Below are 69,222 nucleotides of genomic sequence, written 5' to 3' on the forward strand. Positions count from 1 at the left end.
GTTTTCCACAACAACACACACAATTTTGCCAATCTATAAGAATAGAAGGCAAAATTAAGATATGAAAATGACCATAATGCCCCTTTCCCTCCATCCCACCTTTGCTTTGTGCATGGGCAGGCAGTGGCAAAAAGCATGGCATGCCTGAGGACATAATGACTTAGGCAATGTTTGTTTGAGCTTCTTGGCAGCTTCTCATCATGAAAAGCCAGAAGCTCAAACAAACAGCAAACTTATCGTGCAGCTTCCGGAAAGCCAGAAGCTCAGAAAAGCTGAGTTTATATGGAAGCTCAGTTTTCTCAGCTTTTCGTAGCTTTTTGAGTCCAAGAAGCTAGACACATATTTTAAAAGCTAGTATTGGCTTTTCAGAATCAAAAAGCCAGCAGCAGCTTTTCAGAAAAGCTCAAACAAACAGGGCCTTAATGAGTAGTTGAAACTCGAAGCGATGCAACCCAAGCCACCAAAAGATGGTGCACCCAAATCTGGGTAAATTTCAGCCCAATCCCCGAACCATGGTTTTTATTTATTAAGTTAGTAAATCGAGGGGAGGCAACCTGCCACCTTCATACCACACAAGTGCTCAATGCTTGTTGAATGGATGGCATACAAAACTGCACCTAGAGGTGATTAGATAGAAATGGCAAACACTTCCACTAGTGCATCTTCCACGCCTACACCTCCTCTCCTTTCCATCCTGTCTCAAATGCGTCCCACCACAGTCAGCAGCACATGCCAAATGGGATCACTGCAGCGGCAACACTTCTAGAACAGGCTTGACATGCCATTTAGGAGGTTCCTTGAAAATGTCCACCAAAAATACACATGAACTATAGTGGTGGGACCATGGGACTCATTCAAGACAGGATGCATCTGGTTCCATCTGCAGAATGAACTCCATGAAAAGCAGATGCTTCAACACAGAACCACTGCACGAACTACTACAATGTGACCATCAGGAGGCTACCTGTGTCGTGGTGATGGTGTGCCTGCCATCACCACAACCTTGCCCCTAAAGTTCATCCTGTTTACACACCTTGCCCCTGAATCTAATTATTGGGAATTTGCAGACTGTCCTATTTCATTTGCACAGAGCAGTAGTTACACGTTGTCATTTGTATGTGACACCATTCTTACATGAACTGTATGTGCACATGTAATTGTTTGGTCCATTGCGCCATTGGAACACACGAGCAATTTTCTTGTCAATACCCAATATATCTTTTAGATAAAAAAAGGATGGCACTGTCAAATGTCCTAATCACCTCAACCTTACAGTACTTAGTAGTAATATTTCAAGCTAGCTAATAAACATGTGGAAACTTAAATAAAATCTAACTCGATGAACTTGGAAACTTACGTTACTTTGGCATTTTGTATTAGCCCCAGTTTATATTTTTCCTGAACAAAATACGTTCGACACTAAATAAAAAGGAAAACAAGGAAGCGAACACCCTAAAACACCTCATAAGCGTAAAATATACAAACTATTGTGTATACTATTGTGTATGTCAAACTGTTGTGATATTTTTCAAGATCATACTATGTTGGGATCACACGGGACATAAATTTCTATCGAAGACAGAAAACTAATCTTGAGCTCTGCAAGTGACTAGAATATTGTTACACTTCCATCAAACATAAGAACCGGACCAACTAAATAAACCAAACAAAAGCCATCTACCGGGAACAACATAACTGTGGTTAGGAATGGCTTGATTTTAAAACACAAAAAGAAAACAAATGAAAAACTAGAAACACCAAACTGCACTTAAAACTCAATAATTGAACACTGCAAACTCCAACCTCCAGCATCATATGCATAGCGATATATGTCATGTAGCATTGACACATGGGGGAAAGCATATAAATCTGGAATTCAAAATCTTGAACACATACGGTACCTTCATTTCCGGATTCTACTTCAGATCCAGCAAGGAGTGTTATGAAGGCATATCCAACCTGGTTAGGATCATAAATTGATACCGAACCATGAAAAGCATGAAAAACAAAAGGGGTAGTAATAATAAGTAAAATAAAGTGAATTTCTTACACTCTGAGCCCATTTACAACTGATGGAAATAATATTAGATATTTCCCATTGTAAGGCTATCATCTTCTCGCCTTCAAAGGAATCTAAATTCAAATACTCAATCTTAACCCCATCCAATGAGAAAGTGAGACGAGGCTGAAGATGCGAAGTTTCGTCGCATATTATAAAGGCAGGACTAAGCACAACTGGTCCTGCTCTTTCAACCTAAAAAGAGCCGAAAGAAAAATAAACTATAAATGTCGGTGGTTTAAAGCAAGGTCCAATCTAGAAGTCAAAGGTGGCAAAGATTTAATGGCAGCGTAAAATATATTAATAATATAAAATGCAGCAAGCTTAAGAAAAGCATCAACTATATAAATGAACAATTTGGAGTAATATTCAAGGGGAAATAACAAAATACCATTATGGGCAGGATATTGTAATTTTAATAAAAAAGCATATTAGAAGGGTTTAGGTACCCTTAAAGATGTTGCCTATAAGAATTAGTATGTTCCATAACTCAGGGAGTAACAAGAGAGATAGCAGGAGGTGGGTCAGTTCACACTAGTCTTCCAAAGGAAAAAAAAAAGATTAGCTCACAAATCATGTTCGTAGACGAATATCAGTAATCGAACACGTTTGTCCTACTGATGATTGAGTTTAATGTCTAGCGCCACTGCTTGTGAATAACCAATGCAGTTACTAAAACTTTCCTCCATAACTAAACTGACAAGGTGTGACATGTTCCCTGAAAAAAAATCATTTTCTAGCTAACCAATCACTGGAGGGGAAAGAGAGAAATAAGGAGCACAAAGGAACAACAGTAGCATGATCTTGAGCATCTAGCATTTTATGAAAAAATGTTGGCCATGCAATCGAAAATCATAATTTAACACAAGGAGATATACCATCGCATCATAGGCATTATGGACATGCTGCAGATTTTGCTCCATGTAACCTGAAATTGCACAATGATTACCGGGACTGAACACAGTTCAGCAGAAGCTATTACAAAAGTCAAGCATATTACCAGGCATATCATAATTACTGGTAGATGAAGTCTCAGGACTAGATGGCATGCTTTCTTCCTCAGAATTGGTTACCATTCCCTAATAGAAGGCAATCAATTAACAGTCCACAAAAGAAATGCAGTGAACAGAACAGGAATAATTAATTGTATGAACACATAGGTAAATAATATACTTTCGGTTGAATCTCAAAGGGTTGTGCACTGCCAAATCTAATTTCCTCCATTGCCTGAATTCCCGACATGTGATATTCATCTAAGCAAGCATTGGTATTGATATTATCAGTATACAATGCTGAAGTCGCCATGACTACATCAAATTTAGCTGTTTCATGGGAAGTATCCTGATCCATTTTAGGATATTCAGCTCCATATGATTCTTCACCCCCATCCGTTTCATTCATACCAACACATAATAAACCAGAGACCTCAGCATGATTCATTTGTAACTTTCTGGCCTGGAACAAAGAAAAAAATACAAAATAAAAGAATATAAATATATTAGCTGACAAATGGCAATCATAAACCAGGGATATGTCACCCAATTGATCATTTGATTGCTGAAACAAATGCACTGAAAATAGAGATTCTCAGGGCCTTTTAGCTCAATACAATTTTAAGATAGTAAATTTCATAAAATCCCAGGTTTTGTTGTCCAAGTTTCAGAAAACCATAAGTTCTTTAGTAAAATTTGGCCTTAAACCAAATAGTTGTGGCTGTTTGCAAAATTTTGGAGTGGGCCTCATGGGAGAATCATCTCTCCATGCAGCTTTCTAATAGCATACAAGACTTCCAGAAGTAACGACTAAGTGTTTCCAAACCCCTTCTAAAACTAAGCTCTACCAACTTGTTCCTCAATTGAGCTATTAATTGTGTCTGCAAGCAAGCGCCTTGTCCTAAGCAGTGCACATAAATGGGCAAATGAGGCTCTCCTTATGCGAAGTTGTTCTACACAATGCCAGTCATCATTGTGGAAAATGAACCCAAGGTTTGCCATTGTAATTGTGCCTCTTTAAGCAAAGGGACCATAGGTGACAGGTGGTGCACGGTCTGCGTACACGAACAGCGTGTACAAAAAACACATTGTAGCAACTACTCCAGCAGCCTGTGCAATGATTTTACGCCACTTGATAGCCAAATCATCCATCTTAATATTTCAACCAAGGATAAATTGCAACTTTGATAGATACATATCAAATTCTCATATGAAAGGGAAAAAAACAGGCTCAAAACTATCTCTAACCTTAACCATGCTCTACAAAGCTCAGCCTAACCATGTGATATAGTACATCCTAAATCAAGTCTATTAAAAATGAACACACAGATTCTGAGAATGATTAATCTAATTTTCCCCTTTTATTTCAAATAACAGGGAAACTGGCCATGCCTAATTTAGTGAACTATATACATGATCAGGGTAGTTTCGTATCGTTCTAATCCCCAGCTACGAGCTTTATTTTCAGGGGAGCCTGTACGAGCCTACAATAGGCAGAAATCTCACCCCGAATCTCTTGTTCCTAGTGAGTCGACAACGCATGGCATCACATGAATTAATCACTTATCCATCTACGATGCAGATTTTTCAACAAAAATCCAGCAGCTAGGGTTTGATACCTTGGGAGCTGACGTCGCTGGGGAAGGAAGACCTCGCGGCACTGACGAGGACGAAGACCTGCTGGCGCGCGGGAGCCGACGGGGAGCACGAGCTGCGGGCGCGCCGGAACCGAAGCGGGGACGGTCCGAGCAGGGGCGGGCGGAGCTCTGTCGCCGGAACTGCGAGGACGGCTGGTGGTTGCGGATCTGCAGCAGGCCTACTCGGTCCCCAGCTGGGAGCGGAGGCCGCCGCCGCCGGTCCCCCCGGGTGCGCGCCGCCGCCGGTCCCCCCGGGTGCGCGCCGCCGCGTTGCCCAGGTGACAGGGACGGTGAGAGGGGTGGCCGGGTGCGGGGAGGGGGAGGACGGGAGACGAGGGATGCGGTGATGGCACTGATGGGAATGAGATCCTGCTCCTGCTGCCAAGGGGGTCGTGACTTTGTCACTGACACGTGGGCCCTACGGTGGTGCTGTGGTTGTTGGGGGTAAAAATGCGGTTGACTGCAGAGGGCGTGTGACGGTGTGAGTTGTGACACAGCATGTAAGGCGCGCGGGGCGGCCGACTTTTTTTTTAAGCCCTTTTTGCAAAATATTCTCACAAATAGGCCCCTGGTGGAACCAATTCCAAAAATGGACCCTTAGCTTGGCGCCATCCACGCTGGCGCCAAGCTACAACGTCTCGGCGCCAGGATGGCTGGCGCCGAGGTCTATACATAGCAGCTGACGCGGATGCCGACGTGGTGGGGGCTTGGCGCCATTCATGATGGCGCCAAGCCTTGGCGCCGTAGATCTTGGCGCCAAGCTATCTACCCCATCCCTCTACGCGTTTCGAATTAAACAACTATAATTATTTCATGAAGTAGGCAATGAACTAAGGTGTGGTTCAACTGGTTAGGAGGTGGGTTTCTTATCGTGGAGACCTGGGTTCGAACCCCACTATTGAACTTTTATCTACGGCGCCAAGGCTTGGCGCCATCATGGATGGCGCCAAGCTCCCACCACATCGGCATCCGCGTCAGCCGCTATGTATAGACCTTAGCGCCAGGATGGCTGGCGCCGAGACGTTATAGCTTGGCGCCAGCGTGGATGGCGCCAAGCTGAGGGTCCATTTTTGGAATTGGTTCCGTCAGGGGCCTATTTGTGAGAATCTTTCGTAAAAAGGGCTAAAAAACAAAAAAGTCGGGCGGGGCGGGGACGGCTCGGTCGCGGTCCGCGGGTTTTTTTTCCTGCTACGGCCTTGTTTGGGAGGAGGTCTTGGCTCTTCAAATAGAGTGCTAAACTTTAGCCTTTTGGGATGTTTGGATGAAGAGCTAAAATTTAGCACCTGTTACACAAAATGACTACTCTACCCCTCCACCGATGCCCCTCCCCCTCCATTCCTTCCTGCAAGCCTCCTCTCCTCTTCTTTTCCGCATCGCGGTCCTTCTCGTGTCGTCTCGCCACGTCGGAAGCCCGGCGAGGTGGCCATGGACCTCCCGCCATGCGCGAAGCTCTCGACGATGGAGTGGTCGATAAGCACCCACAACAAGAGGGTCTCGTCGTCAAGCACGGGGAGGGTGCGTCTGACGGCACGCTTGACGATGTCGTTGGCACTGGAGGACCATGACTCGTCCTAGCAGAAGTGTGTGGTGACACCGCCGTTGAGGCCCTTGGCGCAGCATCTCGACCTCCTCGACGGGCCACTAGAGCAAGTTGCTGCCGTTCTTGCTCCACAGGAAGGCGTTGCCGCCGCCCTCGCCTGACGACGACGACACGCCGGACCTCTTCTCCGACACGCCGGCCTTGGGGCCCCTACTGCTGCTCACCGTCCTCGCCGCCGGCACGGGCCACGGGAGCGCGATGCGGATGACGCCGGCCAGCATCGTGACGGCCGCTGGTGCGCCGTCCGGGCCATGGGGAAGACCCGACCCACACCGCCGCTGCTCGCAACTGCCGCATGTGGCCTCCCGCCGGGGAGACCCGCGCTGCCGCCACCCGGTGAGCAGCCGCCCACCGGAGATCCGACCGGCACCGCCGCCGCCGCGGTCGGCCGCCTGCCGAGGAGCCCGACCCCGCGTCGTCCTTGCGCCAGATCTACGATGTGAGAGAAGGGGAGGAGGAGGTGGAGGTCCTTGCCGCCGTCATCCTTGCGGCCCACCGGGCTTCCGGTAGCCCGCTCGGGCGGTGGCGAGGCGGGGTAGAGGGTGGGGCGCAACCGGTGGCGGCGCGGGATGGAAAGCCGCCCGTGTCACCCGCCTATACTCCTAGCAAAGAGTTTGACTGCTGCAAACTTCTGACCAGCCCTATACAGAGGCAATTCGCTAGAGAATCTAGCGGCACTCGCAATCAAATTGTGAATCAAACCAAGAGTCACATTTTTGGAAATGTTTATTAAAGGTGAGGGAAGATTTTTCGGGATATGGTACCTTCAAGATAAAAGATGGATCACAAACCAGATTTTGAGAGGATACTTAAGTGGCTCTAACCTTTGAAAGAGCAATTTTCTGGATTGTATAACATTGTCTATAATCCCATAAAATAGTGGCAAATGTGATAAATCAAATGGCATTGAATATCTTTTTTCGGAGAGCGTTAGGGATAAACTAGTAGCTTAGCATAACCTAGTAGCTAAAATTACTATTTATCGGCTTTCTAATCGGAGGGACATTTTTACATGGGACCTACATAGTCGCGGCTATTTTACAGTACGGTCTATGTATCAATATCTTTTAAACCAGGTACCCCCTCCATCAATAAATTCATACGGAAGCTGGAGATTTCACTAAAAAATAAAGATTTTCCTTTGGTACCTCCAGCGAGGTGTGATTTTAACAAAGGATAATTTAGCAAAGCGAAGATGGTCTGGGAGTAAAAATTTTATTTCAGCAATTGTAATGAAACAATTAAACATCTCTTTTTTGACTGTCAGCATGCTAAGATTATTTGGAGGATTGTTCATATACCTACTAGATTAACTGCATCTAAATCAGTATCTCATGTGCTTCGAAACTGGTTAAATGTCATAAGAAAGAAAGAAAAAACTACTGATTTTTGTGAGGGTCGTAGCTTTTATGTAGGCTATTTGGTGTACGCGTAACAATTTAGTTTTTGAGAAAAACGGTTTATCTCTTGCTGTTTTTAGGGAGTACATTGGTTGCGATTTTGGTCTCTATTGCAGCGTGAGGAATCAAGTGAAACTACCTATTCAGCAAGCAAAGCGTTGGAGATTGTCGCTTTGGATATCTTTGCCAAGAATGGATGGAGAAGCAATAATAGACTTTGGTTTTGATTTTTTTTTCCCGTTTTCCCTTTTTTCATCAGCTATTAAGCTAAGAATGCTGTAAAACTTGGCTACGTGCGGCAGAGGCCAGAAACATTTCCTTTTTCTAAAAAATAAAACAAACAGATGCAGCATGCGAAATTTGGCCTTCGAACTGCAGATCAAGCTCAGTCACGGATATAAACAGGAGGCGGGATCGAAAACATATGCAAAGATTTGTAAAATTACTCTGCATTGTAGGGGGAAAATATCCCAGTTCAAGACTTTGCTACCTGCAAAGTAATACAACCTACAACAAAAACATCTCAGATGGACGCCTCAACTGGAAAACTATTGTGGAGCATCTAAAACAAGCTGCTGAACCATTCATTTACAGCCATTGATGAAAAATCCTGGAAAGATAATTTATCTTGCAACTGCAGCTGCAGCTTTCTAGGAAGGTAGTTCACCAAAGCTATGAACTGGGCCGGCGGTGATCGTTTTCTGAGGATTAATGTCGATGGGGCTTTAATTTCTACAAGAACTACTTGTATACAGGAGGATGGGGGTTTTGTAATACGGCTGTGATTGGTAGGGTGCACAGTGATTGATAGTCTGTATAGGGCTGTTAGCCAGGCTTATGTAGTGCAAAAGGAGACTTCTGGTCTGGCTTACCGGGAACGCAAATGAGTTGCATTTATGGAGGCTAGCTTAAGCTGTTGGTGGCCTTTTGGGTGAGTCGCTTCACATCTCCTTTTTGTCTCCTTCCTGCTTTCGTTCTCACCCCACCGTTGCCTCGCCGCTCCATGAAACGGGTAAATCGAGATCTCGATGCAGAAGACGAAGGTGCCGACGCTGCTACGGCGGTCGCGGTTGGGTGGAGCAACAGCGTGGGTCCTGCGGTGGCGGCTGGCCGGCGCGCGACAAGGAAGTTGAGCGAGAGGATGACCCAATTGAAGAGCGCCGCGAGGGAGAGGATGATGCAGACAATGATGCCCCAATTGTTGTGCAGTCCGATGGCGGCGACTGGGAGTAGCTCCGCGTGCTGCAGCGCGCCGATGCCGAGGCCGAGCGCGATGAAAGGGGGTAGTAGAGATCTTGGCGTGGAGCCCGTCGATGCTCGTACGGAGGCATCAGTTGGGCGGAGCTCGGTGCCGTCAAGGACGACTAAGGCGAGAGCTGGAGGTAGGGGGACGGAGCGCCGAGAAGCCTGGTGGCGAGGAGTTCGTGCTGGACAGCGGGGACGGATTGGGGAAGAGGAGAGAAGGGATAGAGATGAGTGGTGGTTGTTTTACCTCTACGGAATACAAGCGGCAAACTAGGCTATCTTTAGACACCCAATTAAATACGGGCACCTTTCATTAATTTAGCTTGGATAAGATTGCCCTAGGTTAGAGTTAGGCCATGTTTTGGATGGGTTAGAGCTAAACTCTAGCTAGCCCATATATGTTTGGAGGCATGGCTAAAAAATAGAGCTAATGTCTGTAAAGTGTTACTTTCTCTCTTCTCCTCCGTAAAGTTAGAGGCATTTTGATATTTTCTCAATGTAGTAGTTTCCATTAACATCCATTAGACATTACCTTAATCTGGCCAGGGTAATCATGCATTCGGGTGGAAGCAGTAGCTAGCAATAAGGAGCGGGCAATGTTCGGAACATTATTGGCGAGCCGATACTGCAGGCGCATGCAGCCGTAGCACCACGCCAGCTCCCGTTGCCATCATTCCGTTCATCCGTTGCCTCTACTGGCTATTCTGCTGCATAAATTGCTTGCTTGCCTATGGCCTAGAAATCCAGAGATAAGATAAAAGCAACACAGCTATTGTGGCCTTGTGGTGGATGTGTTCAAAACTTTGGTGGTATTTGGATGAAAAAGAGGGAAGGTCTTCTAGCTTAACTTTTATGCTTTTACAATTCAGATCATATCGTTTTTTAGCACATGCAAGCACTTTTTTCAAAACATTTGTTACAAAACCATGCGCCATATGTTCACGCGACAAGATAGAACATAGAAGAACAAGAACCAAGCCATACGAGAAAAACGTTCACATATATAGGCATGAGCTGAAACAAATTATTAATAAACAAGCGCAGATCAACAGCAAGCAAGCATTGCATCTCGATCGGTCACACACAAATTAAAAGAGCTTACTCCACGTACAAACTACCACCGTACCGAGCCTTCATGCCTGATCGTCGTTGCCTCTGCGGGCACGTAGCGGTAGCAGCACGGCAACTCGCGTTGGCATCATTGTTGCCTCTGCTCTGCTGGCTACTGATCTGCTGCACAAATGCAGTGGTGCATCAGTGCATGGGCTATTGCTTGCCCGTGGCCTAAAAAGGTCTGGTCGTCTAGAGGTCAGAGATGAGATCATAAAAGCAACACTATTGGTGCCGTGTGTTCGTTGTTCAACAACTTTGGTGCTAGCTAGTATTTGGTAGAGAAGAAGTGGGGGGAAGGGGTTTTCCAGCAACCAGGCTCCATTTTGCCTCGTTTTCTGTCAACATGTAAAATGGAACCAAACGTTTTGTTTCAAATCGTGCATCAGGTTCACGCGAATACGGGATAAGATAAAAGAACCAAGGCATCTGATCGAGAAAAAACAACATATCTGATGAGGTACTAGGGGACAGATAATCTAGCCGTGACCTGAAACGAACAAGCGTAGATCAACACACCAAGCGAGCATGCTGCATGCATCTCGATCGATCTCACACAAAGGACTCTCGAACAACACAAGTACACAACCACATCGCCAACCACGTCCAAACTACCACAGGCAGATCATCACACAAGTAGAAACGGATCGGAAAAGAGAAAAACACAAACGAGGTAGCTAGCACTAGCAGCACATCAACTACGGGAACTCGAAACACACGATATGCTAGGCCATGCCGGCGGTGCATGGGCGACATGTTCAGTGAGGAACGCGGTGGCCGGCCGGCGGCTGACAACCACCAAGACTTCACGCACAAACCACACGCGCCGGCCACTACACCCGGTTGGACCGGCACATGTAGACGGTGAGGTGGGGGGTGGCTCCGGGGTCGGAAGCCGTCATGCAGGCGGCGTAGAGGTTGGAGATCCGGTCGACGTCGAAGCTGCTGCTCAGCAGCGGCACGTGGCAGAAGCAGGGCACGCCATCGACGCCCCTGCGCACGGAGCCCACCACGGCCTCGCAGCACGGCGGGTTGGGCGGCGCCGACGACGACCGGCGGCCGCCGCAGAAGAGCTCCATCTGATCGGCGAGGACCGCCGTCGCGCAGCCCGATGTGTCCACGGGCGCGCCGGCGGCGGAGGGCGGCGCGCCTTCGCCGCGGCCGCAGACGGAGGGCGCGGGCGGGTACGACGGCGCGCCTCCGCCGGCGTGGCCGCCGCGAGCCGCGCGGCAGGAGGCGTAGAGCCGGAGGAGCTCGGTGCCGTTGAGCCAGGCGCGGACGCGCGGCTCCTCGGCCGCGAGGCGGCAGAGGCAGCGCGCGCCGCCGCCGACGCTGGCCGAGTGCACCAGCGCCTGGCAGCACCACTTGGCGGGCTGGCCGGGCGCGCAGAAGAGCGCCACGGTCGGGGCGAGGACCTCGGGCTGGCAGCCGCGCACCGCGGCGGCGTCACCCGGGGCCGCGGCGAGGAGGCCGACGACGAGGAGGCCGAGCAGGAGGAGGACCTCGCGGGACCGCGCCATGGCTCGCCAAGAGGTTGAGTCCCAGCAAGGAGGAGCAGCTCCGGGGTGGAGTGGAGTGGACAGTGGAGACTGGAGACTGGAGAGTGCCCCCCCTCTCGTCTCGATCGCCTGCGTTTTAATAGAGCAAGAAAGCCGGGGGAGTGCCGCAGTAGGCAGATCGAGGAAATGCTCGTCATGGGCTCATGGCTCGGCAGCAGGCCTGGGCTCTTGGTCAACTCTTTGCTTTCCAGCCCACACAGCATTTGCAACCTCCCAAAAAAATGAGACGTACTGCCTTCCAAGTTTGTAACTAGCTCCATAGCCCAAACAGTTGGACAACTATTAGAAACAAAGTTATGGCTGCGCACATGCTTTTGATTGAGATACAAAAATGTTTTACCTGCTTTTTAATTTCTTCTAATCCAGCTTTCTTAATTTGAGTACTCGTCAGGTACTCGCATGCTTTTCATCCCAGCAGTTTCTTAATTTGAGTACTCGTCAGGTACTCGCATGCTTTTCATCCCAGCAGTTGTTTGAGTGAAAATCAAAATTCAGACGTTGAAAAACAATCGAAAACGTTTTAGATAGGCACATGTTAAGTGAAAATTCACTTGGAAACATCAATGGAGTCGCTGATCAAAACGTGTGGATTGGTGGACCGTACTGTTTTGCATGCCGGATCAACAAACCAAGATCAACAAACCAAGATCAACTGTAGTACAGATGCTCCTCTTGCATTCTGCAGCACTGTTCTGACTTCTGAGCTAGTTCTGCCATGGCATGTGACCTAGCTATGAGCCCTGCTGTGAGTCTCTGAGCTTGCCCTACTATGGTTATCCCATCCAGGTTCAACAAAGCTTGGGCAGGATCTTAATCTGGGTGCCTCCTGGCTGCTAATGATGAAGTGACGAAGGATACGGGGTACCCACTGGAAGGAGGTTTCGGCAGCGACCTCGTGATGGGTCACATGGCTAGTTCGCAGCAAAAGTTGAAGCTCTGGCGCCCTTGCCGTCTTGCCGAAACCGCGATGCGGTCAGAGGCAGCTCTTGCTTCTGCGCAGAGAGCCAGAGAACTCATACTCATCTTTGAATCGCTGACGGTGATTTTCTTCAGGGTTTAAGGACAATACTGCTACAATTTCAAAAACTGTATTGGAGATTTTATGTATTGTACTACTTGCTTGCTTGTCTTCAAAAATCAAAACTTACAAAGCTAGAACGTTTCATGGTACGGGCTTGACATTTTCAAAAGCGTGGCACAACTGGATGAAATTTGCGACTTGCTAGCTTGTTGCTTTACGTGGGTTCATGCTTTACGATTATAAATCCGGTTGCCTAGAGCTGCGAGCGCCTGGATCTCTCGTGCATCTCTGGCAAGCACAGCTGCGTGGGCAGCTCGATGAGCAGCTTCCGTCCCATCTCTCATAAATTTGCTTTTGTGAAGATTAGCACGCTACTGGACATATCACATATCAGTCCCTGGGAGAAGAGACCACAACAGAATGTGGGCGCTTTCTCCAGTTATTGGATTTTGGGAGAAATAACAAGTTTGTTTAAGCACATAACGAATAACAGCACCTGATTTTTTTTAGATGTTTGCAGCTAATCCGTTATGTGTAGGTGGGTGTGGGTCTAATCCCTAGGCAGAAAAATAAGCAATCCTAGAAAGGTAGGCTTGCATGACGTTGCAAATGAAGAAATGGCCGGAGGCCCGGAAGACAACGTTACCTAGTTGGTATCTACACGGCTGCAGATAACACAATGGCTTTCATTTTTTTTAGATGTTTGCAGCTTGCACGCGTGGACTATAGATGTGTGAATTACAAGGATTTAAATTTCGACTGAATTTATGTTTTTTCCTAGGGGGAAGAAAAACGTCATTTTAATAAAGTTTTTTCTAATTAAGGTTACATAAGTTGAAACCGTGAACGAAACAAATTCTAAACCGAAAATCAAATCCCTAGTGATGCCCCCCCCCCCCCCCACCAACACACACGCGGCTCAAAGGCTGAGCTTGCCGTGGGACGAGGCTCGGCACAGCGGTTCGAGCACTCCGGGAATGGCTCCCTGTAGGGTGAGAGTAGCCATGTAGTCCTCCGTTCCAAATTGTAGGTTGCTTTTATTTTTCTAGATTCATAAATATTATTATGCAACTAGATATGGTGTATGTCCAGATGTATAATAATATCTATAAACTAAAAAAGTTAAAATGACGTACAATTTAGAACGGGGAACGGGGGAGTACAAGACAAGGCGTGCGAGCTGAATAGCTGGTGCGCGGCTGCAGGCCTCCAGCTACTCGAGCGTCGTCGCTGCCGTCGACGCCGCGGTGAAAGACGGCGTTGCCATCCTGTCCTTGTCCCTCGCTCGGAGGTCGCCGATCGACGTCGACTTGTACGTGCACCCCCTTTGCATCGCCATGTTTGATGCCATGCGGGCGGGCGTCCTCGTCGCCTGCTCGGCCGGCAACGCTGGCCGGTGAGCATCCTCGCTGAGCAACATGGCGCTGTGGATCGCGACCGCCGGCGCCGCCACCCTGGACTGGGTGTTCCCGGTGACCATCACGCGAGATCCTGAAGCCGGACGTCGCGGCTCCAGGCACCAACATCCTCGCCGCATGGCCCGACGAGTCGCCGCCGACGCGTGCCACGGAGGACCCGAGGCGCGCGAGCTTCATCACCATCTTGGGCACCTCCATGGCGCGCCCGCGCTTCGCCGGCGTCGAGGCACAGGAACCGGGACTGGACGCCGGCCATGATCCGCTCTGCGCTGATGACGACCGCCGGGGACGCTCGACAACCGGGACCAGCCCGTCGCGGACAACGACCATACCTTCAGGAGGCCTCCGGTACGCGGAAGGTGAGGCGAGCACGCGAGGAACGGCCGGGACGCGGCGGTTGTCCGGCCGGCGAGACAACGACCCCAGGCCAGGGGTGGACGGTAAATGAAATACCGTCCATCCCATGGTTCCTGTCAGCCGTTGGATCGCGCTTGTGCGGCCGAGATTGCTCCGAAAATTACATAACGAGACCCCTGATGATTGCCGTCCCGTGCCCCCGTCCGCCCCGGCGGCCAGAGGACCTCTTGCGACCCGCGGCGCCGCCGGCGGAAGGCAGACGCAGAAGCTTGTTCCGATGATGTGCCCTTGCGGCGAGGCGCCCTGCCGGGCAGAGCAGCCCTTCTCACCTGCTCGTTGGGACTTGCGAGGCAGCTGGGCTCAACAGCGCTGGGAACGCCGACTGGACGCCGGCCATGATCCGATCGGCGCTGGTGACGACCGCGGCCATGCTCGACAGCCGGGGCCAGCCCGTCGCCGACGACACTCCTCCCGGCAGCGCCGTGGCGCCGGCTTGATCCGCCCGCAGCAGGCGCTGGCCTTCCTGTGCACGCTCAACTACACCGCCGCGCAGGTGGACCTGAGCAAGTGAGCAACGGCACCGTCGTCCGCGTGCTGGCCGCGCACCGCCAGTCCGTGACGAAGGTGCCGGAGGGCCCCGAGACCTACTCCGTGAAGGTCGCGGCGCCGTACGAGCTGGTGGAGGTGACCGTGACGCCGCGTACGCTGGAGTTCGGTACTCGTATGCCTTTCATCCCGCAGTTGTTTGAGTGAAAATCAAAAGGTAGATGCTGAAAAACAATCGAAGACGTTTTAGATAGGCACATGTTAAGTGAAAATTCCAGTTGGAGACATGAAGCGAGTCGCCGATCAAAACGTAGATGGTGGACCATGGTGAAAATTCCAGTTGGAGACTCTTGGTGTTTGCGTGCAGGATCAGCAACTTCTGCAGCACCGTTCTGAGCTACTTCTGCCATGGCATGCGTCGCCTAGGAGAAACTGAACCCTGCTGCGCGACAGAGTGCACTCCCGTTGTAGTGGGCTACTGCAACTGACAGGTGGGTGGACAAAATTAATGGCCTCCATGACGTTCAGTCCGTTGCATTGCCTGACCTTGTGGCTTCTGCTTGCACAGCTCGCTGGATCCGTGACTATCCCGCCACCGAGCAGTCCGAGCAGAGCCCACCATGGGCACGAGCCTCAGCCTTCCAACGCCTAGATCGTCTACACCGACCACGCCGCCAAGCCGTCCCATTTCGCCATCCTCGAGCGCTGGTACACTTCCGTGGTGGCCTCCCTCTCCCCTGCCGCCAACTCCACCTGCGCGCGTCTTCTACGTCTACGACACCGTGGCGCGCGGCTTCGCGGCCGAGCTCACCGCCGACGCAAGGCCCGGCGCCTATCGAGCACTCCGGGCGTGGCCGGCGTGTTCGAGCCTTCGAGGACAGGGTGGTATTTCTGCAAACCACCAGGTCCCCGAGCTTCCTCGGCCCCCGATGACGAGGAGGAATCCGGCGTCTTGCCGGACTCGAACTTGGCGACGGCGTCATCATTGGCTTCGTCGACAGCGGCATCTGGCCGGAGAGCGCCACGTGGGGTCGACGGCCGCTGGCGCCGAGCTCTTCAAGTTCGCGGGCGGGACCACGAGGGGCGTGGCTCCCAGGGCGAGAGTAGCCATGTACAAGGCGTGCAAGCTGGTGCGCGGCTGCAGCTACGCGAGCATCGTCGCGGCGGTCGACGCCGCGGTGAAAGACGGCGTCGCGGCCATGCTGAGGCACAGGCACCACGACTGGACGCCGGGCATGATCCGGTCGGCTCTGATGGCGACCGCGACCACGCTGGACAGCCGGGGCCAGCCCATCGCGGGCAACGCTCCCCCCGGCAGCGCCGCGACGCCGATCAGGTCGTTGGCCCCTAGGGGCGGACGGTACTACATCTACCGTCCGGGCCTCCGGGGTGGACGGTAAATGAAATACCGTCCACCCCTGGGCCAATCTCGGACGTTGGATCGGGCTGGCGCGAACGAGATCGGCGCGTATAGCAGCAGGTAGCGAGGTCCTCTGCGCCTTCCCTGCGCGGTTCCCCTCCAACTCCAAGATGCGCCGAGCTCAGCTCTCGTGTGCCGCGGCGCCGCCCAATGCAAGAGCAAGGATCGCCGCCCACGGCTGCGGCCGCGCCATGGATGTCGGCACATTTGGAATGGCTCCGCGGCGTGGACGTTTCTGGATTAGCGCATCCGATCCCGCCGGGCCGCCGCGCAGTACACTCATCCGGGCATCCGACCGGCGTCCTCCCCGGCGGCGCGTTCGCCTCCGCTGCCGCGGCAACTCGTGAGATTGAGACAGGCGCGTGCCCGAGGCCCGTGGCGAGCTGCTTGTGCTCGTCCATGTCCGGGACATAGAACCGTGCTGCGTCAGGCTCAGGCAGCGGTCGCGCCGGCGGCTTCGGCGGCCTCAACTACCCGTCGTTCGTCGTGGCTGAGCAACGGCACCGACACCCGCGTGCCGGCGCGCACCGTGACGGAGGTGTCGGAAGGCCCCGAGACCTACACCGCGAAGGTCGTGGCGCCGGGGACGCTGGAGTTCGGCGGGCAGAGGAACGAGCGGGAGAGCTACTCGGTCGGTCGTGTTCCGGAGCAAGAAGGGCCCCGCGAGCGCGCATGGGCACGGCACGCGAGGGGATGGCGCAGCAGTTCGGGGAGAACGACGTGCGTAAAGTGAGGAGCCCCGTTGCCTTTTTCTCCAACTGATGCCATGGCAGGTCAGCTCTGGCCTCTGGTCGTGTTCCACTTCCAGAGCAAGAAGAGCCCGGCGAGAGCGCGCGTGCCGTGGCGGGGAGCCGGGGATGGCGCAGCAGTTGGGGGAGATCGTGTGGGAGAAGGACGCGCATAGAGGACCTCCGTTGCGCTCATCTGGAACTGAAAATCTGATGGCATGGCAGGTCACCTCTGGGGCCTGCGTGTAACAAGCATTGTGTCTTTTCGGTCGAAAACAGAGTGAATGCCATAGGAGTAATTTGTTCGTGTTGGTCGTAGAAAAGGGCAAAAGGCCGTGTTTTCACTTTTCAGGGTACTGAAATGCAGAGTTCAGCCGCATGGTAAGAACGCCTCTGTTATGCTGCCTCATGATCCTTCAGCTCTCCTTGAACCATAAGCGTTTCAAATATTTTCTTCTTCATCTAGTTTCTACAAAGTAAGGATACCGCAGCATTGAGTGCTAATATCAATAAAGACGTCCGCAGAAACGCACGCAATTATGCAGATATTCAGAAACGACCAACACACTAGGTGCACAATAAGATCACTGAAGAAACAAGTTCTTAACAGTTCCTGCATTCATCTACCGACCCAACCTAAACTTCTTGACATGTTCAGTTGCAGGATGTCCCTGAACCAAACGCACGCTTAACACCACGACTTCAGGAGCGCTTCCAGCCAACTAAAGACACCAAGGTTGCATCGCCATCCTAATCTAGAGACTGATGAAACTACCATCCCTCCTTCGAGCGAAGTGGGCCGTCACGGCTCAGACGCCGGTGGATCCAAACCCTCCCTCGCCACGCACGGTGGCGTCGAGGTCCTCCACCTCTGCGACTTCCGGCGTCGCGATCACCTCGATGATCATCTGCGCGATCCGGTCACCGGGCTTGACGGCGAAGTCCACATCCGAGTGGTTGAAGAGGATGACCCCGACGGGGCCGCGGTAGTCGGCGTCGATCACGCCGGCGCCCACGTCGATGGAGTGCTTCAGCGCCAGGCCCGACCTCGGCGCTGAAAAGGTGCAGACAGACCGTACAAGCATTTCATCAAACACCTGCGGGCCGCAAACAGCCGGACAAAGAAACGAGACGCGAGAGAAGTGGAACCGGAGAGGTTGGTCGCTCACCGACGCGCGCGTAGGTGCCTTCCGGGATGGCGATGCTGAGGTCGGTGGGCACCAGCGCCTTCCCCCGCGCCGGCACCACCATCTCCGCGGCGCTGACAACACAAAAGAAACAAACCGTCAACAGATCCGCGCGGCCCCGAGGGTTTCTTGGGCAAACAGGCGGGCGCCGACGAAGCGCGTACCTCGAGAGGTCGTAGCCGGCGGCGAGGGCGGAGCCGCGGGACGGCAGGACGGCCTTGTCGGAGAGCTTCTTCACCTTGAGCAGGGGCGCGATCTTGGAGATCTTCTGGGGAGGCTCGTGGACGGCGTCGGTGGCGGCGGCGCCGTTGGGAGCGGCCATGGCGATGGTCGAGAGGGTTCTCGGGAGCAATCGGTGGGAGAAGGGGAGAAATCTGGGAGGAGTTGGAGTTGAGGGGAGGAGGAGGCGGCGGTGGCGCGGGCTAAATAGGGAGGCGGCGGCGCGGGAACAGGTGGCGCCAAACTTTCCCGCCATATTTACCCTCCCTCGCGCAAAATTTTCCTCGGCCGGTTGGGTTGGTCTCGCCGCCTCGGTCTCCGCTGCCACCCATTTTAAATGCCACCAGTTCTTTTTTCCTACGAAGAACCCCTGCTGATTGGCCTATTCTTTTTTTCAGTTTGTGAAATTTAATTGGCTTGTAAAATGACAGCTCCGGATTTAAATAATTGTGCACAAGGAAAATTAAAGAAGTAGATAAGATATCACGAGAAGAAAAGTTCATGGATTTCATACCAGGTGCTATCACAAGAATATGGATGTTCTGGATGTAACTGGATGCTGTGATCCGTCACCTTTTTTAATTCCCGAGTTATCTGCTATATTTCCATAAAATCTTCGCACTAAAAAAATGTAACATTGGTGTGCATAATTGAAAATCGCAATTAATTTATTATCACAATGTACGTTGATCCAATCATCCAGCAATTTTAGTATTAGAATGCTCCATGAAATTTGTATTTGGTCCCGCTCGTTCTCCGGTTGTATAATCACTAAGTTAAAATTTAAATTAGCAATTCTGATTAAATTAAGGAGGTTCAGCCAGCAAAATTGTAGAGCAGGCCTTGAGGCTGTCTAGGTTGTTTTGCTATTATTTAATTTATAATGTACGCAACATCAGGTTTAAACATATATTGAAACTTTTGGTATATGGATTCAGTATGCACGCAACTTTTATTTTTAACTTTCATGCATTAGCATGTTATTACAGACGTATTGCCCACAAAACTTTCAACCTATACAAAAAAGAAACTGCCCTTGATTAGAATTTGCTGGACCACTTTGCTGGACCACTTCTAAATTTAAAACGTTCACTGCATACGAATTCATCTAGCAATTACTGAACCAGCTTGAACATACTCCAAGCCGCATAGTACCAACGAGCACTCCAGGCAGCACCACTACATCAGTAATGTCAGGCGGATGCCAGGCACCGGTGATGGCCTGCGGTCAGCGTCAGGCAGCAGGATGGAGATGCTGCACTTTGCGTATATGCTAGGTAGAATACTACGATAACAACTTATGCTTTGCTACTGCATGGATTATATGTGAGAACGCAGCGAACCGCTTCCAAGAAGGCTGGCGTTAGATCAGGGCGGCGCGCACGGGTGCAGCAGTGGGCGACAGCACCTGTGCACGGCGAGATCGGAGCTCCGTGTCGCGCCATCGGTGCGGCATGGTGGGGAGCTTGGGAAACATATGGGCCATTTGACTAGGCTGCAATAATAAGTTCATGCTCCTATCAGGATGGCGGGTTGATTACGAAAAATGCGAGATATTTTTTTTTGCAAATCGTCAACAACTATGACTGTTTAACTCCTAGGACTGCAGGTTGATTATAGAAAAATTGAGGGATTTTTTTGCAAAACAAACACGACGGTTGGAAGAAACAACCGCACTTTAATATTAGGCTAGCATAAATGCCCGTGCGTTGCTACGGTTTCTTACCTCTCCCAAGTTGTCATCCGCTAGCTCCTAGTTTGCTTGCTTCACTTCCTAATATGATTTAGAATGTTTCATAATATTTGTATACATCTCTAATTTGAACGGTGGAATCTCAATTTTTATACATATGTAACGTGTTCTGCATCTGGTTCAAACATGTATTAAAATTTTATGAATATGTAAGTTATTATGAACATAAGAGATTGTCCACAAAACTTTCAACCTATAAAAAGAAAAAACTGCAAGGCTAAAATAAATGCTCAGTCCTTAATTATAATATGCTCAATAATTCATGCCTAAGTGTATACACCCTGACAGCCTGACATCATGACCTAGTTGCTCCAAGAAACATGAGCAATCAACCAATGCAAGTATCCTTATGCAATTTTCTCCTCATAATATAGTCAATGATGACTAAATGTTCTACCTACAAATTAATTTTCAGATTCAGATAGTTAAGGCATCGCAGTCGATCTACTATCTTGTGGCTGAAAATTTCAAAATATAAGGATAAATCATATTTAAGATTTGATTGTCCATCGGTTAGGCTAAAATCCTTCATAACAAAAAATCATGATTATGGTTAGGCATCTGACAGATGTATTGTACTAAGACGAACACAAATTGTAGAAGAGAAGGCACTGCACCTGAGTGGCTATGAAGTGTACCCCAAGAAGTACCACAGTATCTGAGTGACCCACAATAGGCTCCTCAATCATATTACAAATATTACAAAATAAGTGGAGCAAAAAGATCCCTCTTATCATTAATTTACCTATCTTATCATTACTTCTTGTGACTTAAAAAGTACTCGTGCAGATTAGCAGCGACGTGCTCCAGTGGATTTTTCCTCATCATCCTACGCATATGGTTCCCAGTTGTGGATTGCCCTCCTAGTGATGCAGCAGTGGACAGTGGAGCTTCTTGTTGAAGCCGAAGCGGCAGCCCTTCTGGAGGGTGGCGGTGAGTGTTGCTAACGAAGACGACGTCAGCTAGCGCTGCCTCTGGTTGAGGACTATTGCTCGGCATGCGAGCGAATCCACACTAGTGGGTGGTGGCATACATCACTATGGCAATGCGAGATCTGCTGCACGTCATGGGGGAGCTCCTCCACTACTATGCTATGCCTGTGACACCTCCCCAGCTGGGATTAGCTTCAGGTTCCAACAAAAGGTGACGGCGATGCGACGCGCCGCCACTGCGGGGAGTCCCAGCGCCACCGTTGGGAAAGCCGCCAGTCCGCCATCGTCCGAAGCCACGGCACCCCATCCTCAACGTGCGGTGGCGTAGCTACGCCAGGACCACCCCTCGGGCCAGCACCAACCATGCCCGCGCCGGCCGCGCTGCTCCACTAGGCGCTCGACTGCTGCTCCATCCCCGCCCTCTCACTCAGCGGCTATTACGAAAAAGCTGAGGGATTTTTTTGCAAATCATCAACGAACTCCGACAGTTTAACTCCCAAGGACGTGGGTTGATTACGAAAAAGTTGAGGGACTTTTTTTGCAAATAACCACGATGGTGGGAAGAAACAACCACACTTTAATATTAGGTATAGATTATAGGTGGAAAGACATTAGGTATAGATTATAGGTGGAAAGGCTCATGTTATAAATATTGACCTAATATGAGCAAAATTCTTAATTTCTTAACTTTTGTTAAGTGGTTACCCTACAATCGTGCCTCCCAGAGCAGAAGTTACAGACAAGGAACGCCACATAGTTGCCAGCTCCATGCATTTTACATGTGAAAAAACGGACTAAATAGTGCACTTTCACATTTATATCCATGCTGTCGAAACGAATACAAGCATAAATTCAAATATCCTCAAATACACATGAATTATGTTGTATGAATCCAAATATATGTATTCAACTTCAAAATCCAAATATATATTCATTCCGATCAATAGCTCTAGCGAATAATTTAGTTGTCGTTCGTATATCTTCATCTTTTTTTTTGAGGAAATTGTATATCTTCATCTTGCTCGACCTTCTCATTTGACAGAGTATAGCTTAATCGTCAAGAATGGAATGTACATCACTTTTACTATCAAATAAATGGAGAAATGCCAATGGGGACACCAGATGTGCCTCAACCATACACACAAATAACAACTCGTACCAGGTAAGAAAACAACATTACTAAAGATGCAAATAATGCATACGTGAAGGAACCTAATGTTCCTCTTTCGGCGAATGGACAAACTGATCAATTGGTTCCGGAATATACATTCTACTTCTCTAGCTGGAAAGGAAAAGGGTTGTACAAAAGAAAGGGAAGATCACACGTTGACGTTGAGGATATTCTGGTAATAACTGTATCAACAGACACTAACTCAACAAGATACAACACATGATGTCTCGCCGAGAAATTGCCCTTTTTTCCCTCATTAAACATTGGACATGGACGCATGGTACAGAAGATTCTATACTACAAAAACAACAAAGCGATTCCCAGGAACAAGTCAAGATGATCAACAATCACCATCCTTAAGGTGCGATGGGGAACATACAACACAAGGAAGAAATGTTGGTCTTCAAACTATTTTCCGGTGTCCACTGAAGGCCCAAATCTGTAAATTTCAACAAGATGCAACTTTACGATCAGAATACTGAAGCCCACTCCAAATCGATCTCTATATGGTATTGCTATACTCCATTGTGTAATTCTCAGGATTAGCAATAGAATATGAATGAAAGGGGAAAAGGAAGAGCATCATCATCCTAGGTACTAACAAGTACAACTATTTCAATCCAAAGAGTTTTCCTTGTCAATACAAAGTAAGATCCAATCTACTAGCAGCTAAACTGGCAAAACATTGCACTCTATCCACTAATATCCTAAGTTCCTAACTAGTGTTGACCTATGGTACACTAGAAATTTTAATGATTACTTTTCATACAGTTTTGTATATCTAAGATCAATTTCTATTACATGTTCCTAACCTATGAAAATAGCCATAAAAAATTCTTAATATAATGTTTTTAACATAAGGCATCATGTTCCATATCTGCTCACAAAATTTGAACTTCAATTCTACTCATAGACGGAGAAACAAAAAAAGAAAAGAACTCATTAGGGGGTAGATTAGGCCAACTAAAATAGTTCAGGGAGTAAATCAAACCTAAATTTTGCTTAGGGGTTAAGTGGACGAAGTGAATAGGTGAAGGGAGTAAAATGGACTTTTTCCTATAATTATACCATGCAGCACAACTATTGCTTCAGTTCTGGTAGAACTGTTAGTGTCCAAGTCTCCAAGACATAAAAAAGTTCGCACAATTGAGGAAGTAGTCAGTGCAACGATCTTTGTTAAATGTCCTCACCTTCAAATTTTTGTCCCAACTTCCTGTACACAATGCACTCCCATCAGATGACATTCCAAGGCAACTTATACGACCATCATGGGAGTTTTGGAGGTTTCCCAAATTAAGTACCACCTGAGAATTTTTACAAATATTAACAATAGAATATTGTAAGCAATAATGAGAGGTGGATATAAAATAGTGGGAGGCAGCCCACGATAGCTTGAACTCAGATATGCTTTTACATGCGGGTGTTCAGTTACCCATCAAGTTGCACAATCCAAAACCTATGTTTTTAACCTCTTGGCCTAATGCAGGAATTAGGAATCTTCTGATACAAAACAAGGTGATCTGCAGCAGCATCCTACAGATTTGTATGCATGACCTACATAGATTGATGCTGTATGCACTAATAAGCAGGAACAGGAGCTAGGCTACTTAAATATTTAAGAGGTCCAGGGCCCAATGCAAACATTGATCCATGTAATCATGATAGTTGCTGAGGAGCATCTCAAAGGGAAAAATAGGCAAATAATTAATCTTCACTTAATAAATGCAACCACATTTGCATGCCTATATTGCTACTGAGTGATAATTGAGTTACGCTTGTCAACATAAATATTATATCACTAGTCAGATCTGAATTTATATGGTTCACAAACTGCACCATAATCAAATATGCCATTCTTTCAACAGAAGGGAACCAAACCGTGGTGGAACAGTAAAGTATAACGGTAATTTGATCGGTGTTGATTCTTGGCATTATTTTTTCTTTATAATATATAAGCTGTATTTCATTCCATGGAACATAGCCAAAAATCCAAACCTCGGCAAGAAGTGTGTCCCACACGTAACAGTCACCATTGGAGTACCCAGCAAATAGTAGCCTTCCTGATATCGAGAATGCGATAGATGTAACAGTAGGTAGTTCATTATCATCTCTATTAGGCTCCCTACTGTACACCTGAAGTTGATGCCCAGTTCTCATGTCAAATAATCTACAAGTACCATCATCTGAGCCAGTACCAAACCTATGGCCATCAGGGAAAAACTTCACACTGTTAACGTCAGCCTCATGTCCATGATAGGTTCGAACAGCCCGACTTGCAATTCTGATATCCCACAGCCTCACAGTTGCATCACATGAGCCAGAGACAAACATATTCGTATTCGATGAGTTGATGGATACACTGAAAAGGACATGGAAAGATCAGAAATTTGTAGACAAGCAAAAATATAGCAAACTCTGAATTTCAATGATCACCAAATAAACCAGCATTTTGAGCAGAAATTTGTGAAGCAACAACACAACCATGCTACAGTATCACATTGATGATGATGTATTTGCCACATAGGCATAACGCATTTGCCTTGTCATGCATCAGCTAGACTAGTTGGTAAGTGGTGCCTAATTCTACGAGGGTAATTGCGTTGCATCCAGAATAACTGATGTAATATCAGCAACCTTTAAGGAAAGAGTGTTAACTAAATGCCTTCTGTGCTACTGCTGAAGACATTGCGTACTTGTTAATACTAATTACAGTCAGTGCTAAAAGGTTTGAATTGTCCAATTGTAACAGCAAACAAATACAAACCAATCAATTATTTAAGTAGCTAAAGGGTGGTGGCATGATCATTTCAACACAGCGTTGAGAAACTTTATTCAACTGAATGTTGATAACATTAAGTTCGCTAAGAAAACTTTAGAAGCAATAACAGTGTTTTTTGTCATCAAATATTGGCATATTGGTAAAGCTAGCAACCTAGCATCCACCAGCTTAAATTTAAAATGTATCAAGTGAGAAGATATCAATTAACTATGAGGAGAGAAATCTGCTGTATGCCCTGATGGAAATTCACCTTTGAACATAGTCCTGAAATAACAGATGATTACCTTTGAACATCAGCTGTATGCCCTGATGGAAATTCACCTCCAAATATTGATATCCTCTGGCCAGTAGTAACATCCCACAGAACACATGTCTGATCACCTGAGCTTGTAATAAGGCGACTTTCCTGATCTGGGACATATTGGCATGACGAAACATAGCCCTTGTGTCCAGTAAGAATTCTTGATACTGGCATATTCCCGTCTCTGTCTGCTTGCGAGTTAAGATTGAAAATAGAGCATGCACTATCTAGACCACCACAGGCAACAGACTGGCCATTGGGTGCAAAAGCGCATGTCATCACCCATGGGCAGTGCAGCTTTATGGCATGTGTTTTCTGGCTTGTTAACGCATTCCACACAATCAGCCTTCCATCTTGTGAGGCACTGACTATCCAATTCTTTTCGGGAGTCCAATCCAGAGAATATACCTGTGATGATTTATGAGTTAATACAAGTTATAACACCGCATACCATTTCGCGTAGCAATTTTACGTAGTACCCTAAGAAGATACCCAAAGTGCCACATTTCAAAGATCAGACACAAAACCTAAATCTTGGGATTTTACAGTTGGAATTTCAAAGCACAGAAAATTCATAACTTTAGCATCATAGTCTTAGCGAAATGGCAATAAATCTGGAAGATTCTAAATTTTAGCATCCGCATTAAAGATCAGGAACAAAAAAGGCTGTCGCCAACATAGAATGGGACGACAGAACATTAGATGGTGAGATTTAATCCTTGCTTGCTTGCTTTGAATGGAAACAAATACACAATGCTCCCCTAAATAATATCTAGATGTAATTTAACTTTATCCCACATAGAAAGTAACTCTATAGAGACAAGCCCATCAAATAACAGAGCCAATTACTGTTATATCTAGCTACCAATTATTGGATAATACTTCAATGATGGATTCATGTAGTGCTACAGCGCAGCTGCAGTAGAATGCAATGGGGAGGATCTTGTCATATAGCTAAAAGCTCAAAACATCAACCTCACAACTTTATCATTTGCTTCATCACTCAGACTCTGGCTCCATGTAATGATCATATACTAAATCATTTTTGTAGAAAAAAAGAAAATGAAGCTAGAAGCAAACATATCACTCTGATAAATGAATGCCACCGTTCACATTCTGCACTACAATTGGTTTTCAAACAATAACATGCTCGCAGGAGAAATAGGGATTATATAAAAGCACTAGAGAAATATGTTTCACTATTTAGTTTGTAACAAAAGGGAAGCTTTTCCATGAAGGAACCCTGGCTATCACCAGTTCACTACTAACAGTGGCAACAGGGGACAATGTTTGCATCATGCTTGGCCTAGTTTCACACAATCCAGTTGTATCAATGATTACACCTTGGATCATAGATGACTAGGTACTAGAGTTGACTTCGTTCATCCTGAGAGCTATGGAAGGAATGGAAGGATATTAAGTGTCCTCACAAATATTTTAAAATTTTCACTTTGATCAACATAAAGATGCATTTCTTTCTGAGGGTGGTATTATCTGATTAGGAATGCAATGTAAATCACTATAATCAGAACCTAGCCGTGCCAATGTACTGCAAAGCACCCATAATTCTATTCACTTGGTAAGATTAGCCTTACCTGCTAGAAGAATCTAATATCCTACTTACATACTGATGAATCTTTTCCAGTTGTTAACAAATATTTACAAACCTCGATCCCCAAATCCTGTCCACCCAAAGCTAGTTTTTTTTAAAAAAAAATCTATATGGATCACTAACAATTATCATAATCCAAAACTGCACTCTAATTAAACCTAAACACAATTCTGTTGCGAATGTATTATCTAATTCTGGATGCAACGCCCAATAATATAGTTAAGAAAAAAAGTTGTGGCTCTATACTGATACTGCAAATGCCCAAAATTTTATAACTTGGTAGGGTCAACCTTGCTTTCTGGATAAGTATGTTGATACACTTCCTGCAGGACCAAAGTATAATGGGCAATTACAAATTGTCCCCTTAAGCGGATAAGGTCCTTCAATTTTGAAGTGAACCAAACCTGGTGATCGGACTCAAAGAGAGTATAAGACATCCTGCTGGGACGTCAGGCAAGCATTTTGGTATGAGAGGTATGTTTCTAGTGTTGGACTATGTTCATCAATCTGCAACCTCAAAATTGTACTGCATTTTGTAATATAAACAAATGTGCATAAAGTCAATTGGTTGTCAGCTAAACTTGTGCTCTTCCTAAAGGATTGACATTATGGTTTCCCCAGACCACAAGCTAAATTTGCTGCAGTGAACAATAGTGTGTATAGAGAAACTCGAACAGTGATGGATCCATACTAAATTAGCCCAAATAATCAGAAATTATCGAACGGAAGTTGAAGTTGAAGTCAAGTACACCATCCAGGTCAGCAAGCACGCATCTTTAGAGGCGATCCTACTGGCCAGTTTTTACTCGTGACGAGCAAGACCGAGGTAACTACGAATTGGTACCACTAATGACTCCAAATTCCACAACCGCAGGAAGGGAAAAAAAAATCTCGGAGTCCCAATTGCGCACGAGGAAACGGAAACAAAAGGAAAAGTCAACAAAAGAGCTGAGCCGAAATGGAGGTGAGAGACCAAGTCAACAACCTTTCCGCTGTGGCCCTGCAGCGTGCGGCAGCAGACCAGATCCGTCGGGTTGAAGCTCACCGGCGTCCTCCCCTGCGCCTTGGAGTACCTCGCCACTGCACGGCACAGTCGCGCGCGCGCACATGAATCAGCAAATGCCCGCGAATTCCCCAGACCCTCGAGAGGGTTACTGACGACGAGTGGCAGGGGGAGGAGGAGGAGAAACGCGGCCTCACCGTCGGTGTCGAGGAGCATCTCCCGGCGCTGGCGAAGGCGCTCGCGGAGGGAGTTGACCGACGCCGTCGCCGCGGCGTGCTTCTCCTTGAGCTCCGCCACGGACGCCATCGGTGCCGCCCGCTAGCCTGTTTGCGCCGGGGACTCGAGCGACGGCCGGGGGTGGGGGGATCTACCAGGACGCGCGCATGGAGAGCGGGGGCGCGGTTCCAATGGCTAAGGCAGAGCTCCGGGAGCTCCCAGGGGGAGAAGCCGAGAAGGGAAGAGGAGGCGGCGGCGGTGGGGTCAGGAACAGGAGGGCGAATCGGCGGCGGCGTTGGCGGCGACGAGGAGAAACTGACAAGGTGCGCGATGGGGAGAGTCGAGTCGAGCGAGAGAAAGGTTGGGGTGTGACCGTGTGAGTGGTTGGGGACGCGTTGGGTTTAGGAATGGGGGGCGTGGCGTGCGTGGTCGCTTCGGGGTGGATGACATGTGGGGTCGACTAAGAAACAGCGGGGGCCCGGTTGACGTGGTGTTGATTTATGGCAGGCTGCTATGGCTGGGAGCGGCGGGGTTTGATGGGGATGGGTCCACGGGGCCAGTGACCGTTGGTCGGGGCTGGACACTTGCTTTGCCTAGTCGAAGTTGTCCTAACGTCATTCATCTGCGTGTTGCTTCGTGTGAAAAGGAAGTAAAGGATCATCGACCTCGCCCTCGCCATGCCATGGGAGTTTAGGCCACTGGCTCCATAGCACGACCTGGGCCCTAGCTGCCTGAGCTGTGCCTACGTCGTTAAGTTGCGGTAGAGGTCTGAAACGAGGGAGGGTGACCGGTGACCGCCAAACTATAATAGTTATTTATCATCTCTAGAAAAAAACTACAACATTTATCAAAATCATGATTCTATCATACAAAATTATGAATTTATGTTTTTTAATCTAGATTAGATCAACCTTTGATGGGATGGGTCCACGGGACAGTGACCGTTGGTGGGGCTAAACGCTCTGCTTTGCCTAGTTGAAGTTATCAATTGTCATCTGCACGCTACTTCGTGTGAGAAGGGAAGTAAAGGATCATTGACCTCGCCTTGGCCATGCCTTTGGCGTTAGGCCACTGGCTCCATAGCACGGCTTGGACCTAGCTGCTTGAGGTGTTAGCTCAGCTGTGCGGCTGTGCCTTGCGTCGTTGAGCTACGGTAGAGGTCTGAAATGAGGGAGGGTGACCGCCAAATTGTTACCTCTAGAAAGAAACTACGACCGTTATCAAAATTATGATTCTATGATACAAAATTATGAATTTGCGCTTTTTAATCTAGATTAGGTTGTGGTTCTCACAACTTTGCTGCACAACAATAGCAACTCTTAGATATCATTGTTGGAGATCACCGAGACATGACAAGACAAAGCAGAAGCCACGAGAGAAGGGTAATCCGATACTTTTTATTATATTTATTATTTCATTTTTCTGTTAACTTGTTGAGGGTTTAATCTTATCATCATTAGAGCAAGACTAATATTATAGCCAGCCGCTGGCTGTAAGTATCTTTGCAGCGTACCTCTCAGCCCACCCATATACTAGTGAGATCTTTAATATTAATACAAGGCCCACTTATCTCTCTCACAAAATTTCTTGGTTCTTGTGTCTAAGCGGACTGTAAGTCTACAGCCTCCTTCTCCTCTCTCCTCCACCTCAGCATTTAGCCTACTTACAGCCTATACTTGCTCTTAGCTATTACAAGTTTCATAGGGGTCACAAAATCATACCTGTTGTTCGCGAGCTAGCTTTATGTTGCATCAGGTCTTTGAATATGTATTATTGACCATCAAAGCAATCACATTCAATTTCTCTCCAATCCATTTATTCCTCTCCAAACCAAACTAAGGCCGAGGGCTTGCACCTGCTCCTGAGTCCAGACAGCTTGATCCTTGCGTCGCCCGGCACACGCTGAGGCGCTCGTGCGATAAACCAAGCTTTAGCCCAAATGTTCGGTTCCAAGTCCAACCCGACGAAAATGAGGTTGGAAGCAAGATGGCGCCAGATGGAAAGCCGACAAAACGATGGCCTGATCGATCGGGTAGGTCCACGTCCACCAACCGTTACCCCGCGACCGACGTTGACACGGCACGTTTAGCAGAAACCTTTCCCCTTCGTGCATCATGATCAATGGTAGTATATACAAGTATATAACGGTCTTCGTTCCACAGGAACCAGCTGCTTTGCAGCGCATGATGCTAACATGTTAATGACAAATAAAGTTTTGAATAATGCAGTCATATTCTACTTACAGACACACACTGCACACGCATACTACTAATACAACCGCACGCCAGCACTGACAACAGCTGACAATTCCTGATTTTACACGAAGTCGCAGCAAACCCAACACATGCCCAAAGCGCTAGCCGGAACCATCACATTTGACAACACAAGGAGCGGCCCAGCCATTCTCCTGCTGCGACGAAGCCGAACAACGAGGGGACGCTCTGCATTTGCGATTGCATCCATTCCTACGCCACGACAACCACCACCATTATTCGTAGCTTTATTCGGTCCGTCCATAGAGCAGAGTCCAGGCCCTTCGCCGTAGGCCCAAATCGCCACTCGCCAAGTCAATCATGCCACGAGGAGGTTGTCGGGGTTAGCAGTGCGGCCTCTGCCTCCTATCATTGGCCTCCCCCGGTGTACACGCACGCGCCGTAACCTGCAGAGATCACGCGAGAGAAATGAGTTTCCGGATAATGCAGGTACAAAGATAACCATCTCCGGGGGGGAAAAAAATCAGCTGCTGACGATGGACATACTGTGGAAGAAAGTGAGCTAATCGAAGTACTAATCCACTGCTACGGTTTCTAGCAAAGATGTCAAACATTTCAGCGTAACAGCAAGCAAGCACACACCTACAGCTAGAGCTACACCTAAATCTGCAAGTTTTTTTTTATAACAACTCTGCAAGTTTTAGCAAAGCAAAACTTGCGCACTACCACTTTGACACAAATTCTTCGATGATGCATGTCATCTGCGCCTAGGACTACAGGCTTTTTTTTGGCAGGGGAAAGTGGGACACGTCAGAAAGCCTGCTGGCCAGCTTCGGTAGCGCAGGGATCAGATGGACAGACGGCGATGTAGTGGGCAACTGTGTCAGCACATGAACAATGGATGAAGGAAAGAAAATGAAAATGACATGGGGGTGAGGAGAAGCTGGTTTTCTTTTACCATGCACATGTCATGTCACCACTGCCATGTATGCGCTTACTGGGGTTATTGAACAAAACAAAGCTGTGGGGATTGGGGCCGTGCACTTACTGGGGTTGTCGGAGGTGAGCGTGGCGGAGGCCCGGAAGTCGCAGTTCCAGGGGTGGCGCCCCGCTGCCTGGTACAGCTGGTTCATGGCGTAGGCCGCGTGGGCGCGTACCGTGTTGGGCTCGAAGCACGCGCCGCCGGGCTGGATGGCGCCGCAGTCCACGCCCACCTGCGCGCACGCGTAGTCCAGGTCCGCCTGCAGGTCCGCGTCCGTCGCGCCGTCCCGCGCCACGCACCACCCGCCGCTCGCCTTCGCCGGCCCTCCCCCCGCGCTCGGGCTCCCCGCCGCCGCACCCGACGACGTCAGCCCGGCGTCGTACGCCGCGCTCAGGTCCGTGTGGTACAGCCCGAACGAGCGCTCCGACTCCGGCCCGGGCTTGAGGTCCTCGTCGTACAGCGCGAACAGGTACGTCTCCACCGGCTTCCCCGGCACCAGCGGCGTGCCGGCGCCGGACCGCAGGTGGGACACCAGGTTCGACACGTACGCCCTCGCGTTCTCCACCGTCGCGCCGGGCTCCCCGGCGTCGCCCTTGGTCGGCCACCCCGTCTCCGCCACCACGATGTCCACGTTCCCGTACCCGGCGCGCACCATCGCGGACTTGACGGCGTCCAGCTGCGCGTCGAACATGTTGGTGTACTTGATCTTGGACCCGGCGTCGACGCGGCCGGCGTTGGGCTGGAACAGGCAGAAGGCCAGCGTCTCCGCCCGCGGGTCGGACTGGTAGGCGAACCAGGGGTAGGGGTTGATCATGAAGGGCGCGCCGGTCCTGCTGAGGAATCCCAGGATCCCCTGCAGCTGCGGCGCGATGTCCGGGTGGAACGCGCCCGTGGACGGCGGGTCGGACTGCGCCATCACGCCCATGGTGTTGACGGTCGAGAACCTGATCCCGGCCGCTGCGCCGCCCGCGGCCGCCGCGGCGGCGCGGAGGTTTTGCATGGCCGGGAGCAGCGCCGCTGCCAGGGAGGCGTCCCCGGACTCGAGCACCTCGTTGCCCACGGCCACGGCGGAGATGGACGTCGCCGGGACGAAGGGGAGCACGTTGGCGGCCAGCCACCGGGACGCCGCGGCCGGGTCGGCGGCCAGCGAGGGGATGTCGCCGTTGGCCACGCCGACGACGACGGAGATGTTGGACCCCGCCAGCGCGCGGATGAGCCCCGCGTCGACGCCGTAGAGCCGCACCTTGGAGATGGCCGTGGACTTGAGCAGCCTCGCCGTCTCCTCCGGCGGCGGCAGGTTGTCCGCCACCTCGCCGTAGTTGACGCCGATGTACGGCTGCGCGCCTGCACGCGCGCAAGGAAATCCGCCGGCCCCACCATCAGTCCCCAACTCAATCCAGAAACTGAGAAAAGGCATAAAATTGAGGTCTTTACGGCTCGGAAAGCCTGGATTTCCCGATCCGCCAACTTTCTTTCCCTGCGCTTCTCGGGACTCGCGATAGCCATTGCTGAACCCCCGGAGAAAAGAGAGATCGCTACTTCTAGAAAAAGGTGTGGATTACTCACTGGACGAGCAGACGAGGAGGCAGAAGAGCCAGATTGGCAGCAGCAGGGCGGAGACGGGTTTCCTCGCCGCCGCGGCCATGGGGATTCGTCGCATGTCAGTCAGAGCCCAGAAAGAGTGGGGAAAGGGACGAGCAGTGAAGTGATCCAAGTCTGAGCTCAGCCACAGCCGGCAGGCAGTGTTAGGAGTGGAACCGTTAAAACGTGGACGCGAGCTGGATCGAGAGGTGCGGAGCCGCCGGCCAGATGACGCAGGCAGGAACCGTATGCCTACGCCGGCGCCACCCACCCTCTAGTCCTCTACGCGAGGCGCTAGCAGGTGGGTCCGCGCCGTGGCGTGCGGCCGTGTGGCACGGGATCGCGGGTAAGGTATCCGGTGTCTGGTGTGCCGGAGGCTTGACTTGCGTGCGAGTGCGAGGGGGGCGGATGCGCGCTGAGCTGTGGCCACGTGCGTGGGCCGTGGCGCGTGGACGGCGGTCGGATCGCTGCGGGCGACGGCGGGATGGATGCCGGATTGCGGTGGCTCCGACAAGCGTCGCAGAGGCAGAGGAGGAGGACGGTGGTGGGACGTCGGAGAGAGCCGTTGCTCGGCTGCTCCTGCGCGAGCAAGGGGGCACGGTTGGCAGTGCGCGCGGTATGATTGCGGCGGTGGCAGAGCCCGATCCCTCTAGTCCGGGCTTCACTTTTCAGTTTTCACCACGAGCGGGGCGGGTAAACTTGTTGCGGTGACGTCGTGCGGTGGATGAGATCCATCATTGATGACGTAGGGACAAACCGCACGGTCGCAGCGATGGCTTTGCACGAGTTTGTACCGCCGCGCACTGGCTTGTGTTGTTTGTGCGATTACGCTCCGTAGTCCGTACTGGCAATGCGGGCCCGTGCATCTGGCAAGACGACCCGAGACCAGCCTTTACATGGAGCACGGTAACTTCGTGTTACCATTGAGCTATGGCCGTGGGCTCCAAAATGGTATAGAGTAGCTGCGCCTAACGGAACACAGCTGCCACCCCAGAGAGAACGATAGATGCCCGTCTACATTGCTCTGGTTAGTTTTATCGTCAACCATCCGCTAAAGCGCTTTGAATCAGGTTCTTCTTCTTCGTTGCAGCTTTCTCTCCCGGCCGGCAAGCCATTCTTTACATACGAACAGAAACAAGTGCATGAGCATCTTAGGCAGCATGCACGTTTGGTTGTTTTTAGGGATCAAAGGAACCGCACGAGAACAGAACATCCTGCAGTCAGTGTTCGGTCACTAGATAAAGAGAAGGGGACAAAAGGAAGATGCACGATGCAGCACGCTAGTATGAACTGGACCTTGCCTTCCCAGGCGGGGCACGGGCACGGGCACGGGCACGGAGCAGAACGCTGTCCCTTGCTTGCTTTGGTCAGTCTGCTGGGCTCTCGGACAGCCTGTAACGATTACCCTACGGCTGGTATACCGTTTACGTGTGCTGATTACGGCTGATCCAGAGGCCAACTGGCCAAGGAAAGTTCTCTGTGGGCCGTGGCTTCCTTTTTTTTTTCAACAGGAAGTTCTCCTCTATCCATATGACTAGGCGCACCATCCTTTTGCAAGCCTGCAACGCACGTGCAGAGGACTACGCAGAATACACTATTCTGCATGGAGTGATTGTGCTGATTGCTGAACACGCGCGGGGGCAGTGTGCACACGCGAGCGTACATAGGATGCTGGGCCCATCCGGGCCAGATATGGCCCAGTATCTCAGGTAAAATGGAGCAAGGCCCATTAAGAGAGGCTTTGAGGAGCAAGGCCCATTAAGAGGGTACTGACAGTTGTTTCGAGTATACTAGAACGGTAGCCGATCTGAACGATATGGAAATCGGCCTTCGCATCACTGGGATCTTAGTGATTTTTTTTCATAGCAAAGGATTGGAATCCTACTAAATACTTCGGTACCTTCAAATTTGGAGCCTCCTGAATTGTAGAACTTTATGTGAAAATGTATATTTATAGGAATTTTAGCGTGCATTTAACAAGGTTTCGAGCCCGTGCTCCAGTAGTACATCCACCCTTAGCCGAACAATAATATTATTGCTAGAGCTGAAGTTAAATTAGGTCATATTTATTTGAGCGTAGCTCTCTTGGAAGACCATTCTTAAAAGGTTTTGTTTGTTTGCTATCTATTAAGAACTTATCCGATACTTATACAAGTAGGGAGCATATACTTATACAAGCAGGGAGCATCGGATAAGATCTTATTTATCCGATGCTCCCTACTCATATCATCGGGCATCCAGTATAAACCTAAGAAAAAGTATCTTATTGTCGTACTCATTTGCAAACATTTATGGTCATTATAATTTGTATATCAGGTAGTGACGACTTCAAGATCTGTGCTGTATGTGCCACTTGTCATAATCTTGGAAGCTTTCTCACCTAATAGACCTGGCCGAAATTTGTTTGAGCGATTGTGTGTCCCCCCTCGCGTCTGTCGTCCCCTGGACGACTTTCCCCCCGTCTCCCACAACCCCAACCCACCGCGGCGCGGCGGAATCCAGTTCCAAGCCCACCAAATCGAGCCGGACCCCGGCGCCACCAAATCGCGCGGCCTCGGAGATCCAGAACGGTCTAGAAGCAGCGGGGAGGCGCCGCCGGAAGCGGAGGAAGCAGGCGCCGGTGGTGGCGAAGTCGTCGGGGGCGGCGGCGGCGGCTGCGGCGGCTGGGGTGCCTGCGATGATAACCCGGTCGAAGCTGGTGGAGCAGCTCCGCGACTACCAGATCCGATCCCAGCACAAGTAAGTCCCCGCCCCCATTTCCACCCCTGTCCAACCCCGACTGAAACCGGAGATTTGACTAGCTGCGTGCTCAGATCCCGTGCTCCCGGATGCGTGTGATGCGCAAATTTAGTCACATGGTCTGTAGTTGCAGTTGCGGTGGGTTGAGTTGCGTCCTTGGTAGGTAATGCGATTTTCTCTGCTGCTGTGAAGGCATTGCCAATTTGTGTGGCCTGGATCTGTAAGAACTGCGGAGGGCATTGTATAACGGTTACGCTATGGTGGCGTCTGCTCTAGTGATTATTGTTAAGAACATGATCTTGTGGTGCTCTCTACCTGGATTTTGTATCCTGTCCTGGGGAGCCAAAGGCGTTTATTTGTTCATGCAGTCTAGGTTCGATCCGGCCTAGCTTAGTGTCATGGTGGAGTCCTTTTGGTCTGAACGAAGTCCGTGTTATAAATTTTGCTCATAGGTTTGAGCTTTACTGGTTTTATCCATGGTTAGCAAATCATGCCCTCACAGCCTCACTTGCTACCTGATACTGTGTGCTGCTGCATACAACGTCCAAAAGACTGAGAACAGTTAACTAACTACTGACTGTTTAGTTTTTATGGCACCACACTTGATTTTTTTTAGAATCGGCAGTGCCAAACCATGCTAGCAGACCACTAAATGTTTGGCATGTGCATTTGGAAGTTGATTGTTCTCTGAACATGTCAGAACCGCATGAGACATGCAGAATAATTTCTTATCCCTGTTAGCCTGTCCTATGTGAAATACATCTGCTCATCACAGTAATCACTAATCCGAACATTCCACTGCTTCCTATGTTCTGCAGGCGCGACATTATCGGAGCTATCTCATGGGGCTTGCTGTGTTGCTTCCTGATAATATCCTCGTACATGACGCTATACTTCAGGCACTTTTGGCTTAGTGCTATTATCATCTCAGTTGGTATTCTTCTTCCTGCCGGCCTGTATATTTTGAGGCAGAGAAAGCTGGCTAAGAAGAGAGAGAGAAGACTGCTGTTGCCTCTCTCCATGTAAGGTTGTTGTTAGATTTCTTGTTTCTGCAGTCTTCCTGTCTTGATAGGATCCACATTCTTGGCTTGCGGCTTGCATAGCACACATCCAACATTTTATACGTCTGTGGCCCTTAATACACATCCTTGATGTTTTCCAAAGTTCTACAGGAGATATGGTTATTTCGCGATCCCCTTGTTGTGTGAGTAGATATCCTCCAATGCTTTTGGGGCATGATATGATGGTTTGTGCTATATGCTTCATTTTCCTTTTCTTTTTCTTTTGGTTTGATGGATACCTGCAGCCTGAAGAAATATCTCAATATGTCAGATTACACAGGCTATCACCACACTTCTGTACCTAGAATTCTAGATGTTGCTTCAATGTTTTGTAGTCCTGGAATTTTTTAAGCCTCATATCCACCCTAGCTGCACCTGCTCAAGTTAGCTTCTGGTTAGAATGATGCGATTTCCTTCTGGGCTTCTTATGCCCAGTTGATATTTGTTTTGACAAAGTTGTACGTATGTCGGAAGGCTGAGCAGCTAGGTACTGAATACTATACTCTCTTACCACTGGAATACGCTTGTACTGGCAGTCGCTGCAACAGTCATTTGCTTCAAAAGCTAACAGCTGCAAACGTTAACAATGGCAACATGTTTTGCCTGTGATGCACGCCTGTATCTTTGTACCACAGCTCTTGAGCTGCAGGAGAAGAACTTTACGGTCCTTTTGGACAGAAGTTCCACGAGAGTCTGGCAAATAAAAGAGTACAGTTTATACGGGACTTCGAGGTTACCGGTGCGACCCATATTTTGAAATGGTTGTCTGATGAATGCAAAGTCACGTGCTGGAATTGCACAGTACATAAGCCGTGCAGGTGTGTTCCCTAGCAAATAGTGGCAATCGAGCGTCAAGGTCACATCTATAGGAACTGACGCAATGGAAACAAGCATGCAGACCATGCCAGGTAAGCGCTTCCCGGGCCAGCCGGGAAAACATGCTCTCGATCGTGGCACGCGCCGATGCGCCGTGACGAAATTCGAAACACAGACGGATCAGGGTCAGGGATGCGTTACGAGCAAAGGCATCGGCCGGAGGCCGAAGCTGTGTACAACAGACAGTAGCAGCTCCCCTCCCGTTATGCGGCCACCGACTTGTCTTCGACTCGCAGTCGACTTCCTCGTCCCAACCAAAACCATCGTCGCTAGTCGGACTCGGACTCGCTCCGCCGTACATAAAGTCCCGCTGCGCCGCCCGCCATGATTCGCATCGGCACCGGCATTCCGCGGCCTCCCCCCTCCTCCTCCCGCGATCAGCTCGCCGCCTCCCTTCCCTCTCCTCGCGATGGCCGCCGCCTTCGTAGAAGCCGCCGCCGCCGCCGCCGCTCCTCGCCAACACCGCAAGAGGACGCGCGTCGCCATGGGCACCACGGACGACTACGAGGAGACCTGCTGCCTCGGCCAGGGGACCTTCGGCGCCGTCGTCAAGGGGCGCCACCGCGCCACCGGTGGCGCCGTGGCCATGAAGTTCCTCGTCAGCCAGCCCGCCGCCGGCGGCCCCGCGGCTCTGCTGCGGGAGGCGCTCTTCCTCGAGGCCTGCGCCGGGAACCCCTTCGTCGTCGGCTCCCGTGGCCTGGCCCGCGACCCGGCCACCGCGGAGCTCTGCCTCGTCATGGAGTACGGCGGCGCGAGCCTCCGCGACGCCCTGCGCCAGCGCGACCGCACCGGGAGACCGCCGCTGCCCGAGGACGCGGTGCGCGCCGCCATGTGGCAGCTGCTGAGCGGCGCCAAGAGGATGCACGATGCCCACATCATCCACCGCGACATCAAGCCCGAGAACATCCTCGTCGGCGACGACCGCGTCCTCAGGTTCTGCGACTTCGGGCTCGCCGTGCACATGGCGGAGCGGCCGCCGTACACCCAGGCCGGCACGCTCTGGTACATGGCACCCGAGATGCTGCTGGAGAAGCCCGACTACGACGCGCTCGTCGACACCTGGTCGCTCGGCTGCGTCATGGGGGAGCTCGTCACCGGGAGGGCTCCGTTCCAGGGCGAAGACTCTGAAGACCAGCTCTGCGCGATCGTCGGCGTGCTCGGCGTGCCAGATGATAGGGCATGGCCGTGGTTCTCGTCCACGCCGTTCGCCAACGAGATGACGGAGCTGGACAAGCAGCGGCACAAGTCCAACATCCTACGCTGCAAGTACCCCGAGACGAAGCTGTCCGACGAAGGATTCGAGCTACTCAACGGCCTCCTCACGTGCAACCCCGACAAGCGGCTCACGGCAGCTGCCGCGCTCAAGCACCCATGGTTCTCCAAGATACGTGCTGGATCCGCCAAAGGATGAACTGGTGTCGCCGTCGCCAAAGAGACCGAGATGTGCATAACTTAAAGATTTTTCCTCTGATGTTTTATGATGTAGATTAGTCTGTTCTTCAGAACAGAGCTTTTGTCAATACTGTGGTGTAACTTTCATGGCTTTCTGTCAATACTGTGGTGTAACTTTCATGGTTTAAACTGAATCCTTTTCTGTTGTGCTTCCGAATGAATTTGACTGGTCTGCGTGAAGCGTAAGCGTCTCACGCTGAGGCCTGAGGCGCCTTGGTGTCTGTGAATTTAGGCATGCCAGTATTGAATAGTAGGTGCCCGCGAGCATTGAAACTGAATATGTTTAACTCACTGTAACATCGATACTTGAGTCAAACAACACGCATGATCACTATCTAACAGAAGCGAGATGATGGTGGGAATTCTATACCTGAACAATCTTTGAACTCAAGTACGATAAATAAACAAATAAATGTATCATGTCTTGAAGAAGATAAGTCAGGTGGATAGGAAGGTTTTTCATTTGAGACACAAATGTGATAGTTCAAGTTCCAGGCACTAGGAAATTGTTATCTGGTCCATGGCCACAAGATTCTTTGAGAAATTGCTCGAGTCCCCAGGTCAATTGCTGTATTCTTGTCATCTTCGGGTCAATTGCAAGCATTTCCGGCTTATAAAATCTTGCTGATTTATGTGTACTCCATTGGCACCGAGGTCACAGTTCTGATTTGTTTGTTGATATCAGTAGGATGTGGAGATTGGGATGGAAGACTCCAGTACTGATTGGTGGTAAAGAGGTCAATGAACTAGAGAGTGGTGAAGAGTCTGCTGAACTGGTTACTTCAAGTATGCTCCACCTGTTTAACTGCTGACACATGCTGTACTGACATTCTCAATGTGATGCATTTGAGTACTCAAGTTCTGCCTTTTGTTAGATCGTAGGAGTCACCTGAAGGCTGAAGCTTTCTGACTTTCGTTTGTGTAACCCTTTGTACATCAGTAATTTTCCCTATTTGAATGAATCGGATTATACGTAGGTACCAAACCTTTGCCTGATAATACCAGTCGCTTACGCAACCTTTATGCACCAAAGGCCTACACAGCAGGAGCAACTATCACTTTGACAAAAGAAATGCCGGATGTTGGTAAGTAGGCTTTTATTCGATTGTCTTGACGCAATTAACTCCTTCGGCACCATATCCATTTTTGGCCTATTTGTCGGAAGGTCGCGGTTCTAATGAAGTAGATTGGATACGTTCGTAGTGAACATATCTGAAGTTCAATATCCTGAAGCAGTGCATTCGGGAAGCGAAACACACCCATTTTGCATCATTTTTCGTGCAGTAGCGAAATGCTCCAAAACGCTCCTAAATATGGTCTAGGGTCTAATAGAGTAGATTGGATACGTTCGTAGCGAAAAACTCCATCGGAAGTTTGCTACCTTTCAGTGCATTCGGGTACAAAAAGCCTCTATTTTGCATCTTTTTCGCACCGCACGAAAATGCTCCAAAACACTCCCAAACATGGTCTAGGATCTAATGGAGTAGATTAAATGCGTTCGTAGTGAAAAACTTCGTTGGAAGTTTGCTAACCTAAAACAGTGCATTCGGGTAGCGAAACGCACCCCTTTTGCATCATTTTTCGTGCAGTAGCGAAATGCTTCAAAACACTTCCAAACATGCTCTCGGGTCCAATGGAGTAGATTGGATGCGTTCAAAAACTCCGTTGGAAGTTCTCTACACTGAAACAGTTCATTTGGGTACCGAAACGCCCCCGTTTCACATCGTTTTTCGTGCACTAAAGTGAAATGATCCAAAGTTCGTAGTGAAAAAATCAGTCGGAAGTTCACTACCCTGAAGCAGTGCATTCAAGTAGCGAAACACACCCGTTTTGCATCATTTTTCGTGCAATAGCGAAATGCTCCAAAACACTCCCAAACATGGTCTAGGGTCTAATGGAGTAGATTGGATGCATTCGTAGAGAAAAACTCCGTTGGAAGTTCGCTACCCTAAAACAGAGCATTCGAGTACCGAAAAGCCCCCGTTTTGCATCTTTTTTGTGCAGTAGCGAAATACTTCAAAACACTCCCAAACATGGTCTAGGGTCTAACGGAGTAGATTGGATGCATTTGTAGCGAAAAAATCCGTCGAAAGTTCGCTACCTTGAAGCAGTGCATTCGGGTAGCGAAACACACCCGTTTTGCATCATTTTTCGTGCAGTAGCGAAATGCTTCAAAACACTCCCAAATATGGTTTAGGGTCTAATGGAGTAGATTGGATGCGTTCGTAGTGAAAAACTCCGTAGGAAGTTCGCTACCCTGAAACAAAACATTCGGGTAGCGAAACACATCCATACACAAGTTACATTGCTTCTTCAATTTTTTTCTAGTTTTGAATCGTGCTTCCATTGATGAAGTTTGTAATTTTTCTGAAAATTACAGATCTAAGGATATAATGTTTTGTTGATATAAACCAATCATTGCTATGTTGAATCCAGTCAAATGGAATGCTGTGGAGTCAGTGGCTACTGGTTGGAGCCCTGTAGTTTTTTCAGATAAAGGGGTGAGGCACTATTGTTCAAATGGAGCTTGATCAAACCAACAAAATTAGTTATGATGCCATTATTCCCATTGCAAAGGAAACCAAATGTGCAAATGGTAATATTGTAGGCTGCCTTAATTGCCGAGTGGATTGCATGAATCATACATGACATGTGTTGACGGCAAACCTTGGCCCTTCCTATTTCTTTAGCAAGTTTTTTAACCTTTTCCATAATTCTAGTTTCTGTGTTGCTGTGCTGACTATACGCTTGTGGGCAGTTAACAGGTTTAATTTCACTTCTGGAACACAGGCATATTCAACAGTTGGTACACCTGATTATATTGGTCCAGAAGTTGCACTGAAGAAAGGATATGGAACGTAGTGTTTCTTATCTTGCCGTTTTGAACTCGATTTGCAGTTTAACACTGCCTTTGCCGGTCCCAAGCCAGATGAGAAAAATGTGGAGGGAACTGCAAGTAGCTCTGTAATTTGCTTAAACAGCTGAAGTTCATGACATAGGCCTCCATTTTGCTTGTGTTCCTATCAGTATATGATGTGCATGACACATTGGAAGTGAAAGCTCTTGCAGACAAAGTTTAAACTAAATGAACCTGTTGTTGATCGACTTGAATTCATAAATCTGAGCATTGCTGTCTCTTCTCTTCTTTTCTCAGCAGGTTTACTCGTTAAAATATCAGAAAGCACATGGTTGCAAATGCAAACTGAATTGAATGTCTGAAATACAAAGATACGCAGAAAGAAAGCAGACCATGCCAGGTAAGCACTTTCCGGACCAGCCGGGAAAACATGCTCTCGTGGCACGCGCCGTGACGGAATTCGTCAGGCAAGAACTCGAAACACAGACGGATCAGGGTCAGGGATGGGTTACGAGCAAGGCATCGGCCGGAGGCCGAAGCTGTGTAGTGCACAGTAGACAGTAATAGCTTGGCATGTACGCGTCGTGCATCCGGATCCATCACGCGCCGTGCGGCCACCGACTTGCAGTCGACTTCCTCGTTCCAACCAAAACCATCGTCGCCAATCGGACTCGGACTCGCTCCGCCGTACATAAGTCCCCTTGCGCCGCCCATGATTCGCATCGCCACCGGCATTCCGCGGCCTCCCCCCTCCTCCTCCCGCGATCAGCTCGCCGCCTCCCTCCCCTCTCCTCGCGATGGCCGCCGCCTGCGTAGAAGCCGCCGCCGCCGCCGCTCCTCGCCACCAGGCCGCCGCGCAGCCGACCCGCAAGAGGACGCGCGTCGCCATGGGCACCACCGACGACTACGAGGAGACCTGCTGCCTCGGCCAGGGGGCCTTCGGCGCCGTCATCAAGGGGCGCCACCGCGCCACCGGTGGCGCCGTGGCCATGAAGTTCCTCACCAGCGAGCCCGCCGGCGGCGGCCCCGCGGCGCTGCTGCGGGAGGCGCTCTTCCTCGAGGCCTGCGCCGGAAACCCCTTCGTCGTCGGCTCCCGCGGCCTGGCCCGCGACCCGGCCACCGCGGAGCTCTGCCTCGTCATGGAGTGCGGCGGCGCGAGCCTCCGCGACGCCCTGCGCCAGCGCGACCGCGCCGGGAGACCGCCGCTGCCCGAGGCCATGGTGCGCGCCGCCATGTGGCAGCTGCTGAACGGCGCCAAGAGGATGCACGACGCCCACATCATCCACCGCGACATCAAGCCCGAGAACATCCTCGTCGGCGACGACCGCGTCCTCAGGTTCTGCGACTTCGGGCTCGCCGTGCACATGGCGGAGCGGCCGCCGTACACGCAGGCCGGCACGCTCTGGTACATGGCGCCCGAGATGCTGCTGGAGAAGCCCGACTACGACGCGCTCGTCGACATCTGGTCGCTCGGCTGCGTCATGGGGGAGCTCATCACCGGGAGGGCTCCGTTCCAGGGCGAAGACTCTGAAGACCAGCTCTGCGCGATCGTCGGCGTGCTCGGCGTGCCAGATGACATGGCATGGCCGTGGTTCTCGTCCACGCCGTTCGCCAACGAGATGACGGAGCTGGACCAGCAGCGGCACAAGTCCAACATCCTACGCTGCAAGTACCCCGAGACGAAGCTGTCCGACGAAGGATTCGAGCTACTCAACGGCCTCCTCACGTGCAACCCCGACAAGCGGCTCACGGCAGCTGCCGCGCTCAAGCACCCATGGTTCTCCAAGATGGACGTGCTGGATCTGCCAAAGGATGGACTGGTGTCGCCGTCGCCAAAGAGACCAAGATGTGCATAACTTGAAGATTTTTCCTCTGATGTTTTATGATCTAGAGTAGTCTGTTCTTCAGAACAGAGCTTTCTTTCAATACTATGGTGTAACTTTCATGGTTTATGATCTAGAGTAGTCTGTTCTTCAGAACAGAGCTTTCTGTCAATACAATGCTCCTTCAATTTTTCTAGTTTTGAACTGTGTTTTCATTGATGAAGTTTGTAGTTTTTCTGAACGCATCTATCTGAATCCATCATTATTAAACTTCTAAAAGAATGAAAATGGCTCCCGGTTCTAAGGATGTAATGTTTTTTTTACATAAACCAATCATTACTTATGTAAGGGGCGAGGCACTGTAATTATTACAGGTAAGTTACAACATCACTAGTCTGTTCTTATACTGTTGTATACATTTCGTGTCGAAAAGGCATGGACTTGTGCTCGGCGCCCGTCCGCTACCACGACACAGGAACCGTACGCATCTCTATGGCTCTACTTATCTATCTGGGCTCGAACTCTGATACTGACATCTCGTTGGAAGACAGCAGGGTTGCTGCTGCGCCCTTTTGGTAGCATAATCTCAAACATTTAAGACACGTTTAACCGTTAGCTTATTTTGAAATTTATCTGTCTAGAATATTTGCAGGCTTTACATCTGAAATTGATGGCTACTACTTTGTTGAGGTTCATCTAACCAAACTTCTTTTGTTACAGCAGGATTTTTTCAACAATGGTGATGCTTTCATCAGTGGGGACTGGGACTTTGCCCCTTGACGCCATATCTGGGAGAGAGATGTTTCTGTACCTTTGTGGCCAAGCTGCTGACGAATTCATGGTTCTTGCATGCTGCATGTGCAAAAATTGTGCTATTTATAGTAGGCTAGCTATGAGCAGGCCATCTTCGAATCCCCATGTTTAGTATAGTCATGTGGGTTCTCTTTTGTATCAGCTGTAGCTTTTAACTTACCGGTGTTAAGTTTGGCGGGAGGTGTGGATGTAACCCCTGACAACTCTCAGTCGGACTGTCATCTTTGGCTCGAAATTTGGTGGCTATTTTCAGTTTTATACAAATTAAAGCTGTGTCAGATATAACCAGTTTTCATGCATGTTTTAGATAACCGGTGGTATGATTTTCGCGAACCATTTGAAATGATGTATTTGATCTGTTTTTCCAATCCATGCAATGCTGATGTTTCTTGAAATTGGATAGATAGCCCTGATTTACATGCAGGGAACAGAGAGAATAAGTGCAGCACAGCCCCATTGTTGATTGCTATCTTAGAATTAGAGAAAAACAGAAGTAGTGCAGAGGAACCTTCAATTCATGATTCATGTAAGACTGAGTTTAACAATTCCTGATGCTCAAGAGGCATAACTTATTGACAATCCACGTTGTGTTATCATAATTTTCTCTGTTGATCAGTCTCTGTATAAGAATGAAATTATACCTTCTCTTTTGTACGGATAAAAATACTAGTAGTACTGCAACTCTGGAACTGAATTGGGTTGCAGCTTCAAGTCTATACACGTGAGCAGCATGGTTACTTCTAGTTCATCATCTTTGTTGCTTATGATTCAGTTACACAAGATGGGCTAGTGATTTGTCATGCAATTTTGCGGTAACCATTCAGGCTTGGGCGAGCCATCAATGTGTGGGAAATTTCAGAATCACCAAATAAAGATTGAGCTCATAGTAATACACAGGTCATCTTTCAGCAGCTATACTTCGAGTTCAACTTTTCAGTCAACGGCCTTCCCAGCACCATGTTGCTGAAAATTAAAAAGTAAATCCTTTTGCTTTTATCTTCCACCACCAAAAGAATTTGATAGCAAAATTAGTTCTCTGCAATCCTGCAGCAACTGGCATGTAAAGTGTAGCTCTGCAACTCTGTGGAGGCTGAAAATTTAGGAATAACTTTTGTTTTCAGTCTGGCAGGTGGCGGAACTTGTAACTGCTATGGCGTCCAATGATATCTGGGAACAGTTGCACCCCACCAAGCATCTGCAACTCAATGGTTGCCAACTCTACGCGAGAGTTCTTGATGGTGAGTCGGGAGAGTCACTCACTGACTGGTGCACGCTGATCTGAGCGATATGAACGTCCAGGAGAACGCTGTGAGCCTACATACGGTGCTAGCGCCCTGAACATCGCCAATGCTGCTGTTGTCGGAAGAGTTTCAGTCCCACTGCTCGACCTCTCAGGTGGAAGATCTGCTGTGGAAAGGAGGGCCTTGATCGAGTCTGTCCAAGTTGCCAAGCGTGGTCTTAGGTTTCATCAGTTGAAAAAGGGCAAGGATCACAAGACAATACTACTACTTTCATGTCTACATCACCGCCTGAGTCTAATCGAATCCTAGCCGTCATTTTTTCTCTTCTCGAGTCTCTCGACCACCGACCGTCTGTTTTGTTCTACTCAAACTCCACACGGAACGGAACCATCTTCATCTTCTGGTCTCCTCGCATGAGCCGCTTCGTTCGCCCATCTCTCTTCTCGCAGTTGGCATCTTTCTCCTCTCTCTCCTGCCGTCCTACTCCGTCAATCAATCTATTTGCTCCACACAACAATCGATTCAAATCGTAGCGGGATCATCCCATCAATAGTTTCCCGGCCGGCGCGGCAGCGGCGGCGCACGGCTTGCGCGGCCACCATGGATCAACGTGTCCATGGCGCGAGCGCCGGCGGCTGCCAAGAGGGGCCAGGAACCGTGGAGGAGAAGGACCTGTCCGCGCTGCTACCCGACGACGTGCTCGCGGATGTCCTCCGCCGCGCGGCCTCGCCGCGTGCAGGTGCACCTGCAAGGCGTGGCGCGCACTGATCGACGCCCGCCGCCTGCTGCGCGCGGAGCTCCTCCGCTCTCCCTCGTCGGATTCTTCATCAACTTCGACGGCCTGTACATCACGGAGTTCTTCTCCCGCACCTCCACGGACCCCTGTACCTTCGGCAAGCACGACTACCTGCCCGGGCCCATCGACCCTCGCTGCTATGCGGGCCGTTCCTGGACCAAGGGTCCGCGACCACTGCAATGGCCTCCTCTTGCTCGACGACGACTATGTGGTTAACCCTGCCTCGAAGTATTTGGCTCTTCTACCCCCTCGCCCGCCCGCTCTCTTCATCTAAAGAACTACCTCGCTTGTCGCTTATGATCCAACCCGCTAGCCGCATTCTTACGAGGTGTTTGCGATCCCTCGTGTTCAATACAAGTGTGGTCCTGGAGGATTTTGTTATAGTAGCTCTTTGGTTGAGTTGGATCCCCAGGTAGAGCAATCTCAATGGCCACCGTCTCCATGCATGCTACATGTGTTCTCCTCGACATCGGCGAGGTGGGAGGAGAGGTCATTTGTTCGACAAGGGGAGGCTGCCGGTACAATTGCTGACAGAGATTGCACTATGCCAGTAGACAACGCAATGCCGTCTACTAGGGAGGAGCATTGTACGTTGCTTGCCAAACTGATTTTGTTATGAGGTAGCTACTCGCTGAATACCTTCAATTCCTTAGCTTTAAATATTGATTTCATACATGTCCAGGCTATTCATATATCCGATTTTTGAGGCTCTGTAATGATTTCACTTTTCAGGATATCCTTGTCAGAGAACAAGTATCAGGTAATTAAGCCGCCAACTGATATCCAGTTAAGGCCCTATCTACATTTGGGAAAGTCACAAAAGGGGGTGTATTTGACATCAATTCAAGGACAACCCAGACTTCGAGTTTGGATCCTTGATGAATCGTGTCCGGGTAGTAAAATGGAGTGGGTGTTGAAGCATGATAGGGACCTTACTGAGTGGTTGCTCAAGCACAGGCTCGAGCATGCAGCACCAAGTTATGATCCAAAAGGTCGTGCACCTTGGATATTACAAGACATTAATGACTACTATTTTAAAGAATGTGATCGATATTATAATAAAAACAATGGAGCAGTTTTAGAAGAGAAATCTGAAGGAAACTTGGAAACCGCAACTGATGGCATAAATGCATGGAGATTCGAGGACGAGGATGAAAGCACAGAAGCACTCATAGAAGAGAAATTCGAATGGAGCTCAGAATCACTGGTGGATGAGACATTTGAGTGGAGCTCTGACATTGAAGATACATGGCATAATAAAGATCAGAGCGTGGGCATACTTGAGGAGAAATTTGACTGGAGCTCTGATAATAAAGAGATACATAGTGGATACCACTATTATCATGGATTTATTGAAGTCCTTGGATTTCATCCATATAAAGAGATTGTCTTTTTGAGTGAATCAAGGAAGAGAGGATTGGCCTATCATTTAAATAGCTCAAAAGTTGAAACCTTGAGCAGTGTTTGCCCCGCAAGATATGGCGAATACGAAATCACATCATCTTTTCCATACACACCATGCTCGTTGGGACTAGTAGATGAAACTACTTTAGAAGGCCATCTTGAATGTTAGGATATGTCACGTTCCTTGCGGTTGTTCACATGATTGAACCAGAATTTAATTTGTTTGTACCTTATTTCATTTGGCATACTGAAATATCAGTTCTGTATGGGTAATATGCTATACTTAATTTCTTTGAATGTGCTGTTCCTCTTTTCTTTCAGTGGACATTATATACATACATATATATATATATATATATATATATATATATATATATTATATAACTTATAAGCACCCTGAATCCTTTTGTTGTAATTGGGTCACGCTAGGCAGAACTAGCAAATACCTTCAAAAGTAAGATCCAAGCTTAGGGAGAAGACCACAACAAGGCAAGAGCACATGACACCAATATTTGTGGAGGGAAATGAGCCTCTTGCCTTCTTATTTGGGCCAAATGGACACTAATAGTAAGTAGTGCATGTCAAATATATAATGTATACAATAATATTGGTATAACGCACCTGGTTGTCAATACTAAAGCTAATGACAAACATGATCACTATATTGCACAAGCAAGATGATGGGAATTTTACACATGAACATTCTAATGTTCATAATATGATTCATTAGTTCAATAGCAAGATGACCCTCACAATTGCATTTTCATAGAAGCATTTTGAAGTGAAGTGTGGAATTTCGGTGCTATATAATTCTGCCAAAATATTTTAACATACTGAAGTTAGGTAGCTAATACCGAGGCCAGTAGATGAGTATAAGTGGATTTCATTGTATGTGGTTGATTAGCCTTATAAGCCATGTTTAGCAGGAATATCGTTTTACCCTGCATTTTGGGTTCACTTCTGACTGATGGGTCTCAGGCCATCCAAAATATATTTGATGGTTCTGCTTCTGCTAGCCATTAGGTCAGCCATCACGAATTGTCTTTTTTCTTCTGAAATTAACACCAAACTGAAGCTAAAGGAAAGGCTGGATATTTATGGGGCTTTCCGTAGAAGCATTTTGAAGTACATCATTACATATAGAACACTTATCACTCATAATACCCTTGACGGACCGTAGGATTCTACCAAAGATTAAGGCCAAGATCCATGGGACAAAAAACTGAGTTATTTTGGTCAAAAGGCGTTGGAATGGCAGCTCGAAATGCTGCTTTTGTAATAAGAATGAGACCATACCACATCTTTTTTTACTGCCAAATGGAAAGTTTCCTTTGGAATTACCATATACAATGCTTTTGATATTCAACCACCTTCCAGTATATCTAACATGTTTGGATAGCTAAAGGGGTTATCTTGTAAGCTTAGGATACAGATTTTAGTTGGTGCAGCAGCTCTATTTGGGCAATTTGGTTGAGTAGAAATGATGTGGTTTTCAAAAGAAACTCTTCTAGTTCTTAATGGATTAGAACTTGGGCGTTGCTGTTTAAAGAGGAAGAGAGACACATTAAAGTTGGAGACTAAGGTCATGGAGTTTTCCAGCAATCATGATTGGAAGTTTAGTAATAGTATTGAGTCTTAGCTCTGTCTACCCTATTCTTTTATTTGTTCTGAATTATTCCCGTCTATGGGATTTGTGGTCTAAGTACTTCTGGTTGTAACATTCACCTATGTGCGGGTTTAGAGGCCGGAATGCTTTTTCTTATCTTAAAAAAAATGGGGGGGGGGGTAAAACCGAGTTATATATTTTGGGTCACACAGAGATATCACGAGAGTAAAGCACACATGTGCAATTGATAGAGAAATCCGACTCCATGACCATGCATATGCTAATATCCAAGGTGTCCTATATACCTCCAATGTGTTTTAACCAGCAGGAAGTATAAGGAAAAGCCGAGATTGTGAACCGTTCAATATTGGGTAACTCATCGTATCTTGCTGGGTATAAGTTGCCCAAGGCTTCAATTTTCGAGCTATTCAGGTGATAGGCCATTCCTGTTGTTATTGATTCACTAAAGAAGATAATTTCTTTGTATGGATGAAACCCAAGAATTTTAACATATCCAGAGTACCCACCTCTGACTCTCATGCCATCATGGTCATAGCTCCATGCAGTATTCTCATCTAACGCTGCTTTCAAGCTCCATTCGAATTTGTCTTCTATGTGTGTTTGGGTACTGTCATCTTTATCATATACTTTGTCTTCATTGTCTGAGCTCCAAGCAAAATTTTCATCCCCTAATGCTTCAGAGCTCCATTCAAATCTCTCTTCTATAGGGGATTTCGTGTTATATCTTCTTTATACTCGTGATAGTTGCAATTGATATCCTGTAAGATCCAAGGTCCTTGAACTTGTCCATCGATCCTGTGCGCCAACAACTCAAACAGGTCATTATCATGCCTCAGCACCCACCGAATCTCACAACACAATTTCTTATGTATCCAGACTCGAATCCTAGCTTGTCCACGAACTAATGCACAATACACCCCTTTTGGTGACTTGCCTAGATAAAATTTTGGAGAATTACCCACTTATATACTCATGGGTCATTTAATTACTTGGTACTTGTCATTCGGCAATGATATTCTGCGAAACAAGATTGTTGGAACAATGGTAAAAAATTCAGAAGAGAATGAATAGGCTTGGCACTAGTGCATTATAAAGCAAATAAAGCTACCTCATAACAAAATCAGTTTGGCAGTGCACGTATAGCGCTCCTCGACAGTAGACAGCGTTGCGTTTCTCGTGTGGCATGTGCCTCATGTCAGCGACAGTGCCTGCAGCCTCACCTTCTCGAACAAATGACCTCTCCTCCCACCGCCCGGTCCTCGACGAGAACACATGTAAGGTGTATACCGATGGTGGCCATTCAGATTGCTCAACCACAGGATCTAGCTTGTACTTTGGCCTGTCATAGAAGACGTTCCCAGGCTCGCGTTTGCAGAGGAAACGGGTCACTGAAAACACCTGGTAGTGCGGCGAGGCAGCCGGATCGTACACGAGGTACCAGGAGTTGACCTCGACGTGCGGCGGCCGGCGCAGGGGCAACGGCGCCACCGAGCGCGTGGCCGGGTTGAGCACGTACTACAGGGGACGGTGGTAGTCGTGGTGGTCGTCGCCGTCGACGAGCAGGAGGCTGTTGCAGTGGTCGCGGACGTAGCCCCACGACTCGCCGCCGGCCTCGGGTAGGAAGCGGCGCCTGCCGGAGACGGGAGGCCCCGTCGCCGCGGAGGGGTGTGAGAAGAGCTCCGTGACGTCGTCGTATCAGTGGTATAGTTGATGAAGATCCCGGCCGGCGAGAGCGGGAGGAGCTCCGCGCGGAGCAGGCGCCGGGCGTCGACGACGGTGCGCCACGCCCTGCAGAGACGCAGCGGGAGAAGGCGAGGCCGCCGTGCGGGAGGCGGCGGAGAACGTCCGCGAGCACGTCGTCGGGCAGCTGCGCCAGCAGGTCCGCCTCTGCTTGGTGATCTCCCTCCCTCTCGCCCTGGACGTGGAGACTCATCATCGATCGCCCAACCGTGTGCCGCGACGGTGGCGGTGGATTCGAGGTCTCGGAGTGCGGGGATGGAGCAGGAGAGAGAGAGATGCGATGCGATAAGCGGAAGGAGCCGCCGTGGGTGGCGACGCCTTTCATGCGAGGGGAGAAAGAGGGTTGATGAGTTCGTGTGGCCTGTAGGGTAAGTATAAATCAGCTTATACTCAACCTCAGCTTACTAAACTTTTTTCTAGAGTGCCTTAGCACCTTTCGATTAAGAAGAAAACAGTTTACAAACACAATCTCGATAAAGCCAAACAGAGCTTGACCAACACGAGAGCACAGAGAACTAAAGAAAGAGAAACACTGAAGAAACACACAAACAACCACCACACGACTCGAAGCAACAAGGAGGAAGCGCACTCGAACCCACAAACCTAGACACAGCTACTCTCCTGAACCTGCCAAAAGATACAACCTCGTCAAGGTGCTAAAGGTCTTAGAACTGCAATGGTGGCAAAGCATCCACCCAAACATCAGGCTCACAACGGCAAAGCATCCGCTCGAACACAACAACGGTGGCAAAGCATCCACCCAACCAACACGACGACGGCAGCAAAGCATTCGCTCGAAGCAATTAATGACAACAGCAAAGCATCCGCCCAAAGCAACCAACGACGGCGACAAAGCATCCGCCAGAGAAGAGGGGGCGGCAAAGCATCCGCTAGACGACGACGACCTAAGCAACCCAGGCGAGGTGGACGAATCGAAACGAAGGCACGCGTAGAAGAAAATACTTCCCAAGGAGAACACTAACCAGCCAGAGACGACTGGGGGCGACGTTCAGCAACGATCCCTTCAGTGACAGCAGTAAGAACCTGTTGAGCTTCCAAGACGACGCCTCAAGGGAGGGGGCAACACCACTGGTGCTGTCGTCGTCCGACCAACATGGTCAAGGCTTTCACTTGGAAGCTCACCGTAGGGGAGGAAAAAGGGGAAATGATGGCGCCTTCAAGAAGGGAAGTGGCACCCAGGGGCGTCACCATCATTGACCCGCAAGCAGGCACAAGGCTTTCACCTACACCCCGTTCCCTCCCCAGAAATCACCACCACCACCAGGACCACAGGAACTGCTAGGCACAAAGGAGCCGAAGAATGCCGCCACATAGTTAGTTGCCCCGTCCCCCCACCAGCGAAGCGGCGGTGCGGGTGGCCACCCGGCCGGTCACGCGGCGGCGATGCACGAAGCGCTGCCCCCGACAGACCCGACAGCTGGGGAGGGACGCGGCCACCCTCGCCGCCTGCCCACAAGCAGTGGAAGGGGCGGCAAGAGGAGGGACGCGGGTCCAGCCGCCGGGGAGGCGGCAGCCTCCCGACCGCGGTCTCCTATCCTCTGGACGGCGGAAGGGGGAGAACATGGTGGTCATTGTTGGGGAAGGGACCCCACACAAGGGATGTATAGATCCGGGCTCAGGGGAGGTGGATCTGCCAGCGGCGGCCGACGACCAGCGGTGGACCCAAGCGACCGGCGGCGCCTAGGGTTTGCGGAGTGGGAGTGGAGAGGGAGAGAGGAGGAGGGAAGGGGAGGGAGAGAGCGCGACGCTGACACCGGCTTCGGTGCTGCCGCAGGCCGCCGCTGCCAGAGTCAGGCGGGTGGGTGGGCTGCTGGTGTAGAGAGTGAGGTGCGAGAGCCAAGCTTGTTTCAACTCATGTGGCCTCAGCTTACTAAACAAATCAACAAGTACAAAATAATGACGTGACAGGGCAATACATGACGGTCAAAGTGTCCCAGAGTTTGTTTAGAGAAGTGCCCCAAACAGGGTGTTATTTGTAACAAAGAAGAAAAACTCTTGTTATTTTGTAAACTCTAGGCGTCTTAAGTGTCGTCCCTCCCTGTGTTCTTGAGTTTTTAACAAGGTTGCCGGCTGTCTGGCGACCATAGGTCGAGTATGGAGTTTTTAACAAGGTTCTAATCCATCCCATGTGTTATCGCCAGTGGCAAAGAGATTTTGCACCTTCGATATAATGAGGGCCAAGTCTTTATTTTTTAAATAAAAATAATAATTTGGTTAGCCATCTTTTTTCTTGAATAAAGCAGAGAGCTACTTATCATTTTATTAAAAAAATTGGAAAATAATTTTATTTGTGGGTTATTAATTAATGAGCAAGAAGTTGCAGTTAGAGTTGGCTACCGTCACATCTTTATCATCCCATGCACTCCTTCCCCCACAAGACATAATTAAAGTAATCTGTAAGATCAATTTGATATTCAGTTGAGACATCTATAAATGTCTCCATTCATTGGGTCAAGCCCAGGGCGGGGCAGCACGTGAACATATTTTCATGCAAATAAAGCTAGCTAACGGTTTTATTAAAACAAAAGAATACACAAGATACTATGGCTCACATGACAAGCTAGCAACTAATTAAGACAAGGAAAACCCTCACCTACCTGCTTTGTCCATCTAACCCCTTAACAAAATTTAGGCACAATTTATTTCCCTAAACTATTTTAGTTGGTCCAATCTACCCTCTAATAAGATTTGTCCTTTTTATTTCTTTGCATACAAGTTTAATTTTAAATTCAAATTCTGTGAATAGATGACGAACATTATGGAGCATAGTAGAAAAATATATTAAGATTTTGTATGGTTATTTTCATAGGTTAGGAATATTTCATACAAAATTGATCGTAGGGATACAAAACTGCATGAAAAGTAATAGTGAAAAATTCATAAATTATTTTTCTAATATATGGCATTGTGTTATAAGTCACCTAGAAAAATTTGAATTCAAAAATTGGACCAACTAAAATAGCTAAGGGGAGTAAATCGAACCTAAATTTTGACCACGGGTTAAATGGACAAAGCGGATAGGTGATAATAGTAAAATGGACTTTTTCTTAAGACAATCATTGCCTGGTTGATGCTACTTGCAACAAAAGGCAAACCTAAAGGTTACAAAACAGTACCTGAACTCTGCTGTTAAATTTGGTTGCAAGCTGTAATATTGGTAAAGCCTTACAAACTACTCTCGTCTACAGATTTTCCTAGCCAGCATGGTGTGTACGGAAAAGACGATGTTATGAACTGTTCATTCACTAATTCATGGGCATATTCTTCTGGATATATATTGCCTAAGACTTGAACCTTTGAGCTATTGAAGTGATAGGCCAATCCTCTCGTTATTAATTCACCCAAGAAGATAATCTCTTCAAACGGATGAAACCCAATAATATCCATGTACCCATGATGGTATTCTCCACCGATGTATTCATCATCAGAGCTCCATGAAGATTTCTCATCCGTTGATACTTGAGAGCTGCATTCAAATTCCTCTTCTACTGGTGCTTCCATGTTGTCATCATCATCATAATAGTAGTTGATATCCTGCAAGGTCCAAGGTCCTCGAATCTTTTGGCTATTCTCATATGGTCTCGTATGCTCAAGCTTGTGCTTCAACAACCACTTACGAAGGTCCTTGTCATGCTTCAATACCCACTCGACATTGCAACCTGATTCGGCAAGGTTCCAAACTTGAACTCTGCATCTTCTCTCGATCGATCGATCCCCTCGGATATGAATCGGCTCTGATCTTTAGGGGCAGAACGTGTTCGGGGTGGATTGGAATATGGATCGGACTCTGTGTTGGAGGTGTAGGGATTGATGGATGGAGCGGCGTGGACGGTGCTCGCAAGTGACGCAACGCATGGCCGCGTGGCAGTTTTAATTTGGGCCGAAAGAGATCGTTGGACTACAATTAATGACGAAGTGATCTATGGCTGCGAACGTGCTTGCGTTCAAGGACCTGATGGCCCTTGATGCGCCGGCAATGGGTGAGCACCACCATTGACATGCTTCACGCTAGCAGGGGATGTCGACGGACTTGTCCGACCGGTTGCCCCAGAACTATGGCTCTTCGTACTCTCGACGCCTGCCGGTTTAGGCCGGCCGGGTGCTCATGCTGGCGTAGATTGTTTTGCGGCTTCTTCAGTGCAGTCATACTCATACAAGAACTTTGCACTATGGTTAGGTTCCGGTCCACAGGACCCAAACGCCATAATAATCCATTCCCGGTAATTCTTCAGTAAACTGCTCCAAACAAAGTAAATGCGAATATTACCGGTTAGCTAGCTCGATTGTTCCAGGGTTAAAATTCCTGGGATAGTTAACATTGCAAGTTATCTGCATATCCGCCTACCGCCTACCAAACACATCCTTAGGGTAAAGTATAGAAGTACCCCAAACAAGATGTTGTTTAGAGCAACTTCAAGAGGCTGTTAATCTTACCCCAATACCTTTTTTAGGAAAAAAAGGAGAAAAAATGAACTCCAACAATCCACCTAAAACTTCCCTAATTTTTTAGCGACGCTAAAAAATAGCCTGCCACCGCGTATATTTTAGCGTTGGCGTTCCTCCCCCAATCCTGATTCCCGCACGCCCGCGCGTCCCTTCCGATGGGCCCAATACGATGACGTGGCCTGTGTTTGAAATATTGGGGGCTATTTATTAGCGATCTGCTGTGGGCTGATATGTTTTTGGGGGAAATTTTTTTTGGAAGAACCCCTAATACATAGTTTTGGGGAAGAATTTTTTAGGATACTCTTGAAGTTGCTCTTAGAGAAGCAAAATTCTTGTTGTTCTGTGAAATCTTGCCATTCAAAGTGTGCCCCCGTGTTCTTGATCTCGTAACAAGTAGCCTGCTGTCTGGCAGACCATGCGTGGGCTGAGTATGGAGAGTTGGAACGTAACAGGTTTGTGGTATCAATTAATAGTTCCATTTCCATCCCAACACCTTAAATATGACAAAGGCTAATTCTTCCTTTTTCCACTAGTACAGAATTCGGTATTAGTCCCGGTTGGTGGGATGCAAATCTCCCAAAAATCTATCCGGGATAAACCAACCGGAACAAAAAGGGATCTTTTATCCCGGGTCATTCAACCGGGACTAAAGACCCCCTTTTATCCCGATTGGTAATACCAACCGGAGTAAAATAGGTTACCATGCCAGGCGCTGAAAAAAAAAAGAAATCCCGGGAGGGCCCCTCGCAAGTCACAAGTCACGTGATTTTTCACGCGAAATATGCGCGTGCGCGCTGCATGGGATTCGAACATTCAACCTCCAGCCTCGCGTGTAGTTTCCTTGCCATTCCACCTACACAGCACATCTAACTATATAGGGGATGCAATCCTTTTGTATTAACTCAGGGGGGCCCTTTTATCCCGATTGAAAATACCAACCGGGATAAAAGGGTTCGAGGGATTTAGTCCTCTTTCAGCCACCCCGTTGGGGACCCTTTTATCACGGTTTGAAACACCAACCAGGATAAAAGACCCCCTTTTATCTCGGTTGGTATTACAAACCGGGATAAAAGGGGACCCCTTTTATCCCGGTTGGTACTCTCAGGGTCTTTTTTTCCACTAGCCTTTGCAACCGGGATAAAAGGTTTATCCCGGTTGGTGAGCCCCCACCAGTGACCGAGCTTTAGTCCCGGTTGGTGAACCTTTTGTTCCGGACAAAATGGGGTGTATGGAAGGTGAGTTCTCTACTAGTGTTCTTAGTTATTAGAGAAACTCCAAAAGACTGCTAATATTACCCCAATACCTTCTTTGGGAAAAAAGAGAAAAAACGAACTCCACCAGTTCACCCAAAACTGCCTCAAAAGATTAGCGACGTGAAAACGGAGCGCATCACCGCGCATATTTGCGGGGAGTTCCTTCCTCCCCCAATCACCCCCTTCCCCGCACGCGTAGGGGCGGATCTAAGGCCCGGGCTGCTCGGGCTGCGGCCCGGGGCGAGCCCATATAGCCCCTTTAACATATGTGGTATTTAGCTAAAAAATCATGATCTCAATTAGTGAAAAGGAGGCTAAGGAAGTGTGAATCAGCACCTCAGCCTGGGACGAGCCCGTTCTGGATCCGTCCCTGCGTACGCGCGTCTCTTCCCGCGAGATTTGGCACGCGTGCTATGTTCCCTGCATCCCCACTCGATCCAATCCCGACCACCGATTCGACCCCTACCATCGATGGTGACGCCGCGGAAGTAGCAGCCGCAGACGCAGCCGCAGCCGCCGTCGCCACCGCAGGGTGAGGTGTCGGTGCAGCACGTGGCGAAGGCGTTCTCGGATGAGCTCCTCCGCAAGTTCGCTGACCCGGATGCGTGCCACCTCGCCACCACCCCGCCCCGCCGCAGCCTCGCGCTCCGCCGCAAGCGCTCGTACCGGCGCGTGGCCTCGGGCTCTCCGTGCAGGACTCCGAAGCGTCGGCGTCCGCGGGGACCGCGGAGCTGGCGGCGCCCAAGAGGCGGTGGAGCATCGGCGGGTTGGCAGACTGGAGGGCGAGGCTGCTCCTGCCGACAACCACGGCCGCATCCGTGCAGAAGGGCCAGGCCCGCCGGGGAGGGGCCGCGCAGCTCGACGACGCCACTGGCATCGGCCTCATCCTCGCCGCGCTGGAGCGGGTGAGTCAGACATGCAGCTCTCGAGTTCTCTAGGATGTGAATTGTTTAGCTAACCACTATAGCACATTGTTTAGTTTCTTGCATTGTTCCTACAATCACAGTGTCAATATATTTTGTCAAATTGCGCTAGGTTGCTTGCATTCTTTTGTTCGCCTGTCCATTTGAAAAGTCCACTTTTATCTGGCACTAAGTTCCTTGCTAGCTCCATTGTCCTTATGGTTTTTGTCTGATTTGTTCAGGTTTCCAAGTTAAGCCACCTGAGCAAACTTGCTCGTGATAACAACCGCGGTGGCTTCGCCCTCGCAACCCGGGGCGGTGGCCGCTGCTGACAGTAGCAATTCAGTGTAGTTAACCTGTCGCATCACCATTGTACCATTCAAAATTCGTTGCAAATACATAGGCATGTCCTAGTACTCTACAGCCTGGTGGGTTCCGAAATTTGTGGCTGGCCTGTGGTGGATTTTGCACCCTGGCCTTGAACCCGGAGGCTGCAGCGTGTAATAGTAGCAGAAACGCTGTGTAGAGCTGTTCGTTTCGTTTCAGGTTTCTCCCAAGATCTTTGGAGAGAATGCCGTAGCCGTAGCTTCAGCTGTCCTTGTTTGGGTGATTAAGATCTTGTGATGTGATGCGCCATCAAGCATTCAAGCTCTCGTGTGAGGGAAGTCGTGACATTAGGCTTTGCCGGTGGTGTCTGCAGGGCATCCAGGCACACGAGCTGAAGCTATTAGCGTTCTTGAAATTTGGTGAACAAATGACCGGCCAACTAATGGACTCAATTATGATGATATGGTCTGTTTTAAAATATTGGGGGAAGTTATTAGCGTTCTGCTGTGGGTTGATATGTTTTCGAAGGAAATTTTTTTTGGGACAACCCCAATACATGATTTTGGGGAAGAATTTTTTAGGAGCTCTTAGAGTTGCTCTTACGTATATAAAACAATCCTTGGGCTGACCATTTAAAAAAAAATTGGGAAAACAATTTTATTTGGGGGGGCGGTTAATGAACATGAAGTTGCTCTCTAAGTCAGAGAGAGGTTTCCGTATACCATCTCCCTTCATCAAGGCTTTGTCATCCCATTGCATCGTTTACACCCAAAACATAATCAAAATAAACCTGTAAGATCAATTTGATATTCACTTGATAACTTGAGACATCTATCTATATATGCCTCCATTCACTGGTCATGGAGGGCCGGGCGGAGTCAGAATGTGAACATTTTTTCATACCTTTATTCAAAGGAGAAAAACACAAGATATTACGACTAAGAAACTAGGTACTAGTAATGAATACAATCATTGTCAGAAGATGGTTGATGCTACTTGCAACAAATAAAAAGAGAAGGCATGCAGTCCCAAAAGGTTACAAAATATTATTCTGAAGCGAATATTTGTGGATGTGAACTGAAAAAAGACGCAACAGGAGCGTTTTCAAATATTCTCATACGCAGTTTGTCCTATAGCCAGCAGGGCGTGTACGGAAAAGATGACATTATGAGCTGTTCATTCCCTAATTCTTTGCCATATGCTGCTGGATATATATTGCCTAAGACTTCAACCTTTGAGCTATTGAAGTGATATGCCAATCCTCTTGTTATTGATTCACTCAAGAAGATAATCTCTTCAAAAGGATGAAACCCAAGAATATCCATGCACCCATGATAACCATCGTCAGAGTTCCATGCAGATTCCTCATCCTCTGATACTTGTGAGCTGAATTCAAATTCCTCTTCTACTGGTGCTTCCATGTTGTCATCTTTATCATATTCATCATAATAGCAATTGGTATCCTTATGATATTCATCATAATAGTGGTTGATATCCTGCAGAGTCCAAGGTCCTCGAACTGCTCGACCATAACCACAACCTGGTCTCCTGCTATACCCTAGCTTGTGCTTCAACAAACACTTACGAAGGTCCCTGTCATTCTTCAATACCCACTCCATCTTACAACCTGATTCGTCAAGGTTCCAGACTTGAACTCTACATCTTCCGACGATTGATGCGCAATACAATCCCTTTGCCGACTTTCCAAGATAAAAATGCGTACAGGTTTCCTCTGGCGGTTTAAGAATCACGTGGTACTTATCACTCGACAAGGATATTCTGTAGAATGAAATCATGAAGTCATCAAACATAGGATGAAGAAAAGCCTTGACATGGAGAATAAAACAAAACGCAAATAAACGAGGAGTGAGTACCTCATAACAAAATCAGTTTGACAGTGGATGTACAGTGCTCCTCGCCAGTAGACAGCATTCCGTTGCTCGCGCAAGTCGTCCCTCATGTCGGCGACGGTCCCTGCAGAACCACCTTCTCGAGCAAACGACCTCTCCTCCCACTGTCCAGTCCTCGATGAGAAAGCATGTAAGGTGCATACCAATGGCGGCCATTCCGATTGTTCTACCGCAGGGTCCCGATCATCAATAGAACTGTCGTAGTCCGGATATCCAGGCAGCTCCTTGTACAGAAGATGGCTAACCGAGACCACATCGTAGTCCGGCGACACGGCTGGATCATACACGAGGTACATGTCTTGGTAGGTGTCCATCTCCATGGGTGGGGGTGGGAGTGGGGGCAGGCGAGCCACCCACCGTGTGGCCGGGTTGAGTACGTACCAACAGATGCCGTCGTCGTCGAAGCCATTCACCAGCACAAGGCCATTGCAGTGGTCGTGGACTTCGCTCCATGAACGGGATGTGGGCTCGGGCAGGTAGTCGTGCTTGCCGGAGACGGAGGGGCGGCCGGCCGTCGAGGGGCAGGAGAAGAGCTCCGAGATGTAGTAGTTGTTGAAGTTGATGAAGATCCCGCCCAGCGAGAGCGGGAGGAGGTCCGCCCGCAGGAGGCGGTGGGCGTCCACGACGGCGCGCCACGCCGCGCAGAGACGCACCGGGACGCGGCGAGACCCCGCGGCGGGAGGCGGCGGAGGATGTCCGCGAGCACGTCGTCGGGCAGCACCGCCACCGTGCCCGCGTTCTCCTCAGTTGCCGTCTCTCCCTGGTCGCGGCGATCCATCGCCTCTCTTGCTTGGGATCCGTCGGAATAAGAGGCATTTTACGTTCATTTTAATTCGAAATATAGAATAAAATATGATAGTTAAGATAGCGAAATAGAAACATGATCTATTGTATTTGTAATGAATATAAAGAGTAGGTACTATAAAACATAAGAATTGAACAAGAAAGTTCAAAAGGAAATACCTAGAGGCAGGACCAATTCCGGAGGAACCGAATACGCTGTTACCCAACATTGGTAGTCGAGCCTGTTCGATGTAGCCGTTCAAGAGTTGATGCAGTGTACAGCTGAGGCAGTGCTAGCCGTAGACGAACAGTGAGCAGTCGCACATACGTGCTTCCCAAAAACTTGATCGCCCTAGTAGGCGAAGTCCGTGCACACAGATCACCAGAACGGAGATGACAAAAGCGCAGCACAATAGTGGACAAAAGCTCTGGTGGTAAGTGTTTTCGCACGCGAAAGAATGAGAGGCAGCCCCTCTCTTATAGGCAACAGAAGACCTTTGGATACCTAGGTTAATGCAACAATTAAAATGTCAGTTCCTGAAAACTACCAGCCATTAGCAGTAGTCAGTTACTGATCATTTGAATAATCAGTTACCAGTCACTAAATGAGTGTTCAGTTACTGATCATCAACTATGACAAAAAAAACTGCAAAACCTGACCAACTTCTTGACACGGCACAGCACGGCTCTCACCGAGGCGAGCGAGCGCGCATGTAGCATCCTGCTATCTCTCTATCAACTTCTCAACAGGTGCAGCACAACTTCACCATATAAGTTGATTAGAGACCCTCTCGATTTCCAAATTGGTTTTATTCTTTTTGTAACTACCACCACTAATGGACCTTGAGATTTATTTGATTAATTAAACAATTGGACCTACCCAATTATTCTAACAGATCTTGATCCGCTACGCGCGCCGGGAAGCAAGCAGTTGACGATCGATCGGACGGGCCTTTCGGATCTGAAACGATTCGTGGGGAACGAATGGGGAGGTTGTTGGGATTGATCGGTGGAGAAGCAGAGAGAGATTTATGAGGAACGGAGCGGAGGCTGCGGCGTGCGCGGTGCTCGCAAGTGACGCAGCACAGGCCGCGTGGCAGTTTTAGCTTACTGGTCGCGCATGCCATATTCCGATTTGTGGCCATCGATTGCAAAGTCTGGAACTGAATTCAACTGCATGCAGATAATTAAAGATGAGCATCACGAATAGGTCGTCGTCAATCATCGTGTTCCTGTATTATGTAGCTTCGAGTGATGGGACGACGCGGGCAACATTTCATCATGAACAAGATGGTTTGAGCCGTTCTTATGGTTCTCTTGTTCTTTCTCATGTTGTTCTTGATCCCTTGCCTCGGCCTTCGTGCAACTATCCTCATACAAGCAAAGCGGGTGGCCATCAGAGCAGAGCCCAGTCACGCAATTCGATCACTACTTGTTTATTTGCGCTTGTTACTCTAGGGCAGGCAGGTACGGATCAATTGCTTAACCATGACGAGCGCTTAGCTCATCTCACAACAAGCCACTGAAACGACCGAATGATCCCATCAGGTTTCTTTGAAGCTGCTGATTTCTCTTACAACTACTCAGGCCAAGTACATTGGTGTCGTCTAATAGGCGATCTCATGCATTGACACGTAATCTTGAGACGATTTAACAGGCAACCTGTACAATGGGTTGTCCTATAAGTTGTCTGGTAGTGGTATATAATTCCTTAATTTGTGCATAAGAAAAATAAAATATTATGAGTTGCATGGCAACAATAACTCGTACAATGGTTGTTAAGTTGTCTCGTAGTCCTACAATTTAGCTCATGAGGTGGTTGTTTCGCGAAGCAACAACCTCTTTCTCTCTCCTCGCTCTCTCTCCTCCACATCATCAAAAATCCTACGTGGCATTGCATGAGACGACCTATAAGACTGTTGACGTGTAGTAATGTACTTGCCCCTTAATATGTCGTGTGTATGGCAAATTTCTTCCAACATCAGGAACGACCAAACACTTCTTTCATACTAGTTATCATATACTACCTCGTACTAGTACGTACTGGGGCATGCAAAATTGGTTACATAGAACCACAAAGACAGAAAGTATCCAAATCATTTTGTTTCATTAAGGTGGAGAAAAACAAATTGCATTGACTCACATGATACAACTAGCTGCTAAGATGGATAGGCACCTACAACCAAAAACAAGAGGGAAGAACAAATATTTTTTTTAAAAAATATTATAGAAAATTAAAATCTCCCAATAGCAACCAAATCAATATCTGTGTGTACAAAAGGCTTGTCGATTGTATTTCTAGTTGCAACCAAGTTCCAACATATGCTTAGTTTCTAGATGGTGTTCTAGGACCATGTCCATATCCAAACTGTTCTATCCAACAGGGTGCATATGGAAAAGATGATTCTATGATCTGTTCATTAGTTAGCTCTCTGTCATAACCTTTTGGGTATATGTTTCCCATGTCTTCCATAGTTGAGCTATTTAAATGATAGGCAATTCCTCTTCTTATTGATTGGCTCAAGAAGATAATCTCTTTATATGGATGAAATCCAAGGATATCAAAATATCCGCAGTTAAAGTTTCTACCTTCACTGTCCACTCTATATGTGGCGGAACCGCCTAAATTAACTTGGCTAAAGCACACTTAAGTCGCCTAAACGCGATCATGTACTTTAAACAAGTCAACTTGGTCGTCCGTCGGATTTCCTCCGATAAAACCACGTAACGCAGGATCGAGAAAGCAAAACTCACACGATGGTGAGTGGTTACAGAGATTACAACAGTCCACCCAGATTAAACAAAGTGCATCGATTTATTACAACATAAAGTTCAGAAATTCAAACATAGTTTGTAGAGTGTTCAAGCAGCGGAAATAAAACGCACGGAAACTAAACGTCGATGCACGATATCATGAAGAAGCCGATCATGACATCACTGACCCCTGTCCTCGCCGTCTGAGGAGGGATCCCACTCGACCGTCCAACCCGGAGGGAGCTGGGTAGACCAAGCAGAACTAGCAGCGAACTCAGAAACATCATCCTCACCTGAAAAGAGGTGCCACAAACAAGGCTGAGCAACTATGCTCAACAAGACTTAACCGACCTGTGGTACTAATCCACTAACACCTAGACATGTAAGCTTTTTGGCTCTGGGTTTTGTTTTGCCAAAAGCGACTAGTGTAGGTCCTTACTTTCAACATTTTAGCCACCAGTTCTACTGTTGTTTATCATTCTAAGTTAGCAACTATACTAAACAAGCATAGTTTTCCAAGCAATTAATAACAAGTAACAATATTATATCATCATCCTCTTTCATTCTTACTCGGTGTAGCATAGCGATCAAGTAGTCCCACACTGTGAGAGGCAGACGAATCGATTCGAATTTATTAACCATGCATGGCGAACCTAATCCCACGACATCCGCGCACCACGAAGGGTCGCTTCACTTGTCAGCCGTCCCCATCGATCCCTAGGTACGTGTCAGGTCCAAACTTCCTTTGGCATGCAATGCTCCACAGTCCCGGTCTCTACCGTACTATGACCGCCATTGCACCCACATGATGCACCATGGGAACGACGTTCCAAGGACAGCAGGGGTATAAGCCACGTCCCAGTTCAATCAGGTACTAGGCTTCCCCATCCCATACTAGGTATGAGATTAGTACTTTCAAACACTTGATCACGAACACCATCACCTTTCGACCTTAGTCCAATTTCAAGTAGACAGACGGGGCAAACCACCGAGTACCAACATAAGCCCAGCCCCGTCCATCATCCTTATAGTTGCAATGAAAAGAAAATCATTCAACTCCTATAACTCGCGAGTGACAGGAAATCACTCGACTTTTACCGAGTCCTATTTAGCATTGCAACTACTCGACTTCTTATACTAGTGTTCAGATCAAGGGGCACTATATTCATGCATCTATGGTTTCAATCAATTCCTATAAACGTAAATGCATAATCAAAACAACCAATATGTTGCAAGTATTTAAACATAGGAATTTATGCTCCGGGGCTTGCCTTCACACTCGGAGTTAGCGAACTGGTCCTCGGCTTGCTCTAGCACGGGGTCGACTTCGGCGTGGTGTAGATCCGCTACAACTTCCTCTTCGGGCGTCGGGTGCAGCTCGTATGTACCGTCGGCGATGTTAACTTCTACATGAAATGCAGGTGCAAATGATTCAACATGCAAAACCAAGAGTCTGAAAGGCATTTCATATATTATTCCTTTTTATCTTTCTCTAAAAAGGAAAGAGGTTTTCATTAACTTTCAAACCAAGTCTCATAATTTTCCTGTGAACTACACCTCATTCCTGAATTATTCCAAGTGGTTTCATATTTTTATCATCTCTGGATTTATCATTATGCAAAAAGAAAAATCTACCCGTAGATTTCAATTAATAAACTAAAACAGTAACTTAAATGTCTAAGCTAGGCTCTAAACCATTTTTCTAAGCTTTTATTCTCTGAAACAAACACTTGAGAGTTGGATTTACCTTTTTAGCATTTTTCTGTGATTTGCTATGATTTAAACTAGCTTAAACAAGGATTAAATCATATAACATTAATCTTAATAGAGACATGTGTAAACTTATTTTTATACGAAACTACACAGAATATTGAGTCTAACAAAATTTATCTTGCATTTTTAGCATTTTTCTACACTTTTCTATGCCTTTTTAAACTTTCAGCCTTTTTAGATCTAGGGAAAAAAAAAGAAAAAGAAAACCGAGGCAATCTTCAAATCTAGCCCTCCAGTCTATGGGTTAAATGCGTAGGGGCCCCTGGATCTTGCGCCTACACCCCTGGACAAAAACCCACCTCAAACATAAATCCCACGATTTTCCCCATAACCCCCTGACTTTCTTTTCCACTCGCAACTAGACCCCTGGCCTTCTTCTTCCTCTGGAACAGAACGCGCAGCACAGCAAAATTCAGGCACGGCACAAAACATGGCGCTGGAACTTGGGGGCCGGCCACGACAGAGGGAAGGGAAGAGCACACGGCAGGGGGAAGAGGAGAGGGGCGGCGCCTTGGGCCAGGAGTGCTCACCAGAGACGCTACGATGAGGAGGGACGGCGTGCAGCAGTTCTCACGGCACAGGGAGGGGGCGGATGGGGGCTCGTGTGGAGGGGGCTGCTCGGCAAGGGAGGGAGCCTGGGAAGGGGCAAAATGGAAGCGGGACGACGAGGAGGCGCCGTGGCTGCAAGGAATCGACCGGAGACTCGCTCACGGCGGTGGATTTCGCCGGCAAAGTTTGAGCGTGGCGAGGTGCTGCGAGAGTGGGGAGGGGAGTACGGTGGGGTGGGCGAGCTATTTATAGCCGCGACGAGCTCGTGGGGCTGGCCGGTGGGTCGGAGGGGCGTTGGTACGCTGCTGCGGGGTGGACCGGCCACGGCGAGCACCATTGGCGGATAGGGGAGGCGACTTGGCGGGCGTGCTTGCAGGCGGGCGCCGCAGGCGAAGCAGGCATGCACGGGTGAACGGCTCCATCAGGGCGCTGCAGGCGAGGCCGAGGAGCTGTTGCGTCTTGTCTCGGGCGTACGTTGGCGAGCACAGCGGCGGTGGCGTGCCAGAGCGGCGCGTGCGGATAGAGCAGCGGCAGGGGGCAACTCGATGGGGCAGCGACGAGGAGCACGTGCCACGGGGCGGCCGGCGAGGGGAGCGCGACGCACGCGTGCTCGGCGTGAGCTCTGGTGCGGGATTTGCGGGATCGGACGATAGGGCAATCTTCGAGCGCGATCTTCTCCAGATTTTTGAACTGCACAACCCCTACCCCCTTTACAAAAGTTGTAGGCCTAGGATCTAAGTTCAATTCTTGTAATTGTCTTGATTTCAAATTCGAAGCTGAATTGAAGATAAAACGCTTCAAAGTTTGGCAAAATCCGAAACTTTCAGACTTGAACACTTCAGCCATTTTTGACAGTGTTGACCATTTTAGCTGCGTTTGACCTCGTTTTTAAAAACCTTCCGTGCAGATTTTGGCCTATGCTCAAAAATCAAAGTTGTTAAGGACTCGTAGCACTAAAACTTTCATAAAAGGTTTGTCATTAGCATACATTCGAAAATGTGAGAAAAAGGGCTCCAAAGTTCTGACTTTATTTGATCTGCACCTTTCGGCCCAGATTTGTAATTCGATATTTTGACCCTTTTCCGATCAGTTTCAAGCAAAACGCTAATTACAAAAGTTGTTAGAATTTGTGAGTTATACAACTCTTAGTTAGGCATATTTTTAAGTTCTTAAGACAAAAATTGAGTTATGGCTTAAACACATGTTTAGCTCGTGAGGGGCAAAAGGGGTCATTTTACTTGGGTGCAAGGCTGTTCATTGGTTCCATTAAGCTTTAATGACTTCACTTAAGCTCAAAGAAGGTAAATTTTGGCTCATTTGCTACACTATATTCAGTCTCATCATCATCCGATGCATCTGAGCTCCACACAAATTTCTTTCTTAAAATTGCTTTCTTCTTGACATCCTTTTTGTAATTGTTGTTAATATCCTGAAGTATCCAAGGTCCGCGCACTTTTTGATTACAATGATCATTATAATTTTGACATGGTTCCTTGAGCTTATTCTTCATTAACAACGGAAGAAGGTCCCGGTCATGCTTCAACACCCACTCCATCTGAGAACACGATTCATTAAGGATCCAAACTTGAAGTCTGCATCGTCCTTGAAATGATGCACAATAAATCCCCTTTTCTGACTTCCCCAAATACAATTCTGTAATTCCTGCTGCCGGTGGTTTAATTACATAATACTTGTCATTTGACAAGGACATTCTGCAAAATTATATTGTCATTTAATGGTTAGAAAACCATAGGAAATAAAAATCTTGTCATGTACGGGAAAAATCAAAACATAGCAGACATTATAACTCCTAGATGCATTGGTTGCATCTAATAGGTTCGCCGACTGTTGGTTGCCACCGTGTGCACTGGACATTACAAGAGAAATTGGTTGCATTAATAAACACAACTATGCCAAGTTGGCAGTGTTGACAGGCAGGCCTCGATGGGTGCCACCGTGCCAGATCGTCGAGTATCAATGCTGTCAGATTTGGTGATGTTAAACTCTGGATGGAGGAAAATAGATTACTGAAGGAAACTTATCTGAATATAGAGTTAATTCATTGTGAAAGGAAGGAATGGGAGTTTTTCCTCGAAACCCAAATATTACCTCATTTGCTAGCAGGATAAATTGAAAGACCAAGATCATTTTAATGCTATTTTGAAACATCACTTTCATTTGAGTTGCATTTACTGTAGTGGCACTATTCAGATTATAGTCCTATTGTCTCACAAGTTGCTTCATTGTCTAATGTCGATTGAGATGATTGGAATCAACATAGATCAGTACTTATCGGAATTCATCTTGGATGCCTGTTTCCACTTAAATCAAGTGAGTGAAACTTGAGGCCAGATATGAGATTTTCTAATTGTTTGCTAGAGAGTCGCAGGCTCAAATGTTTATTTAGCAAATGGCTTCTTAAACTTCTTACTGAGAAGGTATGTGGCAAGAATTGTTACATAACAAATATTTGAAGGATAAAACTCTTGCTCAAGTACATGCAAAACCCACTTATTCACCCTTTTGGAAAGGGCTGATGCGGGTCAAGGATGGATTCTTCACCATAGATTTTTCAAAATTGGAAATGGACAATCCATTCGTTTTTGGAAGATATTTGGCTTGGTGACACACCTTTGGCTCAACAATATCCGTCATTATATAATATTATGCGACACAAGCATGTTCGTGTTGCAAATGTACTTGCTCAAACACCCTTAAATATTGCTTTTAGAAGAGGTTTGACTAGTAATAAATGGAACGAATGGTTGCATTTATGTCAGCGCCTAATGATAGTTAACTTGTCTGTTGATCCAGACCAGTTTGTTTGGAAACTAACTACTACTGGTAAATTCACTGTGAAGTCTCTGTATCTCCAACTCATGAATGGTAATACGAGATACTTGCACAAATACTTATGGAAGTTAAAAGTACCCTTGAAGGTTAAGATTTTCATGTGTCCTGTTAACAAAAGATAATCTGGCTAAACGGAATTGGAACGGATGTCAAAAGTGTTGCTTTTGTGACTCAATGGAGT

The 69,222-nt window shown here is 48.4% G+C and overlaps 8 protein-coding genes and 1 pseudogene across 8 annotated transcripts in view; 5 read left to right on the forward strand and 4 right to left on the reverse strand.

Annotated features, from left to right (window-relative positions):
• The window catches only part of LOC101774300, a 12,717-nt gene extending 7,564 nt beyond the window's left edge, over positions 1–5,153 (reverse strand). The window contains exons 1-6 of the mRNA XM_004982154.3: positions 4,671–5,153; positions 3,233–3,514; positions 3,060–3,138; positions 2,938–2,987; positions 2,051–2,254; positions 1,902–1,959 (exon numbers count right to left, since the gene is read on the reverse strand). Of these exons, the coding sequence (XP_004982211.1) occupies positions 1,902–1,959; positions 2,051–2,254; positions 2,938–2,987; positions 3,060–3,138; positions 3,233–3,499 (658 nt within the window). The 5' untranslated portion in view covers positions 3,500–3,514; positions 4,671–5,153. The remainder of the gene's footprint in view (positions 1–1,901; positions 1,960–2,050; positions 2,255–2,937; positions 2,988–3,059; positions 3,139–3,232; positions 3,515–4,670) is intronic.
• Positions 5,154–16,053: 10,900 nt separating this feature from the next.
• On the forward strand, positions 16,054–17,097 carry LOC106804510. The gene is made up of 2 exons (XM_014805782.1): positions 16,054–16,280; positions 16,779–17,097. The coding sequence occupies exons 1-2, from the start codon at positions 16,054–16,056 to the stop codon at positions 17,095–17,097; spliced, it is 546 nt and encodes a 181-aa protein (XP_014661268.1).
• Positions 17,098–17,598: 501 nt separating this feature from the next.
• Positions 17,599–18,744, reverse strand: LOC101764341 (deoxyuridine 5'-triphosphate nucleotidohydrolase). The gene is made up of 3 exons (XM_012842558.3): positions 18,444–18,744; positions 18,262–18,353; positions 17,599–18,146 (listed from the first exon to the last, which is right to left on the reverse strand). The coding sequence occupies exons 1-3, from the start codon at positions 18,599–18,601 to the stop codon at positions 17,902–17,904; spliced, it is 495 nt and encodes a 164-aa protein (XP_012698012.1). The 5' UTR covers positions 18,602–18,744; the 3' UTR covers positions 17,599–17,901.
• Positions 18,745–22,346: 3,602 nt separating this feature from the next.
• LOC101775384 (guanine nucleotide-binding protein subunit beta) lies at positions 22,347–28,641 on the reverse strand. Its single transcript, XM_004982159.4, has 6 exons — positions 28,247–28,641; positions 28,032–28,126; positions 25,418–25,842; positions 24,350–24,713; positions 23,545–23,658; positions 22,347–22,793 (listed from the first exon to the last, which is right to left on the reverse strand). The coding sequence occupies exons 1-6, from the start codon at positions 28,353–28,355 to the stop codon at positions 22,758–22,760; spliced, it is 1,143 nt and encodes a 380-aa protein (XP_004982216.1). The 5' UTR covers positions 28,356–28,641; the 3' UTR covers positions 22,347–22,757.
• A 1,778-nt stretch (positions 28,642–30,419) lies between these two features.
• On the reverse strand, positions 30,420–33,279 carry LOC101776336 (glucan endo-1,3-beta-glucosidase 7). Its single transcript, XM_004982161.3, has 3 exons — positions 33,027–33,279; positions 31,527–32,804; positions 30,420–30,924 (listed from the first exon to the last, which is right to left on the reverse strand). Exons 1-3 carry the CDS (start codon positions 33,118–33,120, stop codon positions 30,887–30,889), a joined length of 1,410 nt encoding a protein of 469 aa, XP_004982218.1. The 5' UTR covers positions 33,121–33,279; the 3' UTR covers positions 30,420–30,886.
• A 768-nt stretch (positions 33,280–34,047) lies between these two features.
• On the forward strand, positions 34,048–37,116 carry LOC101777013. The gene is made up of 3 exons (XM_004982162.3): positions 34,048–34,068; positions 35,413–35,780; positions 36,599–37,116. Exons 1-3 carry the CDS (start codon positions 34,048–34,050, stop codon positions 36,804–36,806), a joined length of 597 nt encoding a protein of 198 aa, XP_004982219.2. The 3' UTR covers positions 36,807–37,116.
• Positions 37,117–38,177: 1,061 nt separating this feature from the next.
• On the forward strand, positions 38,178–39,128 carry LOC101764745 (putative cyclin-dependent kinase F-2; the record flags this gene model as incomplete). The annotated part of the gene is made up of 1 exon (XM_004986271.3): positions 38,178–39,128. A coding segment is annotated over one exon (951 nt), but the record flags the coding sequence as incomplete, so codon positions are not given.
• Positions 39,129–42,913: 3,785 nt separating this feature from the next.
• LOC101765151 (putative cyclin-dependent kinase F-2) lies at positions 42,914–43,882 on the forward strand. The gene has a single exon (XM_022829651.1). It carries the CDS (start codon positions 42,914–42,916, stop codon positions 43,880–43,882), a length of 969 nt encoding a protein of 322 aa, XP_022685386.1.
• A 13,274-nt stretch (positions 43,883–57,156) lies between these two features.
• On the forward strand, positions 57,157–58,644 carry LOC101766376 (annotated as a pseudogene).
• Positions 58,645–69,222: the final 10,578 nt, after the last annotated feature.

The sequence above is a fragment of the Setaria italica genome, chromosome IX (assembly GCF_000263155.2).
Source record: "Setaria italica strain Yugu1 chromosome IX, Setaria_italica_v2.0, whole genome shotgun sequence".
Taxonomy (NCBI): domain Eukaryota; kingdom Viridiplantae; phylum Streptophyta; class Magnoliopsida; order Poales; family Poaceae; genus Setaria; species Setaria italica.

What these genes read in the sequence shown, in the direction of transcription:
- LOC101775384 (XM_004982159.4), bottom strand. Translation starts at nt 28,355, where the DNA reads ATGGCGTCCGTGGCGGAGCTCAAGGAGAAGCACGCCGCGGCGACGGCG. An exon ending in GATGCTCCTCGACACCGACG is followed by an intron (nt 28,127 to 28,246) that starts GTGAGGCCGCGT and finishes TGTGCCGTGCAG; the next exon opens with TGGCGAGGTACTCCAAGGCG. An exon ending in GGGACACACTTCTTGCCGAG is followed by an intron (nt 23,659 to 24,349) that starts GTTTGGATTTTT and finishes AAAAATTCTCAG; the next exon opens with GTGGTACTTAATTTGGGAAA.
- LOC101777013 (XM_004982162.3), top strand. Translation starts at nt 34,048, where the DNA reads ATGCCCGTCTACATTGCTCTG. An exon ending in TGCCCGTCTACATTGCTCTG is followed by an intron (nt 34,069 to 35,412) that starts GTTAGTTTTATC and finishes TAATCTTGGAAG; the next exon opens with CTTTCTCACCTAATAGACCT. An exon ending in CAGATCCGATCCCAGCACAA is followed by an intron (nt 35,781 to 36,598) that starts GTAAGTCCCCGC and finishes TATGTTCTGCAG; the next exon opens with GCGCGACATTATCGGAGCTA.
- LOC106804510 (XM_014805782.1), top strand. Translation starts at nt 16,054, where the DNA reads ATGTACAAGGCGTGCAAGCTGGTGCGCGGCTGCAGCTACGCGAGCATC. An exon ending in AGCGCCGCGACGCCGATCAG is followed by an intron (nt 16,281 to 16,778) that starts GTCGTTGGCCCC and finishes TCCGGGACATAG; the next exon opens with AACCGTGCTGCGTCAGGCTC.
- LOC101765151 (XM_022829651.1), top strand. Translation starts at nt 42,914, where the DNA reads ATGGGCACCACCGACGACTACGAGGAGACCTGCTGCCTCGGCCAGGGG.
- LOC101764341 (XM_012842558.3), bottom strand. Translation starts at nt 18,601, where the DNA reads ATGGCCGCTCCCAACGGCGCCGCCGCCACCGACGCCGTCCACGAGCCT. An exon ending in GCCGGCTACGACCTCTCGAG is followed by an intron (nt 18,354 to 18,443) that starts GTACGCGCTTCG and finishes TTGTGTTGTCAG; the next exon opens with CGCCGCGGAGATGGTGGTGC. An exon ending in AGGCACCTACGCGCGCGTCG is followed by an intron (nt 18,147 to 18,261) that starts GTGAGCGACCAA and finishes GCACCTTTTCAG; the next exon opens with CGCCGAGGTCGGGCCTGGCG.
- LOC101776336 (XM_004982161.3), bottom strand. Translation starts at nt 33,120, where the DNA reads ATGCGACGAATCCCCATGGCCGCGGCGGCGAGGAAACCCGTCTCCGCC. An exon ending in CCTCCTCGTCTGCTCGTCCA is followed by an intron (nt 32,805 to 33,026) that starts GTGAGTAATCCA and finishes GCGCGCGTGCAG; the next exon opens with GCGCGCAGCCGTACATCGGC. An exon ending in GCTCACCTCCGACAACCCCA is followed by an intron (nt 30,925 to 31,526) that starts GTAAGTGCACGG and finishes TGATCTCTGCAG; the next exon opens with GTTACGGCGCGTGCGTGTAC.